The 72,089-nt window shown below is 43.6% G+C and overlaps 1 long non-coding RNA gene across 1 annotated transcript; it reads right to left on the reverse strand.

The window, feature by feature from the left end:
- Positions 1–11,359: 11,359 nt before the first annotated feature.
- LOC116867941 lies at positions 11,360–19,732 on the reverse strand. Its single transcript, XR_004382688.1, has 3 exons — positions 19,636–19,732; positions 18,418–18,580; positions 11,360–11,642 (listed from the first exon to the last, which is right to left on the reverse strand). It is a non-coding gene; the product is annotated as an uncharacterized LOC116867941 (long non-coding RNA).
- Positions 19,733–72,089: the final 52,357 nt, after the last annotated feature.

The following is a 72,089-nucleotide window of genomic DNA, read 5'->3' on the forward strand; positions in this document are numbered from 1 at the left end:
TTCCACCGGGACTCTTGTTATCACCAGTCTGGTGGCTTCACCATCAGCACCATGCTTGCTCTCATGGCTAGGGTGATGTTCAGTTTCCAGGCCTGTTGCCAACATTCCTAGCCATGCCCCATCGCTCTTGCACCCTTCCTGCCTGTCCTTGTCCTCTTCCTCCTGTAACATGTCACAGGGGGCCGTTCTCTTTCTTCTCTTCCTATAGACACTACAATGTCATCCCTGCTCTGCCAGGCCCCAGGGGGAACCTCAAACAAGGAAGAACCTGACCATCTCCAACATGCTATGGCAGAAGGATTAGGGACCCTGGAGTCAGACCTGGATTCACTGAATGGACAAGTCCCTCAGCTTTAAACCATTACAGTTGGTTCACGATTATTGTGAGGATTATGGAAAAAAATGGATCGTGCCTGGCATCTAGTAGGTGCTTAGTGAAAGGGCAGTTTTCTCTTTCTCCACCGACACGGACCTTGTCACTGATAAAGAAGAAACAGCACACCATCACCTGCCTGCACCCACACTGCACTTGTCCTGCTCTTTGGCACCTCCATGGCTGAGGAAGGGTTTTGGAAACGACTCTAGCACTGCCCTCCATGCCAGTTAACAGTTTTGAGCTACTGCTGCCTAATATATATATTTTAATAACACAAGTAGTACATGAATATATTCTTGTTTGTAAAAACACAAACAATGGTGAAAGGGAACGTTCTCAACCAGCGTCTCCAATCCCAGTTTTTTCCTCAGCAGCAGCTACTATCAACAGTTTGGTCTGGAGTATAACCTTCCAAACTTTAAAAGACACGTTTACATAATAACGTGTGGTTTTGCTTTGTGTTTTTATTTTTTAAGTAACTGGTATCATCGTGTATAATTATACTGCAGTTTGCTATTTCATTTACTAAGTGCTTTCCTTGACTCTACCTTCTTTATTTTTAATGTTTTGTTATGGAAAAATTTATTTATTTATTCATTTTTTTAAGATTTTATTTTATTTTTTAAAAGATTGAGTGTGTGTGTGTGTGTGTGTGTGTGCACGTGCACATGCATGAGCAAGAGGAAGGGCAAAGGGGGGGGAGAGAGACTCTCTGAGCACGGAGCCCAACCTGAAGCTTGATCCCATGACCCTGCGATCATGATCTGAACTGGAGTCAAGAGTTGGTTGCTTAATTGACTGAGCCACCCAGGTGCCCCTTAAGATTTTATTTTATTTTTATTTTTAAAAACTATTTATTTGAGAGAGAGAGAGAGAGAGAGAGAGAGAGAGAAAGTGCATAAGCAGGTGGGGAGGAGCAGAGGAAGAGAGAGAAGCAGATTCCCTGTCAAGCAGGGAGCCCGATGTGGGGCTCGATCCTAGGACTGCAGGATCATGACCTGGGCTGAAGGCAGGCGCTTTACTGACTGACCCACCCAGGCGCCCCTTAAGATTTTATTTTTAAGTAGTCTCTACACACAGTGTGGGGCTTGAACCCACAACCCTGAGATCAAGAGTCGCACCTTCCACCCACTGAGCCAGTGAGGCACTCCTTATTATGGAAATTTTATATACATGCAAAAGTAAACAAAATAATATAATGAGCCCTTAATGTACCCACTCTCCAGCTTCAGCAGCTATCACCTCACCTAGTCTGGAACATCTAACCTCACTTCCTTTCTTCTGTTTTACTATTTCAAAGCAAAACCAAGATATAGCATTCCAACCATACATATTTTATTATGTGTCTCTCAAAGATAAGGGTTATTTAAAAATATAAACACAATTCTATTGTCACACTTAAAAATCAAGTTATAGCTAGCTGAAAACATTATTTATTTCAATTGGATTCTGTTAAGATCCACACATTGCAATTGGTTGATATATCTTTTAACTTTTTTTAGCCTGTAGGTTTCCCTTTCTTCTCCTTCTCCCCCATGCCTCAATCTCCTTCCTTGCCATTTACTTCTTGAAAGCTCTACCTTTTTGCCTGCTGCATAGTATTTCCCAGGAGGGCATCATCATGCTTTACTATCCCACTGTTGATGTTCGAATGAACATCTTAGTGTAAGCTTTTTGTGCAAACATGCTAACATTTCTCTAGGATAGCTACAATGAAGTGGATATGAAAAGTTGAAGGTCAAGCAGACAGTGTTTGGCTGAACCATAAAACTTTGTATAGGTCTGAGATTGTCGAATATTGGCAGTCTCATCTGATTTGACCTAATATATTTTAATTGAAATTGCCCAATCACCTTTAAACATACTGTATCAATTTACCCTCCTCCGACGGTTTATAATTGTACCCCTTTCCCTAAGCGTCACCACAATTAAAATGACCAGTATCTCAAGTGTTCTGTGAATCAGACGGGGGAGAGAATGGAATAATTGCGCTCGTCAGTGACTCTCAAGAGTCATGTGGCTGTGCAGTCTGGGGACACTTCTTCTCTAGGAGCTAGACCCCCAGGGCACAGACCCCACAAGATGAGCAGCATTGCTGTTGGGCTATGCCCTGATAAAGTGAGTAATCTGTCAGATGGGTGCTGCAAGCTGAGAGGGGCTTGGCTACACTTTCAGACAGATTTTTCTTCCCAATCCCTGCACTGAGTCATGACCCCTAAGGCAGGCTTATACCTGCTTGAAATATAAAACCATTCTGCTGAGGCTGGTGTGTGTGCACTGGCAATCTTCACTTGGTTATGGCACCTGCCTTGGCTGGTGAAGAGATGGTAGGCAAAGGCTTGGAAGGACACCTGGGCCCTGCAACAGTGATGTCCCTGCTCTACCCCTGCTTTGCCCATTCTGGCCCCTGCTTTGTGTGTTAAGATACATAGTGGGGGTTACTGATATGGCTAATGGAGGTTTATGTGCACGGATGGAAGGAAATCTGGACTAAAAGTTTTATCCATTTAGACCCTGTTTTGTCCATGAGAGCACTGGGATTGGGCCATTCTCCTCTTCAGGCTGCGCCACGGTGGTCCCATCTGGAAAATGGAAACCCGAGGGCCTGCCATCCCCAACTCCCACCCTTGCACTGTTTTCGTGGTGACATGAAGTCTGTGAAGGCATTTTGAATGTGTCTGTGTGCTCAGCCAAAGCCAAACTCCGTGTGCAAAACCCATGGACTCTGCGATATAGAGAAATGCCCCCTTTCCTGGTAATTATTCAGTAATTATTCACATAAGAAGGATTTCATTGTTACGTTTCATATATTCGTCGCACTTGATGGCCTTTTAATAGTGGCGTTGAGTTTGTGTACAGAAAGGTTATTCATTTTAAGATTTCTGGGCCTTAATTGTTATTTGTTTTGCTTGGTTCCAGTGCGCTAGAAATTAGTGATATCCACAGAGCGTGTTTGTCTTGGCACCAAGGCGCATTGTCTGCAGCGAGCGCTGTTTGGCCTGGCGCTGGCTTGGATTTCCCCATCTGTTTCTGATGTTTACATTGTTAAAGATACGACAGACACATAGGACACGGCCACATGCAGCGAGGGAACTTTTTTCCACTCCAGTGCATCAAACAAGGTCTGAGCCTGTAATAAGCACAGCCTGAAATTACACTTGAGCCTGCTAAAGGCCGGCCCAGCCTTGGGGATGGGGGAATTGATTGCCAGGGCCCTGGGGTATTCACTCCTAGGAATGCGTCCAGTGGGCTCCACAGCTCAGTCTCCAGAAACTCATTTTTGCGTTGTGTTTGAAAAGAAAGAACTGCACAGATTGCATTCCAAATGGTCCTCCTGAGTGGGCTCCTGAAAACCAAGGATGGGAAAGATAAGGTGGTCGATCCTCAAAGCATCCTATTGGCGAGTCCTGGGGGGCCAATCTACCCCGCCGGGGCCAGGGATCCAAGAGGGACTGGTGCTTTTTGTCAGCTTTATGGAATGGCTGGTCCCACACCCCCTCCAAGCAGTTCTCCTATATGGTCACGCCCGATCTGCTAAAGTAGGGGCCCACATCTTTTTGTGAAGAGATCTTAAATTTTCCTCCTGGGGTGAGAGACCTCAGGAAGGGAAGGAGGGTGGGTAGGGGGAGGGGCATTTGGTGTCTGTTGGGAGCAAAGGCTTTGAGGAGGGCAGGGATGGGGACAATGTCTTCCTTTAGCCCCCTAGATAAGTGTGTGCATGTGTGTGTGTGTGTGTGTAGGGGGTGAGGAGAGAGTGAGCCCGTAAGGATTGTATGTAGCAGGGACATTGGTGGTGGCATGGAGGCAGCCAAGAGCCTTCTGGTCAGCTGGGGGCAAGGCTGTGACATCTGCTGTCACATTGTTGTTTTCATCCTGAGAGTCGCTCCTCCGTACCCACGTCAAGTGTTGCCTTTAAGTCAGAACAAAACCTGCCGCTCTTGCTAAACTGATACCCGTTTCTGTCCCCTCAGGTGAAGGAGCTGAGAGGTTGGCTGAGTGAGTCTTCGCCATGTACCCACCAGGGCCTGAGGTCTGGCTTTTCACAGCTGGGAGAGGAGGGAGAAAACCCTTTTGCCTCCTCAGCTTCTGTTGGAGCAGAAACCAGCCCACTTTTCCCCTTGCCGTCCATGTTTACCCTGTTCTGATTTGGTGCCTTATTTGGATGGATGTTGCTCCCTGGGGAGGGAAAGACGGTGGTAAGTTATGCAGGATGGTTTGATGTTGCTGGTCAGCTCAAACACCACGCTGCCCACATCAAGATGCTTGAATTCCCTTCCGTCTTTTGCCAGCCGCTCTGTCTCCTAAACAACTCTCCCGAACACATTCTCCATACTGTAGTCTAGATGAACTTTCTGGAGCATGTGGGGAAGGATAATATATTGAGATGTCCATTGGTGTTTTGTTCTTGCTGTTCCCCCTATAACGGCTCGCACCCCAGGCCTACCTCTGACGAAGGTCACCAGACTCTAATCAACCAACCCCAGGAAATTCCTCTGTTTCCTGGGCAGAAAGTGGGAGTTACTTGTGGGGAGCAAAATGCTCTTCTTAGCTGTGTTGTCTAAAGCTTGAACTTCTTGAGGGGATTATGCGAGGAAGGGTGTTGGGGATGGGGGAGGAGAAGGAAGGGAGGGACACCAAGGGTCTAGGCTGCTTACAGCCCACATACATTCTGTCCTGTTGTTTTTTCTCCCTGGAAACACTCATCCCTCCCCATCTCCCATCATTCTTCAAAGCAGCTCAGGTGTGACCCTAGGAATACTTCCCTGACTCTTCCTTCCTGGTGTCATCATAGGGCCTGTGACTTGTTCATTTTTGATCCATGGCACCTGGCAAGGTACTGAGCATGCAGGTGGCCAGAGCCATGTTTGCTGAATGACAGCCATCTGGGGGGCTCTCTGGAGGCTTCTCCTTGAGGTAACCTCTGGGCTGTCGCCATGCTCCTGCTCATTTGCTCTGTGACATTGGGCAAGATCTCTTCATGGGCCTGTCAAGTAGGGAAGATGGGCTGGGTAATCTCCCAAATCCTTTCCAGGGCTAATACCCTCAGGGTTGGAGGATAGAGCACTTGATCAAGTAGAGATGGCTACACTAACTGCTCCTTTTTGTTCCACTGTCTAAAGCCATGGTTTCTGCAGGGGTGGTGTCATCAGGGCAGGGCAGGCATGCAGCTATCCCCTAGGGATCCAGAACCTTCCCATTTTAATTGGGGGTCATCCAGCATTTGGTATCTCAGTGAATTTCATTACCGTTATCTAGGTCTGCAAGCCAGAAACCCAAGAGCCCAGAAACCCGCCGCCCATGGACGGCGGGCTTATCTTCACCACTGTTCCCATCCAATCCACTCCTTGGTCCTAAGTAGCTTCAGAATATCTCTTGAAACCATCCACTACCTTCCTTTCCACCTCCACCCCAGCCTATCAGTACTCTGCCAGCATCCGCCCTCCCCATTCTGCTTTCATTGTCTTGCACCTGGACCGAGGCAAAGTACCTATCTACCTAACTCACCTGCTGTCCCTGGAGCCACTCTGCCTACCTCTCTCCCACAGAGACTCCACACTATAACCAGGGGATCTCAAAATTCAAATCTGACCCTGCCACTCTCCCTTTAGAAACTCCTTTGTGGCTTTTTGGGGTGCCTGGGTGGCTCAGTCAGTTAAGCCTCCAATTCTTAATTTCAGCTCAGGTCATGATTTCAGGGTCATGAGATCGAATCCTGTGTTGGGCTCTGTACTCAGCAGTGGGTATGCTGGAGATTCTCTCTCCCTCCAGCCTTCCCTCTGCTTGCATGCTCTCTCTCTCTCTCAAATAAATAAATTTTAAAACAACAATTAAAAAAAAAAAATTGCTGGCTTCCTCATGTCCTTAGGAAGAAGATAAAACTCCAGCCATGTCTGTAAGTGCCTCCCTGTTTGTTTAACCTCATTTCACACTAGGTCTCTCCTCAGGTTTTTTTTTCCCAGTCACTCCAGCTTTCTGGTTCTTTCATTTCATGCTCTGGGATACCCTCTGCCATGAGGCCTTTGCACATGCTTCTCACCTGTTCCAGTTGTGATTTTACATTTGTGAGTGTAATTATCTCATTAACATCTGTTAGGATCATCTCTGCTTTTGTTCGCTATTACATCTCTCTTCACCTAGCATAGTACTTGACACCCACTAAACATTTTCTGTATAAATAGATGAAGGAAGGAAGGTAGGAGGGACGATGCATCCTGGTCACCATTTGTATACTTCCGTTACTGGAACAGATACACTTTGTCATACTAACTGGTAACTACTACATTTAATACAAGGAAATTTTACTTGGGTAGCCCTGTACTTTGCATTTTATTAGTCAAAATCTTAACATTCTAAAAAGAATAGAAATTTACTCCATGGTAAAAGGTTCCATATGGTCTTAAGAATTAGTTCTAATAAAATGATGAATGGCTTTTCACTCCATTAACAAATGATCATTAATTTCAATTCATATGTCTGACACTTGTTCCTGATCTTTGTCCTTTCAGGTATAATTAAAATAATTGTAAATATGCAACCCATCACTGGAAGTTACAGGTGATTGTACTATACCATATTTACTCTCCAGCTAGTGAGACTATTTCCTTGAGTGTGGGACCTATTCCAGCAAGGTGTTCAATCAGCATGGGGGAAATAAGCAGTGCTGTAAGGGAACAGACATGGGATTGGTCTGTGTGGTAGGCAACCATTTAAAAGATGGCTCGAAAATAGATTTCTCTCTGATGTGACCATGAACCCATCCTTCGAAGGGTGACTCTGCTTCTGTGGCCTTTTTGCTTTAAGTATGCACCCAGAAAATGGTGAGATTTTAAGGAGCTGGAGTAGTCTTTCTTCTCACTTATTTTTGTAAAAGATTTTATGTATTTGAGAGCCAGAGAGAGATGCAGAGAGAGAGCATGAGTGGTGGGGGGGGGAGGGGCGGCAGAGAGAGGGAGAATCAGGCTCCCTACTGAGCAGGGAGCCCAATGTGGAGCTCAATCCCAGGACCCTGGAATCATGATCTGAGCCGAAGGCAGACACTTAACTGACTGAGCCACCCAGGCACCCCTTTCTTTCTTGCTTACATTCCCCAAAGGGTAATTGAACATGCCTGAGAGTCTTCTAAGAATCAAGATATTCTTTTTCACAATTAGAAGGATGTATAAGTTAAAATGCTTTTAGAAAAGGAGGTATTTGAATTCACACTAAAGTGTGAATGACTGCCATGAGATCATTTCCCTGAGAGGAAATTTTGATATGGAAAGCAAACTGAGTGCCTAGAGAGTAAGAAAAAGGGCCCAGAAAGGAGAGGCTTAACAAGACCCTCTTGTCTGGGCTTTTCCAGAACTCTTAGGTTTCAGACTTTACTAAACCTTTGTTAGAATAACAGGGGACCAAGGCCTGGAGCAGGCAGCATGTGAAAGAGGATAGCTCTGCAGTCAGAACATTATGCCTAGCTTGTCCCTAGACTGTTCTAGGATTAATCATGGGAAACTCATGGAGAGTGACCTTCTCTGCATCTGCAGGAGTCCCTGGTCCCTGGCGTACAGGAGAAAACTGGCCCCCATAAACAGTTAGAAACCACTGCAACGCCACTCCCTTATTAAAACTCTCATATCTCTTTCTGGGAGAAAACAAGCTTTATTGTGGATGAAATAAAAATTTTAATACACTTGGGAAAAACTATGCAAGTGAAGTGTTTTCCATATACCTGGATCTAAACTGTTACAGGGAAGTTTTATTGTAATAGGACCCATGATCTCAGAAACCAGGTTTTTATCCGGAGGCTATTCTACTTTTATAACCACATCAAATTGGTGGAACATATGAGCTGATGACAATTTTGTTTCTCAGATCTGTCGTGTTTGTGAAACCAATTTCTGCTCTTGACGTAGGCTCATTGTGTTGTCTCTGGGAGGGAAGAGTGACTCTCTCTCCCTCACCCCCTGCCTTTTTCCTGGGAATCTGTTCTCTCCTTTGAACCCAGGAGAGTGGGTCCCGGTGACACTCTTCCTGGGAACACAGAGGAGAAAATTCCTGAACTCCCTTCTCTTCCATTCTCCCCATGCGTTTATGGGGTGGTGGTGGGGAGGGAGTAGGAATTGCTCCCTTGGTTACAGCCCACATGGAAGCAGAAGAGGTGACTGTGATTTTGTAATGACCCTGGGAGTGGAGATGATTTGAATGGTAAAAGGAGCCCTAACAATTAAGCATCTTTTCTGTTTTCTCCTGGCGGCTCTATCCCCTGCCAAATACAGGGGAATTTTCTTAGACTTATACTGGCTATTCTCAAGTTAGTGACTGAGTTGCTACATTCTTCCAAGATGTGACTCTCTCCATCAATTACCTTGCTGGTCTTTAATCTAAATGTTTAAAATATTACCTTTGGACATCTACAGGCAGGCGGCATTCGACAGAGTGGGACAATTACTTCTGGTCCTAAAATCGACCGAATCTGAGCTGTATTTGAATTCTCCTATGATGTGAACACTTACAATAGACAAGGCATGTCTTTTCCAGTTTGTGGGAAGAAATAAAATTCTGGATGTAGAAAGTTAGACTCTGAAGCCCAGAGTCAGATACTTAACGGCCTGAGCCACCCTGGCACCCCAGCACAGGACTTTCTGAACTATTTTTAAGAGGATCAGGGAAACAGATATAGGGCAAAGATCAGGAGAAGGGGGAAACAGAGGGATTTATTGGGGAGGGGAGAGGATAGGAAACTTCCTTCTGATAGGTAAAATTTTTGGTGCCTGGGGACTTCTCCCCACTCCCCAGGAGGGAACGTTGTTTGAGTATCCTCAGGTTCCGTCAAAGCTTTCTGCTCCACTTTCACTCCCTGTCTGGGTGACAACAGCAACATCCATGTGACTGAAATGAGAAGTCCCAGGGACTGAACAATGACTTTAGCCAGGGTAATAATCAATTAAATTGCAACATCCTCTTTGTAGTCCACTGAGGCAAAGTTGATCATGATGAGAAGAAAAATCATTAAATTACTCAGGCCGTGGCTAACCTGGTTCCCTTGAATGTAATCTGAGTATGAAATGCTCACATTTCTTAGGTAGCGTTTCCTTTTATTTTGAGTCATAACTAGTTCTATTTCCTCTTAAAATTGAAATAAAATATTGATTTTTTATTGTTGTTGTTGATGAACAATTTCTGATGGAGAGTCTTCCCATTTTTGAGTTTTAGCCTACTACTGTACTTCCTAGCCTATGTAGAAATTGATTTTGGGAAGTCAAAGGATACAATTCTGTTGAACGGTTTTCATTTTATAATGATAGCTTAGTAGTAAATGAGGACATTAGAATAAACATCATGAGGTCCTGGCTGTGAGCATCAATAGTGTTTTTTTAATAGCTATTAGAGTTATCGAGTTTTCCATTTTATAATACCATTTGTGATTATGCTGGAGTGAGCAGAAAAGAGGAAGCTGTAGTTCTATGGGTTATTATTATTATTATTTTTTTGGATGCGTTAAGGAGGCATATTGGATTTAGAATCCAAGATTTTGGTTTTAGATCAAGCCCTACTAACTCTGTTTTCTCAGTGTGCCATTTCTTTTCTGTGAATCCCAGTCATATCATCTGTGAAACAGGGAAAATAAGACTTGCCTTACCCATATTTCAGGTTGTTGAATGGACTGAAAAAGGGAATGCATAGAAAGCCACTTTGTAAAAGAAAGCGTGTTCAGTCTTCAGGTACTACTGCTCGGAGATTATTCCCATAAAATGCCACTCAGTTACCTAGGAACACAAAACTGGCCAAATTCCTGCTGAATGGTACTTTGTAAATAACCTGTTGAACCCACTAACTAATTTTTGGACCTGGCTAAAGTCATCCCAATTCACTCTGTCATTTGTACTGATGATCACAGCATGAGCAAACCGAGGATCTTCTATGGGTTGGTTTTGCTTTTCCTGAGAAGAACCAGCTGGACTTTGGGACCAGGACATGGAGGACTGGATACTATAGTGGTTCCCAAGCTTGGATTTCCATCAGACTCAGAGGGAACTTTTAGAAAGTGTTGATTTCAAGTTCTCATTCCAGACCTACTACACCAGAACCCTAAGCGGCTGGAGCCTCCAAATCTGTGCTTCTAACCCACTCCCCAGAATTTCAGATACATAGCCGGCTTTATGGCTACCCCTGGTATAGAACCAGGTGGTGAAGGTTCTGTTTTGTGCTGTGTCAGGTACCAGTTGAATCTCTTTCCTCACTTTTGACCTCCGTAAAATGCCCATGTTTTTAAGCTGTGATCAAAATCCAGGAGCAGAGGATTCTTCACATGCTTCAGACTTGTGAGCAAGGAAGCATGTGAAGCCAGTCTGAAGATTTAAACTATCCCAAGAACCCATCATTGCTTTTGTTTGATAACTGGGATTCTGGAAGCTTCTGCCAGAAATGAGTCCCATAGCTAAAGAAGTTTTGAACCCACTAAAAATTCATGACTCCAAATGACCTTCTGGTTCTGACAAGCTTTAGTTCTTTAGCCACAGTTCAAATGCTGTCAGAGAATGTGGTATAAAACTCTTTTGTTTCATGTTCTGGTGATTAAAAGTCAGCACAGATCTTCGCAACATTGAGAGTCCAGCTTTCAGGATAATTTGGGTCTTCAAAGAACACTCCTCTGCCTCCTTGAAAAAGTTGTGTTAAAGCAATTAAATACTATCTGAAGGAAAGGAAAAAAGAAATGCAAGCTGACTACTGAACAACAGGGATGGTGTTAACAAAACAATTCTTACCCTGAGATCAAAGCCAGAGAGAGATGGGGAGATGGTGTGCAGGGGATAAGGGGAGAGAGGAAGACAGGGAGGTGTCTGGTTGGCTCCTGGTTCAATTAAGGATGAAAACATATGATTTGGGAATAGTGTCCTGAATTCAGAACAATAGCTGATAACAGAAACACAAATGGCCCCATGAGAACTCATGATGCAAGAGACGCTGGATTCTGTGTCTCTGTTCAGACAAGGGGCCAAATGAACAAAACAAACAAGTGGACATAACTGTTTGCCATTCAAGGGAGCCACAGACCACTCAGCATATGGTGTGTGGAGATCCCGGAATGCACGGGCAATCTCATTTGGAGTGACTCTTCTTTTTCCTGAAACCTGGGAGCCAGATGAGCATGAGGCTGACTGAAAGATGAGGTGGATCGTACCCTCCATTTCTGAGGCAGGAACATTCTTTCTCAGCTTCAGCATCCAAGGTACTCCCCAGACTTGGTTCCTGGGGACGTTCATTGTTTCCAATTCTCAGATCTCTCCTGCAAAGGACAAAGAGGTGCCATTACCAAAGAGATTTCAAAAATATGCTCTAGACTGAAGAGAATCTCCAGAAAGGAGAGGCAAAAAGTCTTTTGAGTTGGAATAAGTGCACGGAGTCCCCTTGGGCCAATGGGCATGTGGGATGCCTGGTGCTTTTCTGTTCTGTTTGTGAAGGTCTGAGACAGCAAGGAAGATTGGGGTATGGCTTGAGAGAGCCTGAGAGAGGTAACCCCATCTTAGTCTGTGAGATTTCCTGGCTTAGAAGCAAGGATTCACCAGGCAACACGCTTTCTTGGGGCAGGGAGGAGAGGCTGGACGTGGATGTTAACAAATCTAACTCTCCAATCCTGTGTGTACTTAGGGAGTTAGTTCATTGCTTCTGGGCCATGTTACAAAGGGCAGAAGGAGAAATTCTTAGGCCAAGTACATCTGGGAAACAGTTGAAGTAAAACAGGATTTTTTTTTAAATTTTATTGCAGGACTTTTCATAACCTTTGGTATTCTAGGAAAAGGGATATTGTATGAAGCATTTTCCAAGTGATTTGCTCATGGAAACATTTATTTGCTTGGCATCTCTTGGGACTAATGTTCTATGGAACACACATCGCAAAGAAAAGAAACCGGGTCAAAGAATCTTAGGGACCTTAGAGTCTGTTTCCACGTCTTAGAAATCAGGTTATAGATCCTGAGAAAGAGAACGATTTCCCTGGGATCACACAGATGGTTTTTGGCTCATGCTGGAAGAGAAACAAGGATCTCATGTAGAAAGTAACAGGTCTTAGGAATCTGGGAATACTCTTTCTACTACATCATATGATGTAGTACTTGTTATTGCCCCTTTGTATAGGGATTCAATGCTATTCTATAGTAATAGAATAAAGCTGAGGTCAGATAATCAGAGGTCAGATTTTGGAGGGGTTTGAATGCCAGGTATTTCTGAATTTTATCCCAGTGTGTTAAACTTCCTCTTGACACTGATTATACCATATCATCATTGTTGCCAGTGGCAGATTATGTTATTTGGCTCCTATCTTGATGCTTTTCCCATCTTTGCTACTTCCCTGTCTCATTGATGTTGGGCTTGGCTGTGTGTTATGGGCTGAATGTGTCCCTCCCGAAACTCATATGTTGAAATCCTAATCCCCAGTACCTCAGAATGGGACTGTATTTGGAGATAAGGTCTTTAGCAAGGTGATTAATTTAAAAGAGGTTAGGAAGAGGGGCACTAATCCACTACGACTGATGTTCTTATAAGAAAAGGAGATGAAGACACAGACAGGCGTAGAAGGAAGACCAAGTGAAGACACAGGGAGAAGGCAACCATTTACAAGCCAAGGAGAGAATCCTCAGGAGAAACCACTTTAACAACACCTTGATCTTGGACCTCTAGCCTCCAGAACTGTGAGAGTTGAAGTGACCCAATCTGTGTGTGTGGTTTTTTTTTTTTTTTTTTTTTTTTTTTTTTTTTTGGTCACAGCAGCCCTTGGTAAACTAATCGAATGTCTGAGATAGTCTTCATGATGGATAGGTGGCTATCATCCAAGGAGTCATCAGGAACCCAAGCCTTTCCCATCTTGTTACTCCGCCATCTTCAACACATGGTTTCCAGAGTCAGTGTGCTTGTCTACAAGAAGATGATAGTGTGGGAATGGTTTTATGGGCACCATCTGGAAGCAGTGGTATATACCACTCCCATTCACAGTCCATGGTTAGAACTCCGTTCATGGGCACAGCTACTGTGAAGGCTGCTGGAAACTGTAGTCCGGCCGTGAACCAGGAAGAAGAGGAAATGGATTTGGGGGTTAGCCAGCCAGTCTTGGCCATATCTCTTAACTACCCTGTTGGAGTAGGTTGCATGAGAAAATAGCAATGATTTCTCTCAGATCATAAGGCTAGATAGAAAGGGGCATATATTTTATATATTATAAAGAAACTTCTGCTTGTAAAACAAAACAAAACAGAACAAAAACAACTGTAGAAAAGTGTGAATATAAAAAGTAACAGCCCCATTTGTTTTTCCTCTCCAAAGCCAGGCCCCGGAGGAGACTGGAGCCAGCCCGTGGCCTTGTGTACTAGGTCATCTCATTGGCCAAGGTAACGATTTGGCTGAGTTGTGTGAGGTGAGGCTTCACACTGGTGCTCCAATAAACCACTGCCCAGGCAGTGTGTCCCTTCCCTAATACAAAAGTCCCCTTCCCTGCCCTGTAGGTGCCCCGATTGTAACATGGCCCTGATTTCCACACACAGGGAAACTAATGACGCTTCTCTTTCTGACTGGTATTTGTTTGGTGGCAACTGACTGAGACTCAGACAAGGTCAGGAGGTCAGAAAAGCATTAGATCATTCTGGCTGAAGTGAATTGAACATTAGCTGGAGGGACAACCCAGACGCACGCTTAGAAACAGTGATTATTGCTATTTTTCATGTTGGTGGTCTTTGCAAAATAAAACCCAACTTTAATAGTGGCTCCAACTTTGATCTAACAGTGGTGTTTGGACTCCCTTGCTTTTCTCCTTATGCTAGAAAATGTTGGTTCCAACTTAACCCTGTGGAAGCATGGGGGCAATTTAAGACAAATTTTCTCCTTTTAGGCAAAGAGGTGCATTTAGAAGGATTACTGTGGAGTTACTTCTTACCAGGAGCATTTGTTCTAAGTACAGGAATACCCCTCTGGTGCTGCCCTCCCTGACATTTGCAACACTCACCTTTGTTTCTTGCTGTTTGATTCTCCTGGGTGTCTCTTATCTCCCAGGAACACTTGCCTTGTTCAAGTGTTGCTGCGTCGTTAGAAAATAGGCTTTAATTCTCTTAAGGTGAAACATTTCCCTCACTTGCCTTTTTGTTTATTCAATAAACATTTATCAAATGCCTTTTAGTGCCAGGTCCCCAGAGTACTGAAATGAATAAGAGAGTCGCTGCCCTCCAAACCCCGGTGTCTAGTGGGGTTGGTTCCATTGTCACAGAAACTTGTACTGTGTATTGTGGGAAGCTGGATTATCTTATCCTCTGTTCCAGGGGGCAGTTGAATGTAGTGCATGAAAAGACTGAACATAATCTTGATAGTCCTAAAATTTTAAAAGTTGTGGTTTTGGGTGTACACACAAATGTAAATTATTTCCCTTGTTATTATAATAGGTTGTTGAACAGGAAGTAAGGATGGTATTTCTGAAAAATAGTACATTATTCAAAAATGATGAGGAGTGAATCATTGACTTTATTAGATAATTGTTGCCTATTAAATATATTATTGAACCCATTAGGGAAGAGCCTAGTAAGAAATAGCCTATATTCTGCCTTTTGCTTCTGTTCTTCCTTCCTTCCCTCCTTCCTCTATCCCTTTCCTTTCATCCCCACCTACCCCCTCCCACTCTTCTTTTTTTCTTTTTTAATTTAACATTTATTGAAAACCTGCTGCATTCATGGTTTCTATATCTAGGATTTTCCAGTATAGACCCAATTTTATATAATTTTATTCTTTTTCAATAAGATGTTTTTTGAAATATTTAACTAAATGTGATTTGGTTTCAATATCCTTGTTAAACTTTTCACATAACAGAACCCACAAAATGGAAAAAAAAAAAAAAAGAAAAAGCCCTCTCTAGGTCTTGTGCTTTTCTCTCTGGCTTGGGCAATATGGCCCCTTGGTGTGTTTAAGGTTCCGGAAGAGGCTGGAATGGGACAGTGTAGGGACATACAGGTGACTAGGGCTCAGCTCCTGTTATGATCTAATAGGAGAGATAAGGCGAAATCCGAGTCTCTGTCACAAAGCCTTGATTCGCTGAACGCATGTCGCATCTCTCATTGACTTTCCTCAGCCAATCTTTTGGAAAGTGTGTGGAAAGTGAGAAAAGTGAGAAATTACTTCCATTTTATTTTATCCCTGTACATTTATGTTCAAAACAACCCCTGTAGACAATATGTTTCCCAAGAATTGGCTTTTTGTTGATTTGATAAACTCCAAGTCACTCAACTCATTGGGAGAATTCGACTTCCTCTGTTGTAAATTATGGGGGCCAAGAAACTATGGCCATCTGTTTTTGTAAGGCCTGGGGCTAACAATGGATCTTACATTTTTAAATGGTTGAAAGGAAATCAGAAGAAGAATATTTCATTACTTGAGAAAATTATATGAAATTCAGTTTCCGTGTCCATAAATAAAGTTTTATTGGAACACAGCCATGCTTATTAATTTACATATTGTTCATAGCTGCTTTTGCTATAATGGCAGAGTTGAGTATTTGTGAGAGAGGCCATATGGCCCAGAAGTAAAGCTGGAAATATTTATTATCTAGTCCTTTAAGCAGACCTGCTAACCCCCTGATATATTGTTTTATTTCTAGTGGAGAAAAGTTTAAAGAGGCATCTTAACACCTGGGCCCAGAATCTCTTCTAGAAGAGGAATTGTCTTTATTTAAAAAAGTCCTCAGATGGACCATTTGGCTGTTAAAGGACAGGCCCCAGGGTAGGTGGGGAATAGCACTCAGCTGTTTTGTATAAAACGGAGGATGGTTCCTAGGCTTCCTCACATGGTTAGAAAGAAGACGACTCTTACAGCAAAACATATTCAGGTTTGACTCCCACTTCTGTATGACTTTGGGCCAGTCATTTAACCTTTCTGAGCTTCAGTTCTTTATTTGTCACATGGGAACAATAGTTAAATTTAACTCTCAGTTTGATGATAAAACGAATTAATGTATATAAAGCAGTTAACGTGGAGCCTGGCACATAGCTTGCAGTCTCTCTTAGCTGTGATTTACGATTATCGTTATTATATTTATAGAATACAGGAAAATTAAATGAAATATATGTGAAGTGCCTAGAATGGAATATGCTCAGAGACCTGGGCCCTTCCTGGACGAGGATGATCTGAGCAAGGTTGGTCCATGGATGTCCAAACATGCATCTGAAGCCAGAGCTCTACTAAGGACCTCTGCAGTGTCTGGGGAATGTGCCCCTTGGATGTGAAGGATAAGTGTGGTTAAGAGTGTGTTTTAGGGGCGCCTGGGTGGCTCAGTGGGTTAAAGCCTCTGCCTTTGGCTCAGGTCATGATCCCAGGGTCCTGGGATGGAGCCCCACATTGGGCTTTCTGCTCAACAGGGAGCCTGCTTCCCCCTCTCTCTCTGCCTGCCTCTCTCCCTACTTGTGATCTCTATCAAATAAATAAACAAAATCTTAAAAAAAAAAAGAATGGGTTTTAGCACAAGCAGTGTCCTTACATAGAGCTGACTTTGTCTCTTCAGAGGGTTGAACAGGAAGAAATGGGTTATTGGTACAATGGGAGGTACAATATATAGAAAGAATCTAGGGATAATAATGGCTGTTTTATTGATTTTCCAAGAAAAGAAGAAATTCCCAGGAAATAGGGTTATTTAACCTCACACAACAGTGGCCAGGGGACAGAAAGGAGATTTTTCTTTTTTTTGAATTTAATTTAATTTTATTTTTTCAGTGTTCCAAGATTCATTGTTTATGCACCACACTCAGTGTTCCATGCAATATGTGCCCTCCTTAATACCCACCACCAGATCCTCCCAACCCCCCACTCTCCTCCCCTCCAAAACCCTCAGTTTGTTTCCCAGAGTCCACAGTCTCTCATGGTTTGTCTCCCCCTCTGATTTCCCCCACCCCACTTCTCCTCTCCTTCTCCCAATGTCCTCCATGTGTTTGGATGATGACGACTTCTTTAGAACTTGTATTCTCAGCAAAGGGTTTCCATCAACTACTAATTTAGAACAAACACTGTTGGCCGGCCTAGAAGCTGTTTTTGAACCTTGTGTTAAATGAGTATATACCATTTTCTGCATGAGTAGTTGTTCAGAGTTTGGATTCTTGAGGCAGAAGGATGAGTTGGATTCAAATCTTGGCTCTGCTATTTATTAACAGTGACCTCAGACAAGTGAATTCACCCATCGCTGCCTCACCTGTAAATCCAAATAATGACACCTGCTTGCAGCCAGCGGGCTCCTAGTGATCCCCACCTACTGGCCTGCATGCCCTTGTGTCTTCTCTTACACTGACACGAGGTCATCTGGGTGACCAAGAGAATACACTGGAAGTGACACGGCCCCTTGGCTTTCAGGTTATAAAAAATACTGTGGCCTCAACTTTGGTTGCTGTCTTTCTTCTCTTGTTTCTACTGTCTTTCTGCCTCCTTTATTCTCAGGTTACTTGCTCAAGTCAGATGCCAGGAAGCGAAGACGCTCAGGCAGTCTGTAGAGAGGCCCATGCTGGGAGGAACTTGGACCTGCCCGAAGCCACATGAGTAACCTTGGAAGTGGATCCTCTGGTCCCAGATGACAACAGCTCTGGCCAAAGTTCCATCCTTGTGAGAGACCCTGAGCCAGAACCACCCAACCAAACTTCTCCCCAGATCCCAACCCACAGAAACTATGAGATAATTAATATTTAGTTAATTAACTAATTAATTAAAAAGATTTATTTATTTGAGAGAGAAAGAGAGAATGGACACGTGGTGGGGAAGGACAGAGGGAGAGAACCTCCCTGTTGATCATGGAACCGGGCTTGGGGTTCCATCTCACAACCCATGAGATCATGACCTGAGTGGAAACCAAGAGTCAGAGGCCCATCCGACTGAGCCACCCAGGCGCCCCTAAATGCTTGTTATCTTAAGTTGATACCTTTGGGATAACTTGTTCCATAACTAATACCGTATTTCATAGAGTTAATATTTGTAAAGCTCTAGAACATTACCCACCAAACAGTTAAATACCATGTAAGTGTTTGTCAAACATAAATTCACGTGGAAATACATACCTAACTGGGGGATTAGGGTAAAGGAAGTGCCCTCTGGGTCGGTCAAAAATTCACACAATCAAGTCTTGGCTATTTCAAAATCAAAGCCTTCTGCTGTCTTTAGGGCAATCTTGCCTGTTTTCATAACAATCTGCAATAAGGAGGAGACCCTGATTTATATTTCCTGCAGAAGAGAAGAGATATTGAAATGGTAAGCGCCAAAGAAATTAAAAGTCATTTTGGTTTTTCAATTCATTACTTCTAGAAAAAAATTTGAGCCCAGCTTCATTACTAGTGCTCCGTTTTAGTGCTGATGATAATTGCAAAGGCAGTATTTTAAATTAGAATGTATAAGACCACATGTAATTAACCTGTACAGAAGGGCTGAGACTTCATATTAGACTATTAAATCAATCCCAGCAGAATCACTAATGCTGAGCAATTGATTTGAAAATACTGTACGGGCAGAGGAAAGAAGCTGGATGCTAATTACCATCCACGAGAGTTGAGCACACTCCTCCAATGCCATTAGAGTGGCTGGCTTTTTCCTCTGGCCCTTAACCCACTAGAAGCTGAAAATGCAAATTAGTTCAGCTTGAAGACTTAAAACAACCTTAAGTCTAAGGCAAGAGAGGGTTTTTCTGTCACTCTGTATGAGGATCAAAAGGGGACTCTCAACCTGTTTGGAGGCCATGACTTGGAAGACCAAGCTGTCTGTTGTGGGGTCCTGGTGAAGAGTCCCGGGAAGGCTCTGGTCATAGCATTTCTTTCTTTCTTTCTTTCCTTCCTTCCTTCCCTCCTTTCTTTTTTAAAGACTTTATTTACTTATTTTTCAGAGAATGAGGAGGAGAGAGAGATAGAGATAGAGCGCACAGGCAGGGAGAGTGGCAGGCAGAGGTAGAAGCAGGCTCTCTGCTGAGCAAGGAGCCCGATGTGGGACTCGATTCCAGGACCCTGGGATCATGACCTGAGCTGAAGGCAGAGGCTTACCTGACTGAGCCATCCAGGTGTCCCTCACAGCATTTCTTGAGGTGGTGAGCATGAGCTGCTCCCACATTTCCATTATGTATATTCCCCTCCTACACTTACCTCTCTCAACTCAGCTCTACTCCCATATCTTCTTGTTTCCACCCTGCTACATCTATTTACCTGCTTTCTTTTTTTCACTGGGTCATTCAAGGGACTGGCAAATACCTGCCGGCTTACCCAACAAAAAGAGCAGTGATGACCGTCGCTTACCTTTATTCTCTGGGGCAGAGAATGTAAGCTTGCTGTCAGAATCCAGTCCCCACTCCCCCTCTAGGAATATGGTGTAACCAGACATGCGGCCAAATTATATTTCTCAGACTCGCTTGCAGTGAGGTATGGCCAAGTCTTTTCGTGGCACCGTGAGGGGAAGTGATGTGTGTCATTTCTAGGCCGAACCCTTCCAAAGAAGTCACGAATCCTCCTGACTCCCTCCCTTTGCTGGCTTGATGCAGATGACGACATGGTCCTAGAGCCACAGATGGAGTGAGTCTGGGCCGTTGAATCGCCATGTGGAGTAAGGCCAAGGTGAACCAGGTTCACACTTCTGGGTCTATCATGTGAACAAGAAATCTTTTGTGTTTGGGCCATTGTATAATTTAAGGTCTATCTGTTGTATCCCTTTAGCTTATTCCCGTCTGTGTTTCTGTGCACTATCTCATTTAATTCTCATAGCCACCTTATTAAGGGCACCATTATTATTCTATTTTATAGATGAAGAAACAAAGGCTCAGGAGATGAAACAACTTGTCTGAGGACACCCAGATAGTAGATGACAGACCTGGCACTGGGGAAGTGATAAAGAAGTTCAAAATGTTATCTATGTATTAAGCTCTGTTCTTCAATTTCCAGGTGATACTGTGGTTTTACACACATTTCAGACCAGTCTTCTTGCATATCAGTCCAAGGGAGGGGCCAAAGGCAAGACACATGACCATGGAGAGGTGAAGTGGGGATGGGAATGCAGAGTTCTGTTATTTTGTTTTTCCTTAGCTCCCCAAGGCAGCAAGGGGTATAGGCCCATCGTAGGCAATAGGTAAATTCAGTCAAGATTGTCTCTGACACTTTCAAGAACCTATTGATGTCTTTTTCCCTTTAATCTTAACTTCTTCTCATGCTCTGTGAAGTCTGGGTTAGTCTAATAGAGGTTTGGCATTAATAATGGACACTTTATAGGGGCACTGGGGAGTGCTCACTTGGCTAAGGCTCCGACTCAGGTCATGATCTCAGGGTTGTGAGATCGAGCCTCATGTCTGGCTCCACGCTCAGCACAGAGTCTGCTTGAAGAGTCTCTCGCTCTGTCCCTCACCCCACTCTCTCTGCATGCGTGCTATCTCTCTCAAATAAATAATCTTAAAAAATAAGAATGGACACTTAAATATATTTTGTGCAAATTACACTTTGAGCTTGGAGGATAAAAGCCTCCCCAAAAGATATGAGCTGATATCAGGTTGAGCTCCAACATGAGAGAGGCGCTCAGGTGGTAGTTTGGGTTACCATTCAGTTCAGGTGGAGATCCTACAAGTCAGTAGAAGCCCTAAAACTGGCCTTTCCTAGATACCTGGCCTCTCATCCATGTTTTCTAGAATTCATAGAGTTTACTCTGAAATTCTAGCCTTATTATTCAGTTGCAAAAACTGTCGTTAGCAAACCATGTTACCTGGGATTTGTTATGGCTCTAGGTGCAATGTCACACCATATTATGGGTGTCATATTTTTGTTTTAGCCACAGACCATATTGTTAGTAGGAATCACATGTTTGGTCTGTGGGCATGCTTGGCCTTTAACCTTTTGTGGCATAAAGCCAAGAAGACTAAGCCCAGCACCCCTGGCTTGGCAGACCATAGGGTCTTACCTCCTTCTACTACTGATCAATACCTTCTCTGGAGAAGAATCTTCATTGGTTAATGGATGAATGAGTGAATTTCACAGTACTCATTAAGAGCCTGCTATTCCCCAAGTACAGCTGGGAATGCGGAATGGGCATAGCTCAGGTGAGCAAGATGGACATGATCTTCTTCAGGGAGTTTAGAGTTCAGTGGGGGAGTTAGATACCTGCACCAGAAACATAACAGCATGGTGGGTCATGAAGGACATGCATAGGGAGCCATGATTATGATTCCCAGGAGGGACTTACTTAGGGCAGAGTGGACACGGAAGGCCTCTCTGACCTCTCTGAGGCCTCTCCCTCATCTGACCCTTCCCGCACTCTGAGGGGGAAGGCATTTAACCTCCAGCCTGAAGGATAAGAAGTTACCATTATTGAAAAAGGGAGATCAAGGAATGGGGGAAGGAGGCAAATGACTTCAGAGAGGAGTGGTTTGTACTTTATAGTGAATGTTTTGAGGGTAACTTACTACTTCTCCCTGGTGTGTTCACTCTCAGCCTTAGCTCTCATGGGAGATTTCTGGGCTCAGTGGCCTAAAGGAAAGTATTTGTTTGGGAGTTGAGGACCCTTACTGACTACACCTGCTCTCACCTTTAGAAGCAGGTTTAACTCAAGGGGGTCTCCTGGGAGTTCTTGCATGTGGCCCAGTCCCTCCCTCTTGACTCCACCCACTTCTCACTTGAACACTGTTTTTAGCCCCACTGGAGAAAGGAGTCAAGAAGCTCTGGGGCTTACGGGTCTATGCAGGACATTGTTTTGCCAGAACAAGTGGGAGAGGGTTGGGCCTGGACTCTTCAGCTGCCCCAGGGCTTGGTGGGTTAGGGTGGAGGGCCCCGAGCTGTACAGAGGACACTTGGAGAAATAGAGCTCTTGGATCCCATCATTGGTTCTGGTCCCACTGAAATCACCTACCTCTCCCTTGAGTCCCAAGCATAAAGGCAGGGCAATCTGAATGACCACCAGAGAAAAGAGGCCCAGTCCATGTGTGCAGGCACCCACACACGTACACTCATTAGTCTGGAGAGGGTGGGGCAGAGGTACTTTTCTACAGACTCTCCAAGCTCATTTAAAGTCTTAAGAAAATTCCTCAAAGGCTCCATTTATCTCTTAGAAGGTCAATTTCTTTCAGAGGTGTTCTATATCAAGGTTATTTACATAGATTTTGCTGGAGGGAAGGGTATTGCTTATCCAACAGAAAGTAAATCCACTTTTCTCATGTTTTCCTTTTCTTTCTTTTTTTTTTTTTTCTTTTTCTCTAGAGCATTGGAGACAACTCAGCATCCATCCTTTTGGAACCTGACTCTGAGCTCCAGTGCCTCCTGTCCCTGATTACAGTGGCCTCTAACCCATGGCTCATCCAAATCCCTCACGGCTCAGGGTAAGCACGTTTTCACTTGTTAATCTATCCATTGGGGAGTCATAGGACATTTTATTGTAAGTAAAGTCAGATGAGATTTAGGGAGAGTTTCACCAAGTGTAAATCAATGCCTTGAGGCTTTGGGAGTATTCCTTCTCGTCTTTTCTCTTGGAATATGCAGTTTAGACCCCATGGGTATGGTTTAGCAAGATCTCAAACTAGAAACTTACTGAAAGTAATCTCCAACACAACTCCAAACTTTCTTGAACATCTCTATCAGCAAAAAGAATAAAGTGTAGTTTTTTTCCCCCCTCATCAATAAATGCACATACCATCCAGGTTTCCACCCCGATTTGGGAGGGAATGAAGTGTTACAAATCTAGGTCAAGGTCATCTCTATTCATCTCTGAAATGTCCTGGGATCCGCCAAGCCATCGCTGAAGTCCACTGGACTTGTTACGCACCTGCTCTGTGCAAGGTGTTGGGGATTTAACACTGCTCAGGATATAGCCTTGCCTTGGAGAAAATAAGATCTGCCCAGGAGAGAGACAGGTAGAGATGAAATAGGATGACATAAAAAAGATAAAAGGGAGATATTTGTATATCATATATATATATATGTGTATATATATATATATATATATATATACACTATATATTACATATTACAGGAATGAATAGATGGGAAAGGAAATCTTTCTCCAGTGGGTGGAATAGGCAGTAGGTGATTATTTGGCAATGTCTAGAGACATCTTTGATTATCAAAATTGGATGTTGGGGGTACTACTGGCATCTAATGGGTAGAGAGAGACTGCTAACCATCCTAAAATGCACAGGACAGCCCATTATGAGGAACAGTTATGTGGCTCCAAATGTCAAAGAATGGTGAGAAGCAATCCTCTAGGGTCTGTCTGAGCTGGGCCTTAAACACGCCTGGAGCCTACCAGGCTGCAACCAGGGAAGGCCATTCTGTTCAAAGCCTTTACTCTACTTTCAGCTTTGGGAGTGGTAGAGGGGGCCAGACTGAGAAGAGATGAGGCTCTGGGTTTGGGGGGCTCAGCACCCAGGGATGGTGTTCCTGGGTGGCTTTAAAGCTGGCTCCAGGTATTTCCTGCACCTGCCATGTTGCAAGTCCATGGTAACTGAGCAGGAGAATGGTATTGCCTCCTTTTGACGGTGACTCAAGAGGGAGAATTGAAGAATTTGTTCTCTTGGTCCTGACGAGGGTGGGTGTCCAGGAGAGAGAACACTGGAGACAGTAAGACCAGGAGGATAACCCCCACAGTCAGTGACTTAACTTGAGCCTGTGCTTTGCAACACTCGTCAGGCAGCCAGACCATTACCTACGGGCACTCAGAGCTGGAGACTTAGGTGCTAGCTGGTAAACCTGTTCCACCCCAGGATCTGGAATGGAAGGTTGGAATGGAAGGTTGGAGCTGTACATTGACTCTCTGATGTCTTTTTTTTTTTTTTTTAATTTTAAGCTTTATTTATTTATTTTAGAGAGACAGAGTGCACACACTCATGAGCAGGGGTGGTGGGGGGAGGGTAGGGACAGAGGTAGAGAATCTTCAGCAGACTCCCAGCTGAGCTCATGAACCTGAGATCATGACTTGAGCAGAAGTCTAGAGTCAGATGCTTAACTGACTGAGCCCTCCAGGGGCTCAGTCATCTTTGGACAGAAGCCAGAAAGATGTTCTTAATTGAAATGACACAGCATTATCTGAATGGACCCTCCCAATAGCCCAGTGAGGTTATTCCCCAAAAGGTAATAGTGCATTGAAGTACAATAGCACAATGAAGGAAACAGACTGAGAGCAATTTGGGTGCTGCTGATGGAGAGAAGATAGAGTCCTGGTTTGGCTGGTGGACCAAGGCTGAGCTATTTGCTGGAATTGTCCATCGTCCTTGATTGGCTCTGTTCTCTAGCCCCACGACCCCTGCTGTTACCTATGCGGGCCTTTGGTGTCTCTGCTGCCCTCCAGATTTAACGTCACCAGAAGGACACTCCAAGGTGTAAGGAGAATGAGATCTCCCACGATGCCTCACCCTAAGGTAATTGTTTGGTTTTGCTTCCTGCCATCGTCTGTACAGATCTATAGTTGCAAAAAATAGCATAATTGTTGTGGAGTCCTTTTGCACGTGTGATGTGCTTGTCCATGTTCTGCACAGACCCCTTGAATCATTTTAAGGAGCTCATCAAGGTGGAGTGCTATCACTTACCTATCAATTCCCCTCTTTTGTCATTTCAGAGGCTTCCAGAATTTCAGAATCACAAATATCATTGTCATGAGCATCTTTGTGTAACTAGATCTTTTGCTTTCTTTCAAAGATCTCTTTAGGAGACATTTCTAGCACTGGGATTAATGTGTCAAAGGGTATGAATATTTTCACGGTTTCAGATATATGTTGTCAAATTGCTTTCCAGGAGTGTAGCAATTTATATACCTGACATGAATAAATGAATGTAGCAGGTGGGCAAAATGTTGCCAGCGTTGAATATTATTATTTTCTTTTCTTCTTTTTTTTTTTTTTTTAAAGATTTTATTTATTTATTTGATAGACAGAGATCACAAGTAGGCAGAGAGGCAGGCAGAGAGAGAGGAGGAAGCAGGCTCCCCGCTGAGCAGAGGGCCTGATGCGGGGCTCGATCCCAGGACTCTGGGATCATGACCTGAGCTGAAGGCAGAGGATTTAACCCACTGAGCCACCCAGGTGTCCCTATTATTTTATTTTCAAACTGTTTTTTTTTTTTCTGGTTTAATATATATGTAAGAATCCTAATTTAAATATATGAAATATGTCTAGGATGCAGGTTGGCACTGGTGTTTCCCTGCAGGCTATGATCCCTATTCTGCTCCTTGGACTATAGCCTTGACCTTCTGTCTGTCCTGTGTGATCCCCATCCTTCACATGACCTTGGTTGCCACACTCTCCTGTGAGTGCCTGGCCTTGGCTTGGCCCACATTCCCATAAATGTTAGGCATTAATGGTAACACTAAGCATCTAGGTTGAGCACGTCTGTAGCATGGTGGTTGAAAAACTGTATATATTCAACTTTTGGTTCCTTAGTTTATCAGTTGTGTGACCTTGGATAAATTACCTAATTTCTCTGAGTCCGGGCTAAATTGAGGTAATGTATGTTAAGCACGTAACACTGTGCCTGTTACAGAGTAATGCTAGTGTTAATAATACTCGATTTTACTTACTTATTTTTAAAGATCTTAAAAAAATTATTCATTTGAGACAGAGACACACACAGAGAGTACATGAGCAGGGGAAGGGGCAGAGGGAGAGGGAGAAGCAGACTCCTCACTGAGCCAGGAGCCAGACTTGGGGTTCTATCCCAGGACCCAGAGATCCTGATCTGAGCTGAAGGCAGATGCTTAACCATCTGAGCCACACAGGTGCCCCAATAGTAATCGATTTTAGTTAATCATGTCATTATTTGAGATGGCAATATTATATCCTCATTTTACAGATGAGGCATTGAGGCTCTGAGGGGGTTAAAGTACTTTGTGCAATATGGGCGACAAAGACAGAACGCAGTGTGATCTCTGGCCCTTCCCCTCTGCGGCTCTGGTGAGTGGGCCCTGTGGGTGGGAGCAGGATTCATGAAAGCCCTCTCTATACCAGGACAGCCGGTGCTAACCTAGCTATACATGGAAATGACTGCGAGCTACAGACAGACGGGTCTCTAAACCCAAACCAAATGAATTCCACACTGCCCCTTGTCTGGATTCCAAAAATGCCAGCAGTCACTCTAGTACCACCTAATCTGAGGGGAAGTATGGCTGAGGGGAACTTAGAGTGGAAAGAGATTAATCTTAACCAATTGTGGTTAAAATGTCTTACTTCTGAAAATTTTACAGACACGTGTGACCATGTGCACTATGGCTCTGGGCCTTGGCGGAGGGTGGGGGTCCCCGGAGCTGAAGCCCCATTCGTGTTATGGTAAATGGGCCACGGGTCTGGTCTTTGACTAGGCATTAACCAGGCATACCCGGGGCTGGTTACTTTTGATGGCTTTTCCCTTTTCTCTGAATTAAAACTTTGTCATTAGCATCATTTCAGCCTGAGAGTTTCTGCCAGGGTAGAATTACTCTAATTAAGAGGAAGAGAAAAATATGTTGCTAGTCATTAATTTTTCTTGATTAGAAGGTGACCCAGTTTGAGGTTAAACGAAGAGGATGGAGGTAGTAATTTAGCGCCCTGGGAGGGGGTGGCTCGTGGAGAGTTTTGTGAGCTGGAGAAGCAACAGCTGGATCCAAGATTGCCACTTGATTTGAGTTCATAGCTACTTGTACACAGATGTATAAGAGATCTTTAGGGATGGTGTGCTAACTTTTAGAAGGAACGAAAGCACGGGTGGTATGGATGCCACATCTGCATCCCAAGACGTGTTTGAAGCCTTTTTCTCTTAAGTGTAAAAATAGTATGTTCTCATTATTCCTTGATTTGAGGATCGAGGCCTTGAGTGGTCCAATGCTGGGATAGCAAGAAACTTACCTTAAGATTCTGCCCCCAGCATTGAACATATGTTAACAGAACTCCAATATTTCAGCTTTCTTCCTTAATACAGGACACAGCATTTTGAGGTTTTTGGGATGAGAACAAAGCATTGTTTAGTGTAAAGAGCACAGACTTGGGAGCCAGAGGAGCCGAGTGTGAGTGTGAGTTCTGCTTCTGTGTTTGCTAGCCCAGTACTGTTTGAATTAATCATCTGGGCTCACTGAACTTGTTTCCAACATTACAAACTGAGTTTGAGGCATCAAATGAGATAATTAGATATATGGGATACCGAAGGGACATACAATAGTTTTTATGTCATCATCCAGTTCTCAGATGACTTATGAGTCGAGACTTCAAGCAGCATCTTTGGGAAGGTGAGGCAGGTCTCTAAGTTTTCATTCTAAGGGCAAAGCTGGTGAGGGAAAGCCTGCCTCAGCCTCCAGGGGTCATGTGCCTTCCTCTTTCACCTGCTAAGGCTCTGGTGGCCCTGGAGACTATGCACATTTTGGAGAGATGTACCTTCATAATTATTTTATGGTCCATGGCCAAGTTTAAAGAAGAGACAGAGGCTTGCAAAATTTTATTTATGACGTGATTGTCAGAAATCAAGTGTTCGCAAATACTGGCAGGGTTGAATTTATGGAAGTGGAGGCTATTTGAGTATGTTATCCACCCATTTTACAATGTTGCCCTGATGGCGGTGTTAGAATCTGGCTGCGGGACAGTCTGGGGGCATCCCGGGAGCTGCTTGTCCTCAGCAGGCTCTTTTCCCGATTGTATAAATGACTTATGTCGAAAGGCTAAATGCCACAAAATCAACTTGTAACTCGTATAGATCTCAATTTAGCTGAAGCAAGTTTTGTTTTTCTGGGTCTATTCTTAATTAGTAATTTGGTTCTGGTTTAATTACCATTGTCTGCTGATTGTTTTTTGCCTCCTTAGCACTCTTTAACCCATTAACTTTTGAAATTTGACGTGGCTATCTCAAGTGGATAAAGAATAATCTTTTTTCTTAAAGATAATTTCTTTTGGGGGAAAGATTGTAATTCACAGTTATTTGCAGTTGGTGTCAACGGGTGGAGCAGGGGCCAGAGGTTGGAGCAGAAACTGTGAAGGCAGGGGCTGCCCTGCCCACCCCCCCCATCCCCCTCCACTGGCCGGGCCCCCGCCTGCAAGTGTAAATGCAGGCTCCGACTGGCTCAGTAAATCGAAGTCTTGATCCAGCTCTTGAACCTAAAAATCTCCCTGGCCCATGTTTTGACCTTGAGCTGCCCTTTGCAAAGGAGGTCTTGCATTTATTTTTTTAAGGGAAAACCTGAGTATCTATGAGGCATAGAAATGGTGGCTCATTTCAGAGAAACTCTATGTGGCAAAGGAGAAAGACAACGTCATCAATTCCACTTTGGATTTTTAAAGTTTTTCAGAAATACGTAGAGAAAACCAGGGATAGAAACAACCAATAGTTCCTAGAACAGGAACACATGTTCTTTAAAATGGAGAACACTCAAAAACAGGAACCTAGAAAGAAAATTTGTTATCCTGATTATGAATTTCCCAGAATGTGAACAATAGGGTGGCAAATATGCTGGAAGAAAAGCAGCCCCTAAGTGGAAGATAACAGGCGATCCCAGCAGTCCTTTTAGGGGACACTGTTACAGGCTCTTCCTTCCAGATGCAGGGGATGGTGATACCCACTGGTACCTGGGGCCCCCAGAGTGGCTTCACCAGTGGATGTCTATGTTCCAGCTGACATTAAGACTAAGTGGCAAACTCAGGTCTGGATTGTTTTGTAGCGAGTGACAGAACACTCCTGTGATGAGCCAAAGTGTGGGCAGCAAAGAAGTAAAAGAGAGGCAAAATTTGATTTTAGATGAGTAATGGCATAATTTTAAATTAATTAATCAATTAATTAATTTTAAAAAAGATTTTATTTATTTATTTGAGGGAGAGAGAGAGAATGAGAGAGAGACAGAGAAAGAACATGAGAAGTGGGAGGGTCAGAGGGAGAAGCAGACTCCCTGCTGAGGGACTATCTATCCTGGGACTCCAGGATCATGACCTGAGCTGGAGGCAGTCACTTAACCAACCGAGCCACCAAGGTACCCCTATGTATTTATTTTTTTTAAAGATTTTATTTATTTATTTGAGAGAGAGTGATTGAGAGCACAAGTGGGGTGAGGAGCAGAGGGAGAAGCAGACTCCTTGCTCAGCCGGGACCCCGATGTGGGGCTCCATCCTGGGACTCCAGGATCATGGCCTGAGCTGATGGCAGACGCCCAAGTGACTGAGCCACCCAGGCACCACTTAAATTATTATTTTAAAGGCAAGAAGTAGATGACTATGTATATACACACCATTGTGTTCTGGTTTGATTTTCCTTCTATACTCTTTGCTCTTTTCTCAGTTGAGGCAAACAACTTTTGGGGGCCCTTCCTACTTTCTTCTGATTTCATCTCCCTGTGTATTTAGTTTTTGCTTTCTAAAAGCAAGCAATGGGTCCCAGGTTGGGTATGATCATATTGTGGGTGTTTGGGGGTTCTCTATGTGCCTTTCCTTCCCCACAAAATGGGTGAAGAAGGGAGTTGAAATCCAGGTTCCTGGCTCATAAACACCAAGAAGGCCTCAGTGAAGTTAAGTGTAAGAGCAGTATCACCATTAATCTCCCCTGTCTGCCTTTGCTTCTGTAGGTCCAGATTTCTAAGATGCACTCTCAGGCACAGGGGACCCAGCTGTCTTTGTCTACTCCATAAAAGGGAAAGGGCAAATAGCAGTTTAGCACAACAAGAGCTGATTGTGAACAGTTGGTCATGGCACTTTACCTACCGTAAGCCATTTCCTGGGTACACAAAGGGTCTTCTTGAGGCCTGGGTGGTGGGGAGCATGGGATACATGGTGCTTAAAGCCTTTATGTTTGAAAGGTTAGTATTGTCTTTAAGTGGGAAATGATTTCCAAGGAAATAACATTTTTGTCAGGATCAGACTAGAGAGCCTACACGCACTTAACAGAACTTCCGAATTTCAGAGGTGAACAGATTTGTCTAATTTTATTTTTCAAGGGAAGAAGGGAGGCCCAGGGAGATGCAGTGTCTTCCTGCGTGTCCCATGGCACCCGCCTTCTGCTATATCTGGCTTTGACGGAGTGTAGATACAGTGAGGATTCAAAGTATGAGCTGTAAAGAAATGAAAGTAGGCAGACCCAGAACAGAACTCTTTGTTCCTTGTATAGAAGGGGAATTGCTGTTGTTTCATGTATACATTATCTTGTATGTAGGAAGAAGTTTTTAAACACCAAATTTGATCATATATTGCTGAATATTCACTACCTTTTTAATGGAGAAGATCAGTGTAGTCAGATAGAAAGTGCTGCGGCTGGAAGGGGGCGTCAGAAGGGGTCAGAAGAACGAGGTCAAATCCCAGATGTGCAATGAGGCATTCACTCTCTCTTCCTAGTCACTAAATCCTTCTTCATTTGTACTATGAAGGGTTGGGTTGGATACTTTCTAGATTACAAGATCACACTAAAATTCTGGAAGCTTATGACTGTACAAGCAGTATTAGTTAGGGCATAGTTAATGTTGTGTACAACAGACATAAAAAAATAAAAGTGGTTTAACCCAGGTAGACCTCTATGTATCTCTCATGTAAATGGTCAGCTGATATGGCAGCTCTGTCCTCGGACATCATTGGGGCCCAGGCTCCTTTTGTGTTGTTGCTCTGCCAGCATTCCCTGATCTTCATGATCCAAGATATCTGGCCCCCATGCTCATGTTCTTAGCAGTAGGGTGGAAAAAGAAGGAAGAGGAGAGGGAGAGCCCCTTTCCTCTATGAACATGGCTTGAAAGTTGCACTTAACATTTTTGCTTATAACTGGTTGGCCTTAGTGAAATGGTCATACCTAGATGTAAGGGAGGCTAAGAAATGTAATCTTTATTCTGGCTGGCCATCTGCCTAACCACTAGTTCTAATTTTATAGGAGAAAATGGAATAGATATTGGGGATAACCATATGTCATTGTCATGTAAGTCGTGCTTGAGATGATAAAGAACACAGGATCGTCTGTCGTGTCTATCTCTGCTCAGTGAGGCATGGGAAGGATTGGGTGGGGGGGGCCATATCTCTGACAGTCCTGACAAAAGCCCAACTTGAAGGAATAATAGTGGGGCTCAGAGAACATACTGATGAAACTCTATTCAAATAAGGGAGTAATGGTTGAAAACTCCTTTTGGGGAATCTGCCCAGTTCCTGATGTTCCCCTTTCTCTGAGCTTTAATTCTTGTTCTCCAATATGGTGAGTGATGACAATCATGTTTTTAGTGAATATCTTTCTACCCATCTGTGGCCACAGACTGAAACGGGTATGGACACAACTTGTGCTGGGCCATCACATCCTCTCTTGTGGGTTTTCAGAACTGTGACCAAAAGAGTCATGTTAATTAGGGACCATTTGCTTATGTTTGAGTGTTACAAACTCAAAATGGTAGGTTACCATTTTCTGTCAATCAGAAAAATCTGGGCCTTGGACACAGAAGGATGAAGCAGGTGCTTAGAGAGAGCGGACCTCCCACAAATAGGGGGGTCTGAGAGAGAAACTGGGAGGGGCTGTTGGTTTCTGATGGTTCCATGGACAAGTTTCTAGTTTTACCTAAGGCTGAGATGCATTCTCTCATATTAAATTTATCAAAAAACTCTTAAAAATACACCATGTATATATAGAGCTTTAAAAAAAAAAAAAAAAGAACTGCTAATCTGGCCAACTGAGTTTTTCTTTCCCCTTTTCCCCCTAATAAATCTTAAAATCTTGTGTGCCATCTTAACAGCTAATGGCTTGCAAATTTCAATTTTTCGCTTGTCACTAAGAGTGACAATTCAGAGGAGACTATACAAATTGATTCACCTAGTCAAACTTATCCAAAGTGGGGAATCTAAATAGGTCAGTCTATGGAAACCCAAACCACAGTGTCTTTCCCCAAATAAAAAAGCAAGAGATCCACATAGGAAGGGATGAAATGCAATGCAGTGGTTCAGAAGGGAGACTGAAAACAGCTCATCTTTATTTTAAAATATCTTCTTTTAACTTCAATGACTATGTGGTTTTGAAAAAGATCCTAGGTTGGTATGAGAGGATAGAACTCACTATACATTTATACCTTAACTTCAAAGCAAAAAATAGATAAGTCATCCACTTGCTTAAATAACATTTGAGAGTGGAGATCTGTTGAGAAACAGAGTCCATGGCGTGAAACTTCCCATATGAAGTATGAAATCCACTAAAAGAAATATATTAGAATAAGGTTTCAATTAACTGGAAACTAATTAATCAGAGCTTTCACTAATGATTATTTTTAAACTTATTTAAATCAGGGATATAGTAAAACAAATCAAGATTTAGATCCTAGCTTTAGGTTTAAATTTGGTTTAATTTAATTTTTTTAAAACTTCTACTACTTATCTAGAGCCATGGAATTGACTAAATAATTGGGTTTTAGAGCTAGCAAGACCTTAAGTGTCATCAAGTGTTCCTGTTTTCAATCTTAGCTTCATACCATGGTCACCCCGGAAGCTTTAAAAAATCCTGATGCCCAGGCTGCACTCCATGCTCATTATATCAGGATCCTGGGTGGCAGGGGAACCTGATGATATTCCAGATGATTCCTTCTGGAACCTGGAGATGATTCCATGGAATCTGGGAAACCAGGGATCTTCTACAGTTGTCCTGAGCAGTAAAGTGACTGACCTAGTTTGCCACCGGTCTAGGACCAGGCGGGCCTCTGCCCTGTTACCCCATGCAGACTGCCGGTTACATGGGGCCAATGTGCGCCTCCCCCATGAAGACCACTAAGCCAGGGCTCCTCCAACTCTGATGTGCCTCCCAGTCACCCGGAGAGCATATGAAATGCAGCTTCTGGTAACCAGGTCTGGGGTGGGGCTGAGCATGTGTCTTTCTGACACACGTGCTGGTGACGCGGCTGCAGCAGATCTGGGTACCACACTTCAAGAACCGCTCTGTAGGCTGTTGCAGAACTCTCCCTTCCACGAGTGTACCTGCCTTGCACCCACATGGTAGATTTGATCTCCCCTCCTCCACCTCTTTCAAGAACAAGAGTCCGGTCTGTTTCAGAATCTCCTTATTTTTCCAAAAGTGTGTGCAGCTGCTCTGTTCACTCAGAATCCAAGAACCATCCATGGGTAAAGTGTCCTTTCACGTTTAGGGGTTCCGCAGCTGTTGTGCTTCCCTGAACTGCCACATTTGACTTATGTCATTCCAGGTCAGGGTTCCTTTTTTCTTTTTCTTTTCTTTTCTTTTCTTTTCTTTTCTTTTCTTTTCTTTTCTTTTCTTTTCTTTTCTTTTCTTTTTCCTTTCCTTTCCTTTCCTTTCCTTTCCTTTCCTTTCCTTTCCTTTCCTTTCCTTTCCTTTCCTTTCCTTCCCTTCCCTTCCCTTCCCTTTTTTCTTTTCTCTCTTCTCTCTTCTCTTTCCTCTTACCCATTCCCTATTTCCTTCCCCTTCACCATTCCCTCCCCTCCCCTCTCCTCTCCTCTCCTCTCTTTTCCTCTCTTGTCCTCCCCTCTCCTTTCCTCCTTTTCTCTTCTTTCATTCTTTCTCCCCCAAAGGGTGAAAGATATGCTTCATAATATGGGTGACACCTAGGAATTAAAGTTCCTTGACAGGGACCCATTGGTTAGACAGGATGAGTGTCTGAGCTCTGCTTATCAGCCTACACATGTGGCCAGAGATGGAAGAACTGACAGGCGGTGGAATGAAACCCGGGCACCTACGGAAATCCAGGCCTAATCCCTTCCCATAAAACAAAGTGGAAGATAAGTGAAAACGGTTGAAAGCTGAAAGCAGATGGCTGAGTTCCTCCACACTGGGCTATAAAGAGGGACCTTTGTGACAGAGTATTTATGGGTTTGGGGAAACCTGACAAGGTGTTGCTGTAAATGCCAAGAAATACACAGAACAGTGATTTTGTTATTTGAACACATCTCATGATGCCTGCAGCTTAGCGAGGATGGGGAAAGATAGCTGGTCTGTGTGTGCGTGTGCCCGTGTACATGCTCCGAGCCACGAGCAAGCCTGCTATGAGCAAGACTAACCTGGTGGGTTGGTGGGAGGATGGGGGTTGGTGGACAGGGCTGCCAAAGGAAATCCCTGCAGATGCTTAAAGCAGGGACAAGCAGACCATCAGGTCACAGAGGAACTCTGCGGGGTCTGAGGGTAGGGTCTGGGGAGTGTGGACTCACAGTTTTAGTTTACTCTCCTTAAAGAGCTGCCCAAACAAACTGCATCCAAGAAGCCACTGACTAAATCAGGGATATCTTTGTCCATCTCTGTTCCAGGCCATTCTACTTCTCCATTAAGCCATAGTCTTTTGCATTAGGCATTTTAGCATCAGTACTTAGAGCAACACTGCCTTCTTTGTAGAAGTATCAAACCATGATTAATATCTTTCACTGGTCAGCCGATTATTTCCAGTCTTTTAAGTTTCTGTCCTTGCTCCTGGCCTGATCCACAGAATACTTTTGATAGATAAAAGGCATTCCTTAATATGCAAAGGCATAGCTAACTGGACCTTTGAAAGCTATTCTTTCTGGAAAAAAAAAAAACCCACAAACAAAAAACAAACGAAAAAACAAAAAACACCACCACATGTATTATTTAGAAATCCATTTTTAAAATCCAAAGAGCTCTTTCTAATTGCAGTCCCTAAACAATCCTGCAGAACTGTGTGGTTGGGGGGAGGGGGTGCCCCTTTTGTCTTCAATTCTTAAAAACACGTGCTCTCCTTTTCAGAGTGGAAGCAGGAAGATTTTCAATTGTAGTTTAAACTGAGTGGACCCTTCGGATTTTCCTGGAGCTTGTCAGAATTCTATTTCTGGGAAACAGCATTGTGATAGAGAAAGACAAGGAGAGGGGAGAGAGGAATCAGAATGAGAACATGCAAAGAGAAAACAGATGTCTCAAAGTCACATGCAGGGCCCCTCATTTGTAGTGTTCGGTTAAACAGGGCTGAGTACTGAGAAGCAGCTTTGCATGGGAACAGTAAACATAAAAGGAAAGGAACCAGAGTTGAGTCCCTCTGTGGGGCTATTCCTCACCTGCCAAGTTGGAAACTTCAGGTGGCAACTGCCAGTTGCCCTCCTGCTTTGGAGGGGCCTGGCCTTGTCCCCCACCACCAGAGGAAAGGAGTGAAGGTCCCCCCCTGCCCCTGCCGCCATCACATCCCATTTGATTTCCCACTGTGCTCTCCCAGCTTCTGAGGATTTGCTGGCACAGGCTGGTGGTCCAGTGGGAGGGGGCTCACTGCTGGGCAGCGTACCTCCCCCAAGGACACCTTTCCTGCCTTCCTCTGTCAAATGTTACAGCTCCTGTGTCCTGTCTCTTCTTGCATATCCCTGTCAAATAACAGAAGTGGCTTCAATGAAACCAGCGGTGTCTCTCAGCGCTCTCTCAGCGTGGGCAGTGGTTCTCAGCAAGTGGTCTTTGGACCAGCACTGGCAGCATCCCCAGGGAGCTTGTAGAAATGCAAATTCCTGGGCACCACTCCAGATCCGTGTTTCTGCTGTAAGAAACTCTGGTGGTTGGGGCCCAGCACCTCATGATTCTACAAGCCCTCCAGCAGACTCATGATGAAGTTTGAGAATCACCCCTACAGACTTGTAGAAGCGATATTTGCATTGGAGCAGAAGAATATCTGTGGACAGAGGGGAATCTCCTAGTGGGGATTTGGGGGCATGGCAGAAGGCAGTGGAGGAAGTGGAATTTAGGAGGAGATATTGGGCCCATTTTTAGGCCTCTAGATGACTCCCTGCTTTGTCAATGGGTCCCATCCAGTGACCATCTTAAATTAAGTTGGCTTTGGGTAGGTGAGGTTACTGCTCACAGTACGGTTATAAGATCTTTGAGAAAGTCCCCCAAGGAGCAGGTTGTACAGCTCACCCCACTGCCAAGACTCCCTTCCTTCTCCAACATGGTTTGGATGCATCTTCTCTTGGCGCTGTCTTCTTTGGAGTGATTCTCGCTCCTCCGCTATCCCCCCCCCAACACACATGCGCTCGTGCGTGCGCACACACGCGCACACACACACACACACACACCCGAGTCAAGGACACGGAGGGCATCCCTGCATGCTTTTCCTTTTTTCTCTCCTGGGAAATGAGCCCAAGAGAGGCAGGCAGCAGAGTTTCTTTGATGAAAACTGTAAAATATTGCTCACAGAGCTGCTTTCCACATGTTTTGGCTGTAGCATTTCCAATTGCAGATTAAATAGTGCATGTGTCTACTTAAGTTAACTCCTCCTTGCCCTCAGTCCTGAGTTGACTGTACTGTGTTACTGATCCCCCTTTTCTCCTCCTGTCTTGCTGCCTGGAGGCTGATTCTGATTTAGGAGGACATATTTAGTGTGGTCTTTGGCTGGACCTCAGTGGCCCACAGTGGCTTTTGGTTGTAAGAGCCAAACTTTTCTTTGGTTGCCCACACATTCTGGACCTTCTTATAAGTGTAACTAGAGGAGGGTGACTACGCCCTCTCCACTCCCCATCCCTTTCCCTGGCAGGAGAACAACAACATTTAATCCTGACATTTCCAGACTGATCTGTTATGGTAACCAAGGGGCAACTGTTAAAATAAAAGCAGGCTCCTTTCCTCTTGAATTTGGCTCCCAAGATGGAGTTGAGAAGAAGCCCTACTGAATTTGTATTTGGATGACACTGGGGAAAGATTAAGTTATTAAGAACTTTAACTGGTCTTTTGCTATGTTATTATTTCCTTTCAAGATTTGTCCTAAGTCTTCAATAAAGAACTTCCTAAATACCTGTACAGCCTGGTATGGAAGTTTCTGGGAGACAGAGTATAAAGGGGTAGGGGGCCCACCTTTCTGATGATTCTGTGGAGAAGGGGCATCCTAACTGTTGAAGGATCTACATTTAACCCCTCAAAATTGTAGCCCACTGGGTCCCTGGGAGGAGTTGGAGAAAGACACCAGGTGAGGAGAATAGCTCTTCGGATGGGAAACTCAAGAGACACAGTCAAGGTGTCTAGTGTTATTGATATCTCAGTGCTTGAAGGAACAATTGCATGGGAATCCAGACAGAACTGAAGAGCCAGCCTCAGAAAGAGTGGGGTCGGAGATTGGACTTAAAAGTGCCAAAGATGGCTTTGGGGAACATAAGAGTTTAAGAGTTTGTCCCATCATTTCAGGGACATCATTTCAGCTCTTCCCTGCTTGTCTTCTCCTTCAGTTTCTTTCTCTCCTGAACTTTCCCCCCAGTATCCACTCTGAATAGCTATGTCTACCCACCCCAGATCCACCTTTTACTCTTCCTGACCCTCTTCTGTGCCCTGAGAGGCTGAACCGTGTAAAGCAATGGCCATTAGAATTAAAGCAAAAACCGAGTTTGTGAACCTACCAGGCAAATGAACACACACAAATAAATCCACAGAGCTGCTCTCAGAAATGTCAGGATGTTTTTCGAAAAACTTAGTGAAAGGGTGTCAGAGTGGTCATGCCAGTTAAGGATCAAGACTAGTACTCTCCATAGGTCTGAGCCCAGTTCATTCAAACAGGTCTGTATGGTTCCTTGGTGAGGAAGGAGCCAGCAGTAAGGTCCACTGAGGGTCTGGAGTCACTCAAGGGGCACAGTGGGTGAACAATTCTGGCTTGTCAGGACAAGCCACAACACAACACAAATTCAGTTTTGAGGCAAAGTGTGCCATAAGGAGGACACTTTCCCTCTATACGTAAATGGGTGATCCACTGGCTCAGGTTTGGTTCGGCTAATGGAGGGAGCACAAACAGGGCAGGAGGGGGTGAAGTTGAAGTTGAAGATTTATTCTCTGGCCCCTTTCCTTCTGGGCTGGCCACAACCTCTGCCCAATGCAGCCTCCTCTGTTCAGCTCCCCTCTCTTGGTCTGATGATACCAGGCCTCAGGATGCTTGGCCCTCAGGTACTGTGTTATCCCTTGTTAATTCCCTAAGCCCTGCCCCTAGCTTGGAACATAATCTCTTTATCCAGTCTTTCTCAAATTATGTGTCTGGTCCTTTTCCTGGCAGGAGTCTGACAGATACAACCCACGCTGCCTAATTTTTTTCCCCTTGTCTTTTCACTCATACTTCTTAACAGCTTCCCAACTTGACCTGGCACATGGTCCATCTCATTGCTATTCTCTAGGTTATAACTTTTCGCCTTCAGCTCCCACTGCTAAGGGGTTAACATTTTTGAGCAAGTATCAGATGGGCTCAGAGTCTGTTCTTGTATCTGGACCACATCATGTATGCCTGGCAAACCTATAAATTGGGTCCTTTGTTCAACTACTATTGGTTGTATCTCTCATGGCTACAGGTGGAGGGAATCACCTAATACGAAGCATGTGGGTGGGGATGAGGTGGGCTGTCCCTTGGATGGGGAGTGGCCATGGAAGATGCTGTGACTGACATTCAACTTTTAATCCATTTCTGTCTTTTTTTTTTTTTCTTTCTCTCATTTGTAGGCTTGTTGGGGGCCAGGGCATTGTCTTGACTGCCCCCATATCCATGCAAGTATCCAGCTCAATTCTGTGTTCAGTGAGTCTGGGTGCTCGAGGCTCCTTCCAGAGACAATTTCCTCCTCCAAGGGTCAGCAGACCGTCTAGTTCAGTTACAAGGGAGGAGGAATGGCTTTGAAAACCGTTCACATTACCATTTCAGTTTTCAAAATTCCCCAATCATCTTTCCCAGAGTTGGATCCAATTTCTTCCCATTCAGATTCTTTCCCTACTCAGCTCTGTAGCAATGAGCAGGTGAGCTGACAGGCCAGCGTGGGCTGGCAAGTTTATCTTCCTTGCTGCCTCCAGGGGAAGTTGCTGACATTTACTCAGTTACATACTTAGTTTTAGGTACTTTCCTAGGTCTCATTTAATCTTTTATGAAACCAAACAGTGCAGGCATTTTCTCTCCATTTTGCAGATGGGGACACTTCGGCCCAAATAAATTAAGTTACTTGTTTGAATTCAGGAGCATGGCCAGGGCTTGGACCCTCTTTTTTTTTTTTTTTTTTAATGGAGAAAGGTGGAAAGGGGCAAAGGGAGAGAGAGAGAGAATCCCAAGCAGGTTCCACACCCAGCACAGAGCTGGCTTGAGCTCACAACCCTGAGATCATGACCAGAGCCAAAACCAAGAGTCATGCACTTAACTGACTGTGCAACCCAGGCACACCTGGACCCTCATTGCTTGATTCAAAAGCCCTTGTCACTTGCATTCAGTCATGTTTTCAAACACCTCTGGGGTGAATGGCAGTACCCACTTGCCAGCTGACTCTGCTAGCCATCTGTTACCAGCCTACCTCTTCTTCCCCCAAATGCTGGACAGTTGGGAGCAACCTGAGGGAGGAGCCTGCTTTAGGCACTTTTTCCTTCTACATACCCTGCAGTGCTTTAACACATAGTAGGTTCTCACAAACCCGCAATAAAATTGCAAAGGGAACAGTTAGAATTAGTTTTAATCAGGTAATTTCTTTTCAAGGGGAGCCAGGGTGGAGGAGAAATGGCTATAAAATAATTTACCTTGGCCCTATTGGCGTTGTTTCTCACTTTTCATCTCTTTGGACCTTATGTGAGTAGACATTTGACGGTTCCCATAAGTTAGAATTAAGCTCTGCAAACTTCAGCCTCTGGTATCCTCTCTCAGCAGACTGTAATTTTGAGAATTGCTTTCTTGATTGGCTATTGTGGCTAGGTAAGAAGAGGGTGGTGCTCAGGTAGAGCAGTTGAAATGCTTCTGGAATTCCAATGGAGGTCTGCTTTGAATGCCTGGTACTTATTCATGAGAACTCTTTTACACAGAATCACACTTCCAGCTCAAATGAAAATATTTATATGACGGTATTCATGCAATTTGGGAAAAAAATTGCAGCCTGTGATGCTTCCCTTTCCTGGGTGCCACAGCATCTCAGAGTATTTTCTTTCCTCCCCCAAAATTAATGAAAAAGAAATCAAACTTTTGCAGGCTTCACTTAGTTCCTGACTTTCAATCAGATAAATTTGTGACCTGAATATTTCCCTCTCCTCTTTCAGTATTCATGAAGAATCATTTGCGGCCAGGCTGGTGGATTTAAGTGTTTGTCTAGTTCAGGAAAGACAGATTTATTCCGTGGGAGTTGTGTGTAACTTACAACCTACATATTTCTTGCCCCTCCCCTGCTTTCCCCATCCTTTTTTCTGTCTTTAAATTGAGGAAGAATAATTTTTTTTCCTGTTTTTTTGTTAGTACAAACTCAAGGAGTCTGGGCTTAAAATATTGATCCAGCTGCTCTCACAGAGACTTCTGTCTCTGAGTTGTGCAGTGTGGTATGCCTGATTGAAAGTGGTCTGGGCTGAATTTGCTTTAATAGGATGTTACACTCCTCTCCTGGGTCAATTTTTATTCACTTTATCAAGTTACTTATTGATTACAGCTCTTGTCACATGCACATTAGTTTGCTGAGAAACTTAAAGGTATGTTTTGTTTCTTGCTTAGAGTAGTCTAGGAATGTAGTGGGCTCTAGTTCAGCGGGGTCCCCAGATGCCCTGATTTTTAAAACTGACTCCATTCTCTCTTAGGCACTTGGCTCAGAATTCTGAGAATGATGTTAGTTGTTTAGAACAGGAAAACAAAACAGATAAGAAATCCCCCCAGCCCCATTTAGGACTTTCTTCTCTGGGAATACTTGGAGGCAATCTCATCTTGAATAAAGGGAGTATTAAAGAAAGTACTGAAATGGGAATTTAAGAGTGGAGGGAAGGGATAGAATGGATACAAGTCAAGCTATTGGGTCAAGTCTGAGAGAGGCTGGGCTGGGTGTTTTCATGCCTAAGAAAAAAGTGATTCAGAAAAAGGAAGGAGAATGTGCTTTATGCTTCTGTACCTTGGGCCTGGCCAGCTTTTCAAGATATTTGTTTCCTTTAATTTGCAATCAGATAAAGAAAAGTCCATCATGAAAACAGAACTCTAATGAGCTTGATTCTGAAGATTTGGAACCCCTCAGCAGGTCATGGATTGCCCCAATTACTGGGATTATTGCTGCCAGGGGAACAAAGAACACCTAGGAACACACTCAAAATGAAAATATTTACTTTTCTATTGGATCTCAGCGTTGAACGTGCAAATGGTTACATCTCGGGCTAAGTCCGAGTAGAATTATAAAGTAGTCTTCAAGGCCATCCCACCTCCACTTTCTCATGACCTAATTCGAAGTAGTGTATTATGTCACCCAGAGCAGATACCATTTGACACTTCTTTATATTAAACTGAGATAACATTATCTTATATGTTAATATTTTCTTCCATCACAGTGTCAAAACCCGGAAGCCGGGGTTTGTGCCTGGGAGGTAGTTGTAATGGACCTTAACTGTTATGGGTTACCCAGTCTCTTAACACCTTGCCTTGTTTTTGCAAAACCCAACTGTGCTAGCTAGGCTTGAAGACGGCCAGCAGTGACCCCGTCTCCCATCTTCATGCCCTCGTGTCATCTTCTCCTACATTATATTAGGGTTGGTCTGTGTGGTCAATAGAGTGCCACGGAAGTGACTGCATATGATCATGAGACTAGGTCATGGAACACACAGTGGATTCTGCTCTGCTCTTTCTTGGATCCCTTGCTCGGAGAGAAGCCAGCTGTCATGTTATAAATGCACTCAAACAGCTTGATGGAGAATTTGTGGTGAGGAACTGAAGCCTCCTGCCAATAACTAGCTGGCCATTTGAGCAAACCATTTTGGAAGTTCATCCTTTAGCCTCTGTCAAGCTTTCAGACCATAGCCCTGACCAATATCTTTCTTTCTTTCTTTCTTTTTTTTTTTTTTTTTTTAGCCTTGGCCAATATCTTATCTGTAATTTCATGAGAGACTCTAGCTGTAACTACTCAACTGCTTCTAGATTCCTGACTCTCAGAAACTGTGGAAGATAACATATGTTTCTTGCTGCTAAGTTTTGGGATGATTTGTTACACAGCAATAGATAACTAATACACAAAGGGAGGCATGCCCCAGTTAGTTCCCACAGTGGAAGCCAGAGTGGAGGTGGAAATTTCCTCTTTCAGATTCCTGGCAGTTAGTGCTTGGGCACATGATCTCAACTGAACCAATTGGATGCTTAATGCTTGGGCCTGTACTCTGCGCTGGTCAGTCAGATGCTTGTGTTTAAGACCTCGAACCTGAAGAGAGTTATAATAAAGCAGAGTCTAGTGTAGAACTAATTCCTTCAGAAGGAGCAATATCAGCAAATGGTATCTTTTGTTGATAGCAATGAGAATAAGCAGTATGCTTCTGTACTGTGGGCCTGGCCAGCTTGGTGGGCCACACGAGGGTGGGTGGGGTGCTGTGTGATGTCTGTGGCCTGATCTTTGCTATGGTGTAATTTTGGATGTCATTCTGCTTATTTGGCCTCCAGTGAGTTCTCCCTGTTTCCAGAGCGTCACTCTCTAGTCTTACTAGCAATTCCTGCAATGTGAGATTCCACTGAAATTTAACAAAACGAGTTTCTATTTTATACAACCAGGAACACTGCCTGGGACAGCACTCAAGTACATTTTCATAATAACGGTGGTGGCTTCTTTTTGAAAATGTCCATTGCCTTGAGTACTGCACAGAGCAAGTGACAAGTAGATCTTTGTGAATTGGAAGATCTTTGTGAATCTTTGCCTCACTTCTGTTTTTTCCTCATAGCCCTAAGCTTGTGCCTCCCAAATAAAATGTTAGCACTCTAACACTTGCCTTAGGCTCTGCTCTCTAGAGACCGTTAGAAAACTCTAGAGAAAGCTAAGCTAAGACTTTCATTATCTTGACTCCCAGCTTTATTGGTTTTCTATCACCTTCCAACATCAAATGTGGCCCTCTCCCCTCAAAATACATAAATATATAAGTGTGTGTGCATGTGTGTATAAGTGTGTGTATGCATGTATGCATACCCAACAGTGCGATTGCTGGGTTATAAGGTAGCTCTATTTTCAAGTTTTTGAGGCACCTCCATACTGTTTTCCAGAGTGGCTGCACCAGCTTGCATTTCCGCCAACAGTGTAGGTGGGTTCCCATTTCTCTGCATCCTCACCAACATTTGTCATTTCCTGACTTGTTAATTTTAGCCATTCTGACTGGTGTGAGGTGGTATCTCACTATGGTTTTGATTTGTATTTCCATGATGCCGAATGATGTTGAGCACTTTTTCATGTGTCTGTTGGCCATTTGGATGTCTTCTTTGCAGAAATGTCTCTTCCTGTCTTCTGCCCATTTCTTGATTGGATTATTTGTTCTTTGGGTGTTCTTTGGGTGTTCTTTGGTGCTAAGCTCTTTATAGATTTTGGATACTAGCCCTTTATCTGATATGTCATTTGCAAATATCTTCTTCCATTCTCTCAGTTGTCTTTTGGTTTTGTTGACTGTTTCCTTTGCTGTGCAAAAGATTTTGATCTTGATGAAATCCCAATAGTTTCATTTTTGCCCTTACTTCCCTTGCTTTTGGCGATATTTCTAGGAAGACGTTTCTGTGGCTGAGGTCAAAGAGGTTGCTGCCTGTGTTCTCCTCAAGGATTTTGATGGGTTCCTGTCTCACATTGAGGTCTTACGTCCATTTTGAGTCTATTTTTGTGTGTGGTGTAAGGAAACGGCCCAGTTTCATTCTTTTGCATGTGGCAGTCCAGTTTTCCCAACACCATTTGTTAAAGAGACTGTCTTTTTTCCATTGGACATTCTTTCCTGCTTTGTCAAAGATTAGTTGACCATAAAGTTGGGGTTCCATTTCTGGGCTCTCTATTCTGTTCCATGGATCTATGTGTCTGTTTTTGGGCCAGTACCATACTGTTGTGATGATTACAGCTTTGTAATAGAGCTTGAAGTCTGGAATTGTGATGCTGCCAATTTTGGTTTTCTTCTTCAACATTCCTCTGGCTATTTGGGGTCTTTTCTAGTTCCATATAAATTTTAGGATAATTTATTCCTTTCTTTGAAAAAAATGGATGTTATTTTGATAAGTATTGCATTAAATGTGCAGATTGCCATAGGTAGCACAGACATTTTCACAATATTTGTTTTTCCAATCCATGAGCATAGAACGTTTTTCCATTTCTTTGTCTTCCTCAATTTCTTTCATGAGTACTTTATAGTTTTCTGAGTACAAATTCTTTGCCTCTTTGGTTAGGTTTATTCCTAGTTATCTTATGATTTTGGGTGCAATTGTAAATGGGATTGAAGCCTTAATTCCTCTTTCTTCTGTCTTGCTGTTGGTGTATAGAAATGCAACTGATTTCTGTGCATTGATTTTATATCCTGACACTTTACTGAATTCCTGTATGAGTTATAGCAGTTTTGGAGTGGAGTCTTTTGGGTTTTCCATATAAAGTATCATATCATCTGCAAAGAGTGAGAGTTTGACTTCTTTGTTGATTCAGATGCCTTTCATTTCTTTTTGTTGTCTGATGAGGCTAGGACTTCTAGTACTATGTTGAATAGCAGTAGTGATAGTGAACATCCCTGCCATGTTTCTGACCTTAGGGGAAAAGCTCCCAGGTTTTCCCCATTGAGGATGATGTTTGCTGTGGGTTTTTCTCAGATGGCTTTGATGATATTGAGGTATGTATCCTCTATCCCTACACTGTGGAGAGTTTTGATAAAGAAAGGATGCTGTACTTTGTTAAATGCTGTTTCAGCATCTATTAAGAGTATCATATGGTTCTTGTTCTTTCTTTTATTAGTGTATTGTATCACATTGATTGATTTGTGGATGTTGAAACAACCCTGTAGCCCATGGATAAATCCCACTTGGTCATGGTGAATAATACTTTTAATGTACGGTTGGATTGTATTGGCTACTATTTTGGTGAGAATTTTTGCATCCGTGTTCATCAAGAATATTGGTCTGTAATTCTCCTTTTTGATGGGGTCTTTGGTTTTAGGATAAAGGTAATGCCGACCTCATGAAATGAGTTTGGAAGTCTTCCTTCCATTTCTATTTTTTGGAACAGTATCAGGAGAATAAGTATTAATTCTTCTTTAACGTTTGGTAGAATTCCCCTGGGAAGCCGTCTGGCCCTGGGCTCTTGTTTGTTGGGAGATTTTTGATGACTGTTTCAATCTCCTTACTGGTTATGGGTCTGTTCAGTTTTTCTATTTCTTCCTGGTTCAGTTTTAGTAGTTTTTATGTCTCTAGGAATGCATTCATTTCTTCCGATTGTCAACTTTGCTGGTGTATAGTTGCTCATAATATGTTCTTATAATTGTTTGTATTTCTTTGGTGTTGGTTGTGATCTCTCCTCTTTCATTCATAATTTTATTAATTTGGGGCCTTTCTCTTTACTTTTTGATAAGTCTGGCTAGGGGTTTATCAATCTTATTAATTCTTCCAAAAACGAGCTCCTAGTTTTGTTGATTTGTTCTACTGTTCTTTGGTATCTATTTTATTAATTTCTGCTCTGATCTTTATTATTTCTCTTCTCCTGCTGGGTTTAGGCTTTCTTTCTTTCTAACCTAGGGTTAGGTTGTGTACTTGAGACCTTTCTTGTTTCTTGAGAAAGTCTTGTATTGCTATATACTTTCCTCTCAGGACTGCCTTTGCTGTGTCCCAAAGATTTTGAAGAGTTGTTATCATTTTCATTTGTTTCCATGAATTTTAATTTTTTTTTTTTAAATTTCCTGGTTGACCCATTCATTCTTTGGTAGGATGCTCTTTAGCCTCCATGTATTTGAGTTCTTTCCAACTTTTCTCTTGTGATTGAGTTCTAGTTTCAAAGCATTGTGATCTGAAAATATGCAGGGAATAATCCCAGTCTTTTGGTATTGGTTGAGACCTGATTTGTGACCCAGGATGTGATCTGTTCTGTAGAATGTCCCATTTCCACTAGAGAAGAGTGTGTATTCTGTTGTTTTGGGATGGAATGTTCTAAATATATCTGTGATGTCCATCTGGTCCAGTGTGTCATTTAAAGCCTTTATTTCCTGTTGACCTTTTGCTTATATGATCTGTCCATTTCAGTGAGGGGGGTATTAAACTCCCTTACTATTATTGTATTATTGTTGATGTGTTTCTTTGATTTTGTTATTAATTGGTTTATATAATTGGCTGCTCCCATGTTAGGGGCATAGATACTTAAAATTTTTAGATCTTCTTGTTGGACAGATCTTTTAAGTATGATATAGTGTCCTTCCTCATCTCTTATTATGGTCTTTGGCTTAAAATTTAATTTATCTGATGTAAGGATTGCCACCCCAGCTTCCTTTTGATGTCCATTAGCATGGTAAATTGTTTTCTACCCCCTCACTTCAAATCTGGAGGTGTCTTTGGGACTAAAATGAGTTTCTTGTAGATAGCATATCAATGGGTCTTGTGTGTGTGTGTGTTTTTTTTTTTTTTAATCCATTCTGATACCCTGTGTCTTTTGATTGGGATATTTAGCCCATTGACATTCAGGGTAACTATTGAAAGATATGAATTTAGTGACATTGTATTGCCTGTAAGGTGATTGTTACTGTATATTGTCTCTGTTCCTTTCTGGTCTGTTACTTTTAGGCTCTTTGTTTGCCTAGAGGTCCCCTTTCAATATTTCCTGTAGGGCTGGTTTGGTGTTTGCAAATTCTTTTAATTTTTGTTTGTCCTGGAAGCTTTTTATCTCTCCTATTTTCAATGGCAGCCTAACTGGATACAGTGTTCTTGGCTGAGTATTTTTCTCATTTAGTGCTCTGAATATATCATGCCAGTACTTTCTGGCCTGCCAGGTCTCTGTGGATAGGTTGCTGCCAATCTAATATTTCTACTGTTGCATGTTACAGAGCTCTTGTCCTGAGCTGCTTTCAGGATTTTCTCTTTGTCTCTGAGACTTGTAAGTTTTCCTATTAGATGACGGGGTGTGGACCTATTTTTATTGATTTTGACGGGGGTTCTCTGTGTTTCCTGGATTTTGATGCTTGTTCCCTTTGCCAAATTAGGGAAATTCTCAGCTATAATTTTCTCCAATATAACTTCTGCCCCCCTCTCTTTCTTCTTCTTCTGGCATCCCAGTTATTCTAGTATGTTTTTATCTTATGGTATCACTTATCTCTTGAATTCTCCCCTCATGGTCTGGTCCAGTAATTATTTGTCTCCCTTTTGTTCATCTTCTTTATTCTCCATTATGTGGTCTTCTATATCACTAAATCTTTCTCCTGCCTCATTTATCCTAGCAGTAAGAGCTTCCAGTTTTGGTTGCACCTCATTAATAGCTTTTTTTTGATTCAAATTGGGTAGATTTTAGTTCTTTTATTTCTCCAGAAAGAGATTCTCTAATATCTTCCATGCTTTTTTCAAGCCCAGCTAGCACCTTGATAATTGTCATTTTGAACTCTAGTTCTGACATATTACTAATGTCTGTATGGATTAGGTCCCTAGCCATTGGTACTGCCTCTTGTTCTCTCTCTCTCTCTCTCTCTCTCTGTGTGTGTGTGTGGTGAGTTTTTCTGCCTTTTTATTTTATCCAGATAAAAATAGATGAATGAGATAACAAAATATTAAAGGGATAGCAATGACGCCAGAAAAACATACACTAACCAAATCAGAAGAGAACTGAAACCAGGGGGAGAAACCTGAAAAAAAGAAAAAAAAAATTAGACTGGTGAATAGAACAGAGCCACACACTTGATTTTGGGTGTGTTTTGGACTGTTAGAAGAAACTACCTCCCAAAATTTTGAAGAAAGAAAAAAAAAATATATATATATATAAATAAATAGGGGTAAACAGGATGAAGGGATGGGATATGACTGTAAAGATGACAACTAAAAAAGATTCTAAAAAAGGAATTGATAAGATAAGACGTTGGTTGAAAAAGAAAAGAAAAAAAAAGAGGAAAGAATGTGATCAGGCTGGAAACTAGAACAAAGCCATGTGCTAGACTTAGGGTATATTTTGATTTATTAGAAGAAATTGTAGTCAAAAATTTTAAAGAAAATGTATATGTATACAAAAACTAAGGTTAAATACAATGAAGGGGTAAAATATGACTGTAACAATGAAAATTAAAAAAAATTTTTAAAAAGGATTGATAAGATAAAATAGTTAAAAAATGTTAAAATAGGAAAGAGGAAAAATAAAAAAAAATAGAATAAGAAAAAAGTAAAATTAAAAAAATTTAACTTTGAAAGACTAAACGATCATAGGAAAAAAGCCATGAATTCTATGTGGTGCTTTCCCCAGCTCTGGAGTTCCACAGTTCTCCTTGATCACTGAACTTGGTCTTGGCTGGATGTTCTTGCTGATCTTCTGGGGGAGGGGCCTGTTGCGTTGATTCTCAAATGTCTTTGCTGGAGGTGGAATTGCACTGCCCTTTGCCAGGGACCAGGCTAAGTAATCTGCTTGGTTTTGGTCTCAGTAGCTTTTGTTTCCTGAACGCTTTCTGTAGAGCTTTGGAGGATGGGAATGAAAATGGCAGCCTCCCAATCTCCAGCGCCGTAGGATCTGAGAGCTCAGGCCCCCACTCCTTAGTGTGCCCTCAGAGAAAAGCAGTCAATTCTCCCGTCTCCCTGGTCTCTGGCTGCATTCCGAGCTTACCCGGTCTGTGATGGAGTGTTTCTGTCTCTGGTGCACTGCCCTGTTTGAAGTCTCCAAACCCAGCAGATTCCAGCTGCATGTTCCCTTACCACTCCTCCCGGAGGAGGAAGGTGAGTCTCCCTGGATCTATTGCTTGTTGGGTCCCTCCTCAAAGAGCTGTGGCCCGACTGTGCCGTGGATCATATTTTAAGGTAACTGAGCTGAGAGTCTACTGCCCAGCTCTGTTTCTGCATCCAGTTTCCCCACTCTGATACCTGGCAGCTCTGCCACATTCAGACACCCCTGGTCTTTCTATGAGCCCGTGGGTCCTGAGAACACACTGTGTCTGCGAGGGCTCCACCACCACTTAGCCTCTGGAGTGACATCTCTCAGTGGAACAGACTTTTACAAGTTCTGATTTTGTGCTCTGCTGCTTTACTGTTTGCCGGGAGCCAGGACCCTCCCCCTGTGGTCTGCCTCGGATTCACTTCTCTGCATGTCCTACCTTCCTGAAAGTGGTCGATTTTCTGTTCCTAGAATTGCTGTTCTTCTTCTGTTCTCTTTCCTGTTGAGTTTGTAGATGTTCAGAATGGTTTGATAACTATCTAGCTGAACTCCTAGGTCATGATGATATTTAGGTCTCCTGCTCCTCTGCCATCTTGTTCCTCCCCCAGCCATTTTTATCTCTTTTATAATCAAGTTTCCACCCTGTGTCCCAGGTCCATAGTTAGTTCTATGCCCTCATCCCTGCATCTCTTCCCTTATAACCTAGGTGGGATTTTTTTAAAATAAAGATTTTTATTTATTTGACAGAGAGAGAGAAAAAGAGAAAGAACAAGGAGGGTGAGTGGCAGAGGGAGAGGGAGAAACAGGCTTCCCACTGAATAGGGAGTCCGTGTGGCGCGTGATCCCAGGACCCTGGGATCATGACCTGAGCTGAAGGTGGATGCTTAACTGACTGAGCCACCCAGGCATACCTTACCTGGGTGGGATTTATAAGGATGTAGATTTGAAATTAATATAATTGTAATTCAACCCCAAACTGGGCCTCATGTGAGCTAGCCTTGGCAGAGAATTGCACTCTGAGGAACACCATCCAGCAACCCAAAGCAATTAAGTTAAATTAAAACTTTACTGGTATCTCTGGGAAGACTGTCAAGGGAAGTAAATATATTTTTAATGTACAGCAAGACTTGTTAAACTTTCCCCATCTCTGGTATATTCCATATCTTCCATTCCCCGCCCTACCAAACTCTCTCCTTCACTCCGATTCTAAACTGAGCATTTGCCCGTCACTCTGCCTTAGCGAGTCCCGTATTTTCTTCCTCTTCCCCCTTTCCTTCTGCCTTGATTGTTTCCATGCCAACTTCTGATACATATATCCCATTTTTGCATTTTCAGTTTTGTTCTTTTTCTCTCCATCGTCCCAGAAATTAAGATCGCAAAGACAGAATTCTCCTTAAAATCGGTGAAGGAGGGGGACACTTGCACATTAATCATTTTTATTTTCCTCATTTGAGAAAGAAGTTGCTAATGAGCAGAGCTGTTCAGCAATGAAATGGATTACTCCATTAGGCAGGGATTCTCCTGTCACAGGGATAATTTAGATGAAGTCTGGAGAATCAGTGCTCAGGGATATTAGGAGAAAGTTCTGGTTCTGGGCAATGTTGGGCCAGATGAATCATAAGCTCCCACCATGTCTAAGATCCTAGATTTAGATTTGTGTCCTGTAAACTCTGCCATATTGTCAGGGTGGACTCCTGTCAGTTTCTCCCCCTCTTTAGAAATCTCTTTGCCAGGGATGGGGAACCTCAAACTCTGAGCTCACTCTAACTCTTGTGGCTTTAATTTCTTTGAGACAAATTGTCTGCATTGTCTTTTCATCATCTCAGCCTTTCCTGCTGGAATCAACAAGCTCAATTATGTGTCTCTCAAATGGCTCAGATTTTCCACTAATGTGTCAACTATGCAGTCTAGCTGTGCCAGACCTTTGCTGGATGACTGATGACTGTTCATTTTGCTCTGAGACTGCATGTTTCAGGGAACAGGCAGGCATGGTTGATGTTGGATTTGTTGGGAGGCAGCAGCCAGGAGCTCAGATTCCCTAGTGAGGGAATGGGTCAGGACACCTATCTTGCCACACCTGCTGTGCTTCAGGGTAGAGGTGCAGTGAGAGAGAGAGGGTACACACTTTGGGGTCAGATGGTCTGAATCAGTTACTCATACACAAAGAGTGCTAGTCCAGACTCCTTGGGTTGCAAGTGACAACCATAAAATAAAATAAAAAGCGGGTGGCAGTGGTGGTGGTGTTGGGGTACTTACTGGCTTCCAAAACTGGAAGTGTGGTCACAGCTGTGTGCAAGAGCTCAGGGGACTTGTAAAGACTTGCTTCTTGGTTTCTTTCTGTCTTAGCAGCCTTACCTCCTCCTGTTTCTACATGGCTTCATTTTCTACACCAGTGGAAAGAAATCCTTTTACTAGATGTTTTGAACCAAATTCTCAGAGTTGAATCTCATTGCCCCGGGTAGGGCCCTGTGTTTGTCCCTGAATCAGTCTCGATGGTGGTGGGTGGGGGACAGAATACACGATTGGCCAGGAGAATATTTTCCAGAGGGAAAGTGAGCCATTCTTGTCAATGAGGAGCAAGAGCATATGGATGTTGAACTGACAGAACAGCCCATATCTACTCTGATACAACCTTAACAAGGGTGTGTGTCATTGCTCTGAGACTACTTTCGTCAAGTGTAAAATTCCTACTTCATAGCTATTTTGAAGAACGTAAATAGCAAATGCATAGCACCCGCCACACAGTGGGCCTTCAATAATTAGTAGCAATTCTTGTCATTAGGTCCAGAGGACCCGTTTGTGAGAGGAGAGTTCTATCCAGTGGGGAGATGTGTGTGTGTATGTGTGTGTGTGCATGTGCATGCATTCCTGTGCTAGCTCTTACGGAGGCACAGGCTAATGGACTTGTTCCCACCATCCCAACTTTTCTCTCGTTCTTTCCCTTCCACCTTTGCTCTTTGGCTTACTCTTTAGTTTTCTTCTTTCCTTTTCTCTTCCTTTTCCCTCCTCTGCTTTCCTTTTCCTTTCACCGGCTATATATATATATATATATAAATTCTTACAATATATGTATATATGTTACAAAAATGCAGTATTTTCCTATTTTTGTAACCTGAATTTATTTAAAGATTTTATTTATTTATTTATTTATTTATTTATACATTTATTTGTTTTAGAGAAAGAGGGAGAGTGAGTGTGCGGAGGAGAAGCAGAGGGAGAAGGACAAGCAGACTCCCTGTTTCCCCACTGAGCATGGAGCCCTATTTGGGGCATGATCTCTTGACTCTGAGGCCATGACCTGAGTTGAAATCAAGAGTGAGATGCCCAACAAACTGAGCCACTCAGGCACCCCTAAATTGAATTTATTTATGTATTTTTTTGCATCCTGACTTAAAAAAAAATTGAGCTATCGCTCCCAACTACATGGCACAGAATCATGTAAATCACTAAAGAAATTGTATTGGATGGGATAAGTAAAGAGAGACAATGTCAAATTAGAAAACAAAACGTACACCTCCACATCTTACAGGATTGCTAGAGGTGGGCTCGATTTACTGAAAATGAAGTTTCACATTCCCTATTCATAATTTTAAAATGGAGCAAGTTGAAAATTTTCTTTTCTCCAAAGCCAGCTAAGCAATAACGTCAACCGAGTGAGATTGCTCTGTGTGGTCCTTGATCGCATCTGGGGGTGGGGGTGGATCTTGGTAGTGAAAAGGTTCTGTTCATTTATTAGGGACCAGAGAGGGTGTTAAAGACAAAACTGGGGAGGCGGGGGGCTGACACATAGTTGGGCAGACAGGAGAAGGGAAACGGCGAATCTCTCCTCTGAGGTCCATAGTCCTTTGGAGAAGAAAGAGATCAGTACCACAGAGACCCACACACCTCAGAATGAAAGCGTAAGTAAAGATGAAATAGAAAATCTGCCTCATTAAAGCCCAGCTCCTCAAAGTGTTAGACTCCTGGGTTTGCCTCTGTGCTGGGGCTGTGTGTAGCCACCAGGTTGGCCATTTGCTGATCCTTTTTGGGAATGAGACTGTGAGAAAGGTGTCCCACCTCAAAGCAGTCAAAGGACAGTGGCCTTCTGGACAAGTGTGTATCAAACCAACTTACTGCTTCTTTTTGGCACCTACATGCACGACGACACGATATTTCTTGTTTCAGGAAACACCAGTGCTGCTCAGGGAGATGGGAAGAGGAGGGGACATGAAAGGAGAGATGAGGAACTCTGCCTTGCTTCATGCATTCGTGGAAAGGGTCAGATAGCACCGCTGGGCAAGCTGTTGTACTTGAGATGTGGAATGTCCTATGGGGAGAGGGCATGTGTGGACTGGGGGTTTGGGTGTTGCAGCAGGGTGTCGAGAAATTTGAGCCTGACTCTAGAGATGGTGCCTGAGGTAGCGAGAGCACATGAGGATAGGTGGCATGTACAGGTGACATGATGTCATCGGCTTTCATGTCATTGCAGGGCAACGAAAGGAGACTCCTCGACTCTTCTTCTCCTGGAGGACGCTGGGGGACTTCTGTGGGCTTCGCCCTCCTCTCTGTAAATGGGAACACTAATCCCGGCCTCATGTCCTTCCTGGCCCTATCCCTGGGATTCTCTCATTCAGAAAGAATTTACCAAGCTCCGACCACACATTCAGCCCTGGGCTGGACACATCAGGGAATAGGGAACAAGGTTAATTCTGTCTTTAACCTTAAAGAACTAACAGATGTGAGAGACTTTATAGAGCTATTAGGGGTGTCTGTAGATGAGTTCTGTGGCCCCGGAGATTGGAGATTATCTGCCTGGCCAGGCTTCAGGTTTAGTCCTTTTCTGCCCCTTACTGACTGGGCTGGAGCACCCCTTCTCTGGGCCTCACCTACAGAACAACGGTGTGGGGATAGGTGCCCTGGGGGAGTGTCTCTCTTCCACTTCATATCAGAAGATATGAATCTTCTGACTGCTCACATCTTGTGAGGTCAAGTAGGAACCACAGTACATGGCCAGAAAGTACTAGGGTTTTGCTTACACCGAAGCCAAATCATCTCCCCTGACCCCAAAACAAACAGTTCTGCAAAGGGCCATGACCTTTCAAGCTTGAGAAGCATGAAAGTAGCCCTATTGTCCTGACTATAGGTCAGGTATCAGGAGGGTGCTGAGGCCGTGGGCCTGTCCTGATAGGGAAGGGGTGTGAGTCAAAGCTGTTGGCTTCTGCTGCCCCAGGACAGGAGAGCAGGCTGATCCTCGCCGGCATCCTAGGGAGGGCTTGTCCTGCTGGGTACCTCTGCCCTCCGTGCCAAAACAGCCTCTGTTGTTTTGCTCCTTAAAGGTCTGATCAAAGCAGATTTAGACTCTCGGAGCCTTTCTGTGGTCAAATGTTTTCATTTTTCTCTTGGCTGGCTTCCTGGTGCCATCGTTTGGTTGCTGTGGGTAGGCTCACGTTTCAGGAGCGTCCCGCTAGCTCTGTGGGTCTTCTCCACAAGCCATTTAAGTGGCTAGTCAAGGCCGTTTCACAGACTGGAACCCACAGTGCCACTGATCCACAAGCCAGAGGCAAGTTCCTGCACCTCGCCTTCTGACAGCTTTTGCAGTCTGGCTAAAACGTAAGATCTGCCTGCTTCCCCATTTTAAGACAGTGTAAAGAAAAACAGGTGCCTGCTGGTCTAGTCACATCCCCTATAAAACGGCTGGAGTCTCTGTGTTTTGTGGGAAAACAGCAGAGGGGGGTTGGACTAATTAGCTTCCTCCCAGGAATCTGATTAAGGGAAGGCCGAGCAGTGTGGGAAAGAAAAGTGAACGGCCACCCAGGGCTGTCACCAATGAGAGCCAAGCCATTTGACAGGCGGAGTGAGCTTCCGGGCTCGGACGCATTTAATCAGAGACTGGGCAGCCACTCTTTGGGGAAAAGAGTACACAAAGGTGACTGATGCACTTGGCCGAGGTTGGAGCAGGGGACCCTGAAGGTTTGCAGAAGCTCTGAAATTGCCTCGCAAAGCTGAAATATTGGAGAAGGCAGCATTAAGTACCTCTGCTCTTTTTATATTTTTTGAGTGTCTTTTTTTTATATGATAAAATACACATAACATAAAATTTGCCATTTTAATCATTTTTACGTGTACCCTTCAGTGGTGTTCAGTGCGTTCGCATTGCTGTAAAGCTATCGCTACCATCCATCTCCAGAACTTTTTTTTAATCTTCCCAAACTGAAACTCTACACTTATTAAACAATAACTCCCCACATCCCCCTCCCCCAGCCCCTGGCAACTACCTTTCTCCTTTCTCTCTCCATGCAATTGACTACTGTAGGCACCTCACATAAGCAGAAGCATATACTGTTCGTCCATTTGTGTCTGGCTTATAGTCACATAGTGTTACGTCTTCAAGGTTCATCTGTGTTGTAGCATGTGTCAAAATTCCATTCCTTCTTGGGGCACCTGGGAGACTCAGTGGGTTAAGCCTCTGTCTTTGGCTCAGGTCATGATCTCAGGGTCCTGGGATTGAGCCCCGCATTGGGCTCTCTGCTCAGCGGGGAGCCTGCTTCCCCCTCTCTCTGCCTGCCTCTCTGCCTACTTGCGCTCTCTGTCTGTCAAATAAATAAAATCTTTTAAAAAGAAATTCTATTCCTTCTTAAGAAATAGACATTGTACATATAAAGTGCGTTGTGTTCATTCATTCCTCCGCTGATGGACATTTGGGTGGTTTCCACCTTTTGGCAATTGTGAATAGTGTTGCTGGGAATGTGGATGTACGCGTATCTGTTCGAGACCCACTTCCAGTCACTCTGAGTTTTTACATAGAATCAATTTGCTGGATCATGTGGTAATTCTCTGTCTCCACGCCATATGATTGTACCACTTCATGTCCCCATCATGAAGACCTGGGAGTTTGGTGCCTCTCCTCTTAAGAAGCCACTTCTTTTTGGTCTTCTAGCCCCCAGAGGGTGTGTGGGCAGGAGATACATGAATGGGCTTTCCTTGGTCTGAACCATCTGAGAAGAAAGGGGGGTTGGATCTGTCTGGTCTCAGATGCCAGGAAGCTGGAAATGTAAATGACCCTGGGGAGGTGTCAATTCGAATCAGTAACTAGACCGAACTAAGCATTTAACAGGAAAGATACAGACACCATTCCAAAGGTAAAAGAGCAGAGATGTGGGTCTTTGTTCCTGTGTTAGAAATCAGGTTGAAGGAGAGTTTGTAGCACTTTAAGGTGAGGTCTGTTGAATTTAGGAGTCTCTTTGAGAGCAGGTACCAGAGTCCATGTTCCTCTCTTATCTCTCCCAGGCTCCTAATAGATAAATGCATCTTCAGGATGTAGCCTTTGTTGAGCACTCACTACAGGCCAAGCCTTCTAAGAACTTTCTGTTCATTTTCTCATTAGTCCTCTGGACCATTAACATCTGGAAGGCTAAAGTCCTGAGAATCACCAAATTCAAAAATACCACTGTAGTGTACCCTTCTCTCCCATAAAGTGCAGTAAAGCATGACCAGAAGTTGGAGTGAGCATTAAGGCCTTTAATGAATGTGCGGCCATTCGGGGATGGTGAACGTCCATGGAGATTTGGAGCCTGAGCCCAAGCTCTGTGTAGCTCTGGGCCTTTCATTTTGCTGCTTAATGAATCCTCTCTGATTATCTTGCTTCTATGGTGACTCAAGGTTATATCAATTAGCCCTTCAGCGCCTAGGTCTTCTGCATAATTGTTGACTTAAATTAAGACAAGTAAATAGCGGTTTTACTCTCGTCTCTCTCTCTCGGGCCAGGAAGAGGAGATAGACCTGCCTTTCTAGGCCCAGAAGGGAGAAGGGTTTCTCTTGGTTTCTGGACAGGTTCACCCACATGTGGCACCCCATGCCTTAATGGATGTGGTCCATCTTCTCTCTTCCTCTTCAGCCCTGACCTTCACCCTTTCTCTTTGAGTGGGTCTCCCAAAGGCATCAAAAACCTGTCCTCCTATCACCTTGCCTTGTCCTCGGCCCACAGGCTCTGGGGCATCTTGGGCACCCAAGCCTTTAACCTTTCATCTTCAATTACTTCTTATTTTGGTCTGTCCCTTTCAGAACGGGCTGGTGGTTCTATCACTGAGATCTGACCTTCTTGAGCCATTGGCACAGCCAAGCCTCCCTTGGCAGGCAGGCTCTGATGGTCTCACATGCTGATTTATGGAGCAGCCTCCTTCCTAGTGAACCTTTCCCACCTGCAGCCCCATGCCTCCCGGCACATTCTGTACCCAACCGCTAGGCTAATTTTCTCCGAGTGCTATTTTGATTTTGTCACTCGTCCATTCAGAAATCGGCAGGAGCTCCCATTTGCTTCCCACCTTTAATCTAAACTCCCCAGCATGGGTTTTAAGACCTTTGCAAACTCACGTTTAACTGCCTTCATCTCCTGCAACCTCCTGGCTTCTCATTTTTGTGCTGGCCGGACACAATGCACATAAATTGCTAGCTTTGGGTCATGACTCTGCTCTTGTCCCTCAGATTGATGTCTGTCCCCACTGACACAACAGAGATGTGTGAGGAAGATCCACCAGGCTTGTTTGGCATTATAACCCTACCTCTTATGCAATGCGTGTCACATAGTAGGTGCTCAGTAAATATTTGTTGAATGAATGAAAGTTAAAGATATCTTTCCTTGAATAACACTACTTGGGTTAATCAGCACAGACAGAAAAGACTTGGTGCTAAGTACTTAGGACATGCAATGAGTAAGCTCATGCTTGAGGAACTCACAGTCTAGTGTAGACCTATAGAGAAATAATAGATATTTCCTTGATTCTCTGATTGATTATCAGGTGCAATGTTAATTAAAAAACAGATTTTGGTATAAAAGAACTGCAACCAGTTTAGTTATGCACAATGTGTGTTAAGCTTTGATTTTGGAAACTTAGAAATGTGAAAACAATACACATCTTAGAATGGGGAAAATAAAGTGTTGTAAACACAGAGCTTTAGGTCCTATAGTAGAGGGAGGTGCAAAATGCAAGGAAAGGATGCTGTTGACTATGCAAGCTAGCTCTGGACTGGTTTGCCAGGAAGAGCAGGGAGGGAAGGAGGGAGAGGAGGTAGGTTTCAAAAACTGGCATCTCTGGCCCTTCGAAACTGTGTGGCCTAAGACAAATGACTTAATCTCTTTCAGCCAAGCATCCCCTTCTGTGAATTACAGATAATAACAGAACCTACCTAGTCACCTGCATTTTACTTCCATCTGCTAAGCATCTACTATGCACCCAGCCTGGGCCAAGTGCTTGAAATATGTTTTATAATCTTCACTTGTAGGTCTTGTTCATCCAATCCTGGGCACAGAGGAAACACTTAACTAATGGATCTGTTTAGTGAATGTCAGTTTTAGTGGTTGTTGATGTTGTAGCGTCTGCCTGCTTTGGTATTCATTCACTTGTTTCTGGGAACCATTCTCAGAATTCCCTTTGATGAAACCCCTCTCTCACTGTCTGTCCATATCGGTGTGGCTTCTCCCTCTGCCCCTACTAGTGGGACCCAGGCAGGGGCATATGGCCCAGGTTGAGCCAGTGAGACCATTGACTTCTGCTGCACAATGACTTGTTCAGAGATGGTGCCTGGTGCCTGACCCTAGCCAGTCAGAACCGTAAAGAGGACCCCTCTCTCTGCTGGGACTGCTGCGCTGGTGGGATGTGAGCTTGAAGCCAAAGATGGGCATCTGGCTGAGGCAGCCTGGGCACCTGTCTGAGAGTGGGGCCGGCAGGGAGGAGATGGACCCTGTTTGAGCATTTGGATCTGGCTGTACCTGTTCATGAAGAAGCTTTTGGCAGGCCCAGACAGCTCAGTTACTGGAACCAATGCAGTCCCCTTTTTGATTTTTTTTTTTCTTAAACTGGTTTTGGTTAGAATTCTCTATTTTACATTGAAAAGTCTGCTCTAACCCAGACAGAAATTGTCATGATAATAATAGGAGGGTGAGAGGCTCAGTGTCGCCCAAGTATTGGGGTGTGTGTGTGTGTGTGTGTGTGTGTGTGTGTGTGTGTTTGGAACTGAGCCCATGTTTGGCACTTGAATATCTAACTACACAAAACTGGAAACATATGCTAAAAGCATGGGGCATGTGATAGGTACTGCAGGACTCCAGGGGAGGGTGGAGCTTCCTGGGTGGCTATGTTGAAGGCTGGAGCCTGCAGGAGCCTGTGGGGAGACTGTGGAGCCTTTTGGGGGTCTGTGAGGGAGACTGTTGCCAGCAAGGAGGAAGGGGAGGGGCTGCTGGTAAGTGGTGAGCAGTGTGGACAGAGGGCAATGCAAGTATGTTCAGGACGAAGGGAGTAGATCAGCCTGGCTGTTTTGGTTAGGGAAGGAGAACATAGTAGGCAGAATGGTCTGGGAGATGACATCCCGGGCTTTGGGGTTCAGACCTGGGAGGTGGGGGCATACCTCTCTCCCCAGCAGCCCCATAACTGAAGTACCTTGTTTTACTCTCTGGAGTGGGATTCCTCAGCAGTGGAGGATATGTTTTCTTCAGTCTTCCAATGTGATTTTCACTTTTCTACATGAGACTATGAGCCCCTTCCTGGCAGGGAGCACTTCTGCCTCTTGGTTTTCTTTCATTTTAGCCTGGTGGTCCTGCGCTTAGCCTGTGGTGATGTGGTCTGCCTGGGTATGAATCCTGGCCCTGCACTTACCATCCATCGCCCCTTGGGCCAGTCAATCACTCTCTTTTTGCCTCAGTCCCCTCATCTGTAAAATGGGAATAACAGTGGTATCTACCTCAGAGGGTTGCTGGGAGGTTGAAATGAGTCAGGGAACATTCCAGTGTTGAGAACAGTGCTCGACACAAGAGTAAGGTTATTGAAGTGTAAGAGACTCATCATTATTTTTGTTATCATGTGTTCCATTCCATGATGCTTTCTTTAATGTAGACTGTGGCCTAAAGCTGGTGCTCAGTAATCTAAATTTCCAAATGTGGAAGCCTGGGTGCACATGGTTGTGTCTTGCCTGAGGCATGAACTGGCCAGGGCAGAAGCAGCACACAGCAGCCGTTGCCTGGACAATCTCAACATTTCCAGCCAGATCTGGCTTGTGGGTGTACCTGGTTGTCCCTTGGTTATTTTTTCTCGACTACCCTGCCCACTTCCCCCAAGCACCCTTTGGGGGAGGGGTCAATCATTGGCCTCATCCCCTGGGGGCTCCTGACCTGGCAGGGGCCTTGACTGGCATGGCTGTGAAATTCCCCACTGCCCAGTCTTGCCTTGACTTTCCTTTGTTACTTGGGCTTCTTTTATTTTGATTCTAGGAGCATCTGCTTGCAGGATTTCCGACACCCCTGGGCCCCCAGAGCTATGGGGTCTCACGAACGTACGGTCCCTCCGTTACTACATCGAAAGACGATTTACCTAACAGATGGGATCTTTTGAATATTTATGTCTGGACACATCTGTTCTGGACTTGAAAGTTTAATAAAGCTTTTCATTTTCTGAAGCGCTGGTGAAGCCTGTCTGTGGTGAGCTGACAGCCCCATGGGTCAGCAACTCAGCAGTGACGCTGGGGCATGGGGGTATGGCTAAGACACCCCATTTGGCAGGCAGCCAGTCTCCCAACCGCTCTTCCTTTCTGCTGCAACAGGAGGCAATGGACAAGGGGCTGGGGCGGGCAGTGGGCTGCTATATCAGGGGACCTGTTGAATACATTTACAGAGAGGACAGTGTCAATGATTATTTGCAAAGGGGAACCATGTTTTCTTGATCTTCCCTGGGAAGATTGGGTATCCTGGTGGGAGTGAAGGATGGGAAGTCTGGACTGTCTGGGTCTTTGCACCCTGGGCATACTATGGCTCTTGAAGGGGGCAGTCTAGATGGATGTGTAGATAGGGGGAGGCTTTACCAATACTCTCAAAGGTGGGCTGTGGGGGTGTTCGTGTTGAGTACCTTCAGCTTCTTAGTTCTTGCTGCACCATTCTGTAGTGTCCCTGCCCCTGTGTTGCAGGAATTCTCTGCCTTTAGATCCCGTGGCTCGTGCTCACACTGCTTTGCAGAATGAAGAGGTGGACCAGAGGGAGAGTGATGGACAGAAAAGCAAAGTTTATTGAGTCATAGTATATACCTCCTGGAGAGGGATGGGGGCCCGAGAGGGTTGCCCCCAGAATTTCTAAGTTTAGGGGTTTTTAATGAGCTCTTTTGTGGAACTATCTTAAGCGATCAGGGTGTGCTGAGTCATGCCAATCAGGGCTTTAATCATGTATCTGTCTACCTCTTGGGTTAATGTCAATGTGCTGATAGTCTTTTTTTTTTGCTGACATCTGGGGGCTTATGTCTTAACTGCCTCTTGTCCATGATAGTGACAAATGCTTTGTGGTTAATTGTCTTCTTTTAGGATGTTTTCCAGAAGTTATTTCTGCAAAGGCTGCAAAGCAGAATGTTAGTGCAGTTCTGTCTAAGCTGCAAAACAGCATGTCAGTGCTGTTTTCTCTTAGCTATCCTGACTTTGTATTTTCTTGTTGTCCTGACTACCTAACTGTCCAACTAACTCCTAACACCCTCAGACTCTGTTGCAGTCCAAACAGACTCTCAAGAAAGAAAAATAATAACAGGAGTAACAATAACACACAATGCAAATGTACACTGAGTCCTTCCGAGCACCAAGAACCATGCCACATGCTATCTTCACTATCATGGCTAATTATCTCAACACTGAGGTACAACTCTTATTACTACCATATTACATGGGGATTTATTTGACTAGCCTAAGGCCATATGGTTGCTAAATGGGGCAGCCAGGATTTGAACCCAGCCCATCTTACACAAGAGGCTAACTCAATGCTTTATTGCCTGCTGATTGGAATTGGCTTAAAATATTACCTCTCTTAGGGATAATTGCATTTTAACAAAGTTCAAAGGTTTAAGTCTCAGTAAGAAAAGGTCAGTTCTAGGTAGAAACCATATTGATGGAATTTTAGGTATCATCAATGGAGAGGGTTTTCTTGAGGGAGAAACTTCTAAAAGCCCTGGATTCCTGTCTGTATGAATTAAAAAATATATTTAATTTTGAAACAGATTAAAACTTAAAAAACGTTATAAAAATAGTACAAAGAATTCCTGTATACCTTTTACTCTGACCGCATGTACTCAGTTTTTGCTAGTGTCTCAGGAACTTCAGTCATAGCACTGTCCCTAGTCCAGGATCACACGTAGGACTTGGTTGTCTTGTCTTTCTTGACTCTTTTAATTTGGGACTGCTCCTCCTTTTCCTTTGATTTTCATGACTTTGAAAATCTCAAAGTGTATGGGCAGTTATTTTACAGAATGTCCCTCAGTTTGTGTTTGTGCGTTGTTTCCTCTCCATTAGACCCAGGCTGTGTGTTTTCGACCAGAATATCCTAAATGCCGTGCTCTTTTCATGGAAACCTCTCTAGTGCTCGGTGTGTGATGTCTGTTGGTCCTGTAAGTGGTGATGTTAATTTTGATCACTTGCTTAAGATGGCGTCTGCAGGTTTCTCCATTTAAGGAGATCCTTTCTCCCTTTTCCTATTTAATGAATGTTTTGTGGGGAGGCACTTTGACACTGTGTAAAATCCATTCCTCCTCACTCTGTCTTCACCTACTGGCTGTGGCGTCTCTTGCTGCTTCTTGCATCTGAATTAATTGTTGCTAAGGTTGTTGCCAAATGGCGAATTTCAAATACTGCGACTCCATCTTCATTTGGTGGTTGCCTTTCTGCTGCAAGGGAAAGCTTTTCTTCTTTGCATTTATTTATTTATTACAATTTCATATCTCTGTGGACTTATGGGTTCCTATTTTATTCAAAGCCTACAATCTGTTACTATCACTGTTAATTCTGATGCTTTAGTTTTTCCAGATTTGGCCCAGTAGGGACCCATTCAAACTGGCTCCTATATTGTTTTAAAAAATTTCCATCATTTTTAAAGCCCTTCCTTACTTTCTGACAGCACATCTACTTTCTCTTCCCTTGCCCAAGAATCAGCCATATCTCTAAGAAACTTTGACTCCTTTCAGTGAAGAATAGTATTTCCAAACCGAGATTTGGGCCAGAGGGAAGAGGCTAGTGGGAAGGCACAGCTCTCAGCTCTATCCATGAACAGAGCTGGGAAATAACACAGTATATGATACACAAAAATGTACATCTATACTGAAAACCATGAGTTCATATCGATGCTTCCAATTACTATCCAACATCACAGAGTATATTCTAGTTGTTGCCCTTTCTATGTTTACGCCTACTTTTTGAATGTGAGAAACTGGGCTCACCTTATTTTAGCCATCCTACATAGTTAATCTCCAGATCCTGTGACCCTCCCCAACCCCACTTTGTGTGTGAACCTTGATGCCAGCTTGACCCTGCCTTCCCCAGGTCTTCTGTCTCATTTGGGCCTGCCTAATGGCATTTTTGATGAAGGAAGGTAAAAAGGAAGGAGGAAGGGAGGGTAGGTGGGAGGTAGGGAGAGAGGAAAGAAGGGAGGAGGCTGATAAATTTTTCTTTTTAAAGCAGGAAAAGGAAGGGAAGGGAAAGCCATATGGATTTTACATTTTTTTTTAATGTTCAAAATGAAAAATATTTGTGTTTGTGATAAACTCAAAATCATTTGATCCTCTGAGATATTAATTTATTTTATTCTTAGCATTCCAATGAGCAGAACAAAGAGGAAGTAGGAATTATATGGCCGCAGATTTCAACTCACTATGAGAAACTTTTCTGAAAGTCAGAGCTGTTCAACGTACAATGGCTTTGGTTGTGAAGGAGTGATCTCCCTGTCAACAGAGGAGTTCATTTAGAGACTGTAGGACCACCAGTCAGACTAACAGTGAAAAAGATTTCTTGCCTTGGGAGAGAAATTGGGTTAATGCCTATAGAGATCAGCACTGATGTGGTAATAATAGCATAGCTGGATGCCAGAATTGGATCAGATTACCCAAGGAGCAGGGACACCAAAGTCCCTCATGGGTGATTGAGGAGGCAGGCAGGGCTCCAGAAGGAAACTTTTCTCTCTTCCTATACAGTCAGATGCAAGATGGGTCTCCTAGAGCCCCGAGAGCGTGCAACTCCAAGTTGCACCAATGTAAAGGAGCTATATGTGTGTTTGCATGACGAATTTGCATCTTGAGATAAAACACAGCTCCAGATTGAGACAGCCTTTAGTTCCAGTGCCAACAATGTAATGTTGGCTTCAAAGAAGAAGCTAAAAATGTTCTTCTTGGAGCTGGTTCTGGCCCTTGTATTTCTTTTATTGTTCCCAAATGGACCACATACTGGGGAGCTTTTGTGATTGCCCTAACAACAGTAACCTGTCAAGCACAACAAGCAAAATCCAAAAAGAGTTTCTTCTCAGAAGCAAATTCGAACATCAGTTGTTTCTATACTCTTAGCTCTTCATTTTTACAGCCCTCACTCAACCAATCTACCTACAACTCTACCGTAAAGAAGCTGCAGAGTTTAAAAAAAAATTTAAAAGATTTTGTTTATTTATTTGAGAGAGAGAGAAAGAACATGAGTGAAGGGAGGGGCAGAAGGAGAGGGAGTGATATGGGACCCTGGGATCATGACCTGAGCTGAAGGCAGAACTTAACCAACTGAGCCACTCAGATGTCCCAGAAGCTGCAGTTTTAATATCTTTTCAAGTGTTGAATCAAACTTAAGACTTAAAATTCTATATAACACGAGCAAAAATGCCTTTAATGCGTGGGATCACCAGTAGTTCAACAAACATTAATTTAATGCCTTCTTGGGCACTTGTGCCTGTTCTGAATTATACAACTAAGCAAGGTGTCCATGGTCCAATTTCACAGGTAAGAAAATAGGCAGAGTAGGTAAAAACTTTATCGAAACAACTACCTTCAGTGTCAAACTATATCGTCGCTTCCTGCTTCCCAGAGCAGAGTGGTTGCCTTGCTACCAAGGAGGAATGATCAACGTTCATGACTGTGTTTTGTTTTCCTAATGAAGGAGCTGTAAATCAGAACCATTTTATTTTAATTTATTTTTTAAAGTTTTTATTTATTTATTTGACAGAGAGAGATCACAAGTAGGCTGAGAGGCAGGCAGAGAGAGAGGAGGAAGCAGGCTCCCTGCTGAGCAGAGAGCCCAATGCGGGACTCGATTCCAGGATCCTGAGATCATGACCCGAGCCGAAGGCAGAGGCTTAACCCACTGAGCCACCCAGGCACCCAACCATTTTAAACCAGGGGTCGAATCCTGATGGGATTCTGCATCTGTACATTTCTTGAGTGTTTTCATTAAAACATGATGCTTGCTAACTGGTTTGTATTATGCGTAAATATTTTTCAGCATGATACATTTGTGCTTTTGTTACGTCTTTTGTAAGTGGGCACCTAGTTTAGTTACTGTGACTCCTGAAGAACAAGCTCTTCTATCAGGGAATAGTAGGAGCAGTGATGATTCAGTGAGCAGATTGTTGCATGCTAGGACTATATGGACATTTTCTCTTTAAGACTTTCTGACAACAGAGTGCAGATTAATTTACAGATGAAGAAACTGAGGCTCACAGGGGTCACCGTGTGTTCCATCCAAAGCCCCATGGCTATAAAGTTTCAGGTTTCAAACTCAGATTTGTCCATCTCAAAGGGGGACATCCATCATATGATACTGTCCCTCTGGAGCACTGCCCCTGAAGCCATGTGCATGAGCATTGTGTGGCAGTTATGATTGGTGACAATGGGTCACAAAGGGGCCCAAGGAATAGATTACATAAGAGTTAAAATAAAATTCTACCAGGGAAGTTTTCATGTGTCTTTTCCAAAGTCCAGAGTTCAGATTTATGATATTGGAATGCTCATGAGTCACTGCAGTATACAGTATTAGGGAGAAAAGCTTCTTGTGACAGAATTAACCTTAAGGCAAGGGCTCTTCTGATGAGGTTCAGATATTGTAGATGTGATCAATGTCATCCTACAACCCACCTGCGAGGCTGTGGATTCACATCTTAAAATGGTATTTAATGATATGGAACATGGGAATGTCTATTTCCATGCATGCATGTATCCATCCATCCATCCATCCAACTACCCATCTGCCCATCCATCCACCATCCATTCATTACCTGCTATTTGCCTTACCCTCTATTGGGGCCCGTAGAGGTGTAGCCATACCAAACCAAACAAACCCTCCTAAGTTGCTTTCATCCAAGTTGAAGGGGAGAGGCATGTAAGAATAGACCAACTATAGGGCGATGAGATGTCTCAAGTACCAAAATGGGGTCTTATAGATACTGGGTATTTCCAGAGACCTAGAAGAGAGAGGTCTTTCAGGATGTGGTAAGTCTTGTCTAGTCATTTTGGTTACCTTCAGGGACCGTGATGGCACCTGCAAGACTGCCGGGAGTCCAATTAGTTCTAGTCTTAATACAGGCTGAGCTGACAAATTGGATATATATCTCAGTCTACCCACTGCTGAGATACAGTTTGGATCTCTTTAGCTCTCTGTTTGAAAATGAGATGCCACCTTTCGTCTTAAACACCATTGTGCTTGTTCCATAGGACTGAAAGAAGATGAAAGAAGCAGAGATTCATTGGAGCAAGAGCTGTTCCTCCTCATTCCCCAGTTTCACTGCTAAAATATAATGAGAGTTTGTTTGTCTGTCCGAAGCCAGAAAAACCAGCTCTCCAACAGCAGTCCCCCCCTGGCTTTTATGACCTCCAGGGCTGTGAGGTTGACAGTAGGGGACCCAGACACCGAGAGGGCCTCGAATGTGAGGTGCAGACATATGTGACATAATTAGGCAGGCTTTATGAGGAAAGCAGAGAGAAGTCATTAGAACTGCTGTTGAACAAAGGGAGACTTCCTGCTCCTACCCTCCTATTAAAGAGCTGCTTTTCAACTGTGTTGCACTTCTTTGATCCCAGAAGGCCCCTGATGTTTTGCTCACATCCTGTCATGAGATTTAATGATGCCTCACATGTGCACCAGGAGTGCAGCCCAACTTAGCATCGTTTGGGGAAAGGCATTGTAACATGACAAGTTTTTGATGTGGTTCCTCGCACGGCAAGGTTAGCAAGGCAGCTCTGCGGCCGCTAGTGAGAGCCCTGATTCTGCTGGCTGTGGAAGCGGTTGAAAGGAATGATCGAGAGAGGGACAGATTGCCAAGTTCCTCGGCAGAAATTTTGTTTATTATGGGGGCTGTAGTATCAGCTGGTGCAAAGCTCAGGAGAGGAAAGAAAGAATTTGGTCTTGGACTGTCTTCTTTCAAAAAGCTGGGGAATGTTTCGGAGGGATGGATCTTTTTCCAACCTACAGTTCCCTGTGATCATGAACAGCTGCTAAAAGGAAGATTAATAGGCCCCAAGGGACCACCCAGCCCATACCAGATATATGAATCCTTCTACAAAATTCCTGGTAGGCAGTCTTCCCCTGTCTGCCTAAACAACCCTAGAGATGAGGAACTCCCCATAAGGCAGCCCAGCACACTGGGGCTGTTCTTACAGTTTGGAAATTCCTCTCCGTTCTGTTGCCTCTTGCAGCTTCTAACACTGGACCCAGCTGGGTGCTTGGTGGCTACATGGAACAAGTGGACTCTTCTTCATGGAAGTACGCTCCCTGAACCTTCTCATTTGCAGGCCAAGCACCCCATTTCTGCTAGAGTTCCTCTGATATGCCCTAGTTTTCCATACCCTCATATCTGATGGTCCTTCCTGAAATGTCCTGGCAGGACAATACCACCACCCTTGTTCTCTGAAGGCTGATGAAGTTTGACTTGGCTTCTTATTAGCTCTTGAGCCCCAGTTTCTGAAATGGAGCAATAATCTTGAAACAGAGAAGTAATAAATTGAGATTTTCCATGAGATTCCCAAATAAGTCTAAGTTCATATTTCAAGTGTTGACTTGTGTGAACATTTCTTTTCCTCTCTGGCTCTCTGGATTACAAGCAAGGGCTTGTAATTATTATTATGGATTATGTCAAGAGCTAATGCTTGGGCCTCTCTCTTTCGTGCTTTCACCCAGAGGATAGTTCAAGTGCTCTACAAATGAATGCCAGTGGGATCGAAAGGAAACCATTCCTAGCTGCCTCTTGGTGTAGATGCCCCTCAATCCATCCACTACTTTCCACATGCACTACCACCATATCATCTAAGCCCTGTCATTTTTGTCCCCAGATTACAGCCAGAATCTCTTAATGATCTTCCTACATGTATTCCTATTCCTGTAAACACAAATTGCTAAAAAAATTCTAGGAGTTTCCCATTGCATATTTGATAAACCCAGTCATATGATAATGACCCTGCAGGATTTGACCACTGCCTACTTCTCCCAGGTCATATGATACCTCTCTTTCCCCCAACCTCACCCTCCATCCTCACTTGCCACCTTTCAGTCCCTTGGACACACTGGCTTCTTTCATGTTAGGTGTTTACCTGTGGTTTGCTCTGCCTAGAACACTCCCTCTGCCTCATCCTTTGCTTGGCTGGCTGCTTTCCATCTTCGGAACTTAAATATTATAGGTTTATGCACTGTATCTATGGAGAGGCCTTCCCATGTCTCAGATACCCTGTCTGACCCTGCACTCTTTATAGAACTGATTAACAAATTTGTAATTATACATTTGTGCTCTTGCTTATTTTCTGTCTCCTCTTACTTCCTCCCACCTCCTGGTCCTCCATCAGGTCAGGATCTTGTCTTTTCTGTTTTCCATTGTATTGTCAGCTCCTGGTGCATGATAAAGGTGCAGGGTGGGCTTGTTGAATGAATAAGTGAACGGGTTAAGGGATGTAGTGGCATATTTGTCTCCAACTAAGCACCAACGTGAATACAAGATTCATTCCTGAGTTGTAAACTGTATGTTTTAGGAGAAACTTTTAAGATAGAACAGCCTTGCTGAAATAAACACCCCTTTGCTTTTTTTCATTTTCATGTCCCAGCAAGATGGAGGTTTTAAAAATCTAATCACCATGTAAATGTGATGGTCCTGGTCGAATCATACATCGTCCACTTAGATTTATGTTGCTTTTATTATTGACAAGATGTTATTTTGACAGGATTCTTTCTTGAGTGTTCTAGTGCCTTGTCTAGATGGGGTGGGGGGAAAGAAAAAGAATTTGAAAATCTGAGCACTGTTCTTCTCTCGAACCCCAAATCAAAAGATTCAGAAGTCTTCATTTCTTAACGTAAATTTAATTTCCCTGCAGCTTCACCCCAAATCACAAAATGGAGAGAGCTGATGCTAATCAAACTGATGCTCTCAGGCATTATCTCTGAATTGGAAAACCCGTCATAGTTTCTAGGGCTGCCGTAACAAAACAACACACACTCAGGGGCTTGAAACAACAGACATTCGTTCTTTCATTGTCCTGGAGGCTGAAAGTCCAAAATCAAGGTGTTGGCAGGGTTGGTTCCTTCTGGAAGCTCTGAAGGAAAGTCTGTTCCATATCTCCCTCCTTGTTTCTGGAGGCTGCCGGCAATCCTTGGTTTTCTCAGCCTGTGGAAGCCTCCCTCTGGTCTCTGTCTGTCCTCACATAACCTCCTTTACTGTGTTTCTGTGTCCACATCTCAATTTCCTTCTGCTTTCTCTTAGAAGGACACCAGTCACTGGATTTGGAGTCCTTCCTAAATCTAGTGATGGATCCTGAGATCCTTAGTTATACCTGCAAAGACCCTATTTCCAAATAAGGTGACATTTATAGGCACCAAGGAATAGGACTTGGACATATCTTTTTTGTGGATGTAAAACTGGGCAGTGAGATCCAGAGAGACAAAATGACTTGCTGAAGATGTTACTGATGAAATCAGAGCTGCAACTCAGATCTTTTGGTCCTAGACAAATGCTCTTTGTACGCTACTATACTGTCTCTCAAAAGAATGGACTCTTGTCTTCTAAGTCATTGGTTACATCTCTCTCTCTGTCTCTCTCTCTTTTTTTTTTTTTTCCCCATTAGAGCCCCTTTTATGATCTGGCATTGACCATGCAGAGTTCTACTAGCCTAAACCACATTAATCAATCTAGCCCAACCCACACTGATTTGTGCAGGTAATGTTTCTCTCAATTGTAAAAGAAGATAAGGGATCACAAAATACATATCTTTTTTTGCTGAACTGATTATATCTATTTGGTATGATTGTATTTGTTGATGTTTGATAGCAGCTTTTGTAAATTAGAATGATAATTTCCCCAATGTTGTCTTTGACAGCTTGGGTCAGAAATATCTGATAGAGTCCAATGAGTAGTAGTCAAAGTCAAAGATCATAGGCCAAGCAGTGGTTTTCAGTCACGTTCTGTCCTGACATACACCATAGATGGTGATCATATGCCAGATACATGGCAATAAGCTCACCCAGGTTTTCAAAGAATCCAAACTATTTTGTAGACAAGCAAAGCAAATAGCACCACAACCATCTCCTTCTTTTTCTTTCCTTCCCTTTCTTTCTTTTCTTTCTTTCTTTCTTTGGTGGGTGAGGGTATGAGGGATATTGATATTCATGAAAGCATTTTACAAGCATGTGAGTAATAAAATCCATCTTTTAAGGCTATCATGCCTTTTACAGGCTTTCCTAATCTATCCTTGCCTTCCTTCTTCCTTATAAAAAATTTAGTGATGATTAAATTAAAAAGAAAACAAAAGTCATAATAAAATAAAAATTTGCAAGCACCACGATAATCTGTAATTGCCACAAATATTAATGGTACATCCCCAACTCACTACTCCTGTGGCCTATATAGGACACGATATGAGTGCCTACAAATTCCTTTTATCTAGCTGTTATACCATCCTTTCCTCTCTACTCAAGAGAGTATTTGTAAGGCAAGTGACCAGTTAGATAACCATAAGTAATCTGTTCTTAAACTGCAAAGCTAAAGCTCTTTATTGTGGCTGCATAATAGAGGACCCAACTCGAAATTCTTTTAGTAATAAGGATACACTGGGGCGCCTGGGTGGCTCAGTGGGTTAAACCTCTGCCTTTGGCTCAGGTCATGATCCCAGGATCCTGGGATCAAGCCCTGCAAGGGGCTCTCTGCTCAACAGGGAGCCTACTCTCCCCCTCCCCCACCTGCCTCTCTGCCTACTTGTGATCTCTCTCTCTGTCAAATAAATAAATAAAATCTTAAAAAAAAAAAAAAGGATTCACCAATCTCAACACATTAACTTGTCCTCAGACCAATGTCTCTCATGATTGCAAGATCACTGCTATAACTCCATGGATGGTACCTCCAAGCATGAGGATATCCAGCAGGGTAAGAAAAATCTCTCTTTCTTGTGTCTTTTTTACCTAAAGCAAGAAACCTTTCCTAGAAGCTCCCAGAAGACCATTCCTCAACTTGGTTGGTGGATTTGGGTCACATTTGCACCATAAACCAATCCCTGGTAAGGAAATGTGACTACCACCATTAGTTTAGCTAATCACATAGTCTACGTAAGGGTATACATTATCCAAACAAAGTTGGGATTCTGTTCCAGTGGAACAGGGGATATATTAGGACAAATTTTGTTTGCAAGTATAAGGCCATCCAAATAAAAATGACCTAAACAATAAGAGAAATTTCATTATCTTGTGTAACAAGAAGGGCAGAAGTAGATGGTTTCAGAGTTGGTGGATTTGCCATCTCAAGGATGTTTGTCTCTCCATGATTCTCTTGGCTTTATGGATATGCTTAGTGTCACTTTGGCTGCCACTGCTCAAAGCACTGCCACATTCAAATGGAGGAAGAGGGCAAAGTCTCTGGCTTGTATCCCTTTTTTAGAACACTGGAAATTTCCCCAATGACCTATGAGAGTGTTGTCCTTATGTCTTATGGGCCAGGGTTATGTCCTGTGCCTGGGTTTAAATCTATTACTGGCCCGTGAACAGGACCAGCATGACTGGCTTAAACTAATCAACATTTAACCTTTACTCCTGGGTGGGAGTGCGGTGCCCTTGGCCAAAGACAAAGGGGAGGAAGGGAAGGTTGCTGAAAACATCTAGAGCATCTGCAGATATCTGCCAGCTGGGAAGGAAGAGGTTGGGAATACTGCTGGGTAGTCTACCACATATAAGTCATTATTTCTCTAGTTGGAAGAATTAAGCTGAGCACCTAATATAAATGAGGAGTGTTTCCATTTGACTGAAAGATTTAGGGGCCACAGACTTCTCAGGGAGAAAGATATAGAGCATGTACTCATGGGTACTTTATGAGCAACGATGCTATTTTCAGGATTTCTTCTTCTTTGGGATAGAAGTAGAGAGGAGTGGAAATCCTGCAGGATATATGAGTTACTGAGGAGGACTACTATGGTGGGACACTGGAGTATAGGGAGGGGAGAGGCACAGACCTCCTCCTTTAGTTCAGCTTCTTGATTTACAGCCAGGTGTGAAGGGAGAATCCTCTCCCAAACCCTGATGCTGGTGGTACAGGGGACTTTTCTCTCTCATGTCCACCCAATGGTCCAGAAGGGCCTCTGGGAATTA

This window comes from Lontra canadensis, unplaced genomic scaffold, assembly GCF_010015895.1.
Source record: "Lontra canadensis isolate GAN:19392208 unplaced genomic scaffold, GSC_riverotter_1.0 scaffold13, whole genome shotgun sequence".
NCBI lineage: Eukaryota > Metazoa > Chordata > Mammalia > Carnivora > Mustelidae > Lontra > Lontra canadensis.